The following is a 72,089-nucleotide window of genomic DNA, read 5'->3' as shown; positions in this document are numbered from 1 at the left end:
GAAGGCGATCCAGCAGAGAAGGCTGAAGTGGCTGGGTATCCGAATGGAGTAGCAGGATAATTTATGGGGACATTAGAAGTCCCACTTGCCCTAGAAAATAACTCAGGGAATCCGGGGACGACACTGGGCGGCTCCTTCCCATTATTCCAGTCGTCCAGCATTTCCAACATGTGGAGCCATAGGATTCTATTTTCCTCCGCAGTTGCGGATTCAGGTGTGAGGACGGTTGAGATCGAGCTCTCCTCGGAAACAGGGATTGTTTGCAGCGGAATCTCTGAAGACATTTCCACACTTCCTTTTGACCTGGTGAAGTAAGTGTGAGTACTGCTTCTGGTCCTAACAACAGGTAGTTGAATACTTTTCCCTGACCTCGTGAAGTATGAGTGTGAGGCCAGACTTTTACCAAACCAACCGTCTTTTCCAAAAACCTGAGGAACTCAACGACACACGAGCGGTTAATTTCGAAATAAATAACAGATAGGCAATCTCACGTTGAGCATGATGCACCTATACAGTTAAGTGAATTCTACATGCTTGCGACGAAAGCATGCGTCATTCCGACATTCTTTTTAGGCTTCCCTTTTCTTATCTTTTTTTTTCTTCTCTTTTTGTTTTTCTTTTATATTTTTATTTTGGGGTAAAAATGCGACCGGATCCGATGATACTTTATATTATAAGTAATCTACGCATACTCGAGTTTTCCCGTCCTTCTTTGGTACTGGAACCATATTCGCCAACCATGTTGTATATTGGACTACCCGAATTACTCCCGTTTTCAGTTGTTTGGTGATCTCCTCTTTAATCTTGTCACTGACCTCAGTTTTGAACTTTCGTTGCTTTTGTTGGACCGGAGGACAATCAGGATGAATCGACAATTTGTGAACCACTAGATCAACACCTAGTACCGGCATGTCATCGTATGACCAAGCAAACACGTCTTTAAATTCAAAAAGGAGTTGAATTATTGCATCTCGCGTTTTCTTGTCCGTGTGAATGCTTATTTTGGTCTCCCGGGTTTCTTTCGGAGTTCCTAAATTAACCGGTTCAGTGTCATTCAAATTTGGCTTAGGTTTATTCTCAAAATGTTCCAACTCTCGGTTTATTTCCCTAAAAGCCTCTTCTTCATCATATTCTGGTTCTGGGTTCATTAATTCACAGTTAAATAGCTCGTTGTGATCTGGGCGTGAAGTCCGCAAGCATGTCATATTTAAAGCCGCATTATTAGGACTGAAAAGGAAGATAAGAGGAAAAGTAATAAAAATCAGAACAAAAGAAAGAATAGGAAAGAAATGATGATTTTTTTTTTGTATTTTTGTATATTTTCTTTGGAAAGTTAGAAGACAACAATGTTTACAACTAGGAATTCAAAACAACAATTGAAAAGAAGAAAACGTTCAAGTTATGTCCCGGAGATAACTTGTGATACAGGAAAGGTGGCAGGGCAGGTCTACCCGGACTTCCGTCTAGTCGGGAATGGCGTGGCCTCCCAGTTTTGAAGTTGGGTGTTCGGTCCCATGCACAGCATCTCAGCAGTGCTCGTTCCTTCACCTGGTTGAACCATGTGGACCTCGTAGAGCATTTCTCTCATCGCCCCATATATTTCCTCGATTTCCTCAGCTGTGAAGACCTCATCATCTTCTTCTTCAGCGTACCTTGGCCTGACGAAAGTCGCATATAAATCCGGCAGTGGTTGAGGCAACTTCCAGCCCTCATTTCTCCTTTTCTTTGCCCATTTTTCGTCTGCTGGAGTAGGTTTGAAACCTAGTCCAAAAGGTTTCTTGATGACTGGTAAAGTAATGGGTTCTGTTATTCCCTGAAGGGTTCGTCCAAGTCCCTTCCCTGGCCTAAATCCGTGCCGGATCATCTCTTTGGCCACCATGACCAAAGCGTTAGACAAGAAAGGCTGGGGGCAAGGTACTCCCTCTTCGTGTTGCTCTGCCAGTACCACCTCGAAAGCTTTATAGACCGTATGTTCGCTCCCTTCTCTTGGTTCAAGATACGGGATGGATGGGTCCCGATAAATGGCATGTTCGTCTTCCCCATGGACCACGATCTCTTGGTCTTCGTACTCGAACTTCACCATCTGGTGAAGAGTGGAAGGCACGGCTCCTGCCGCATGGATCCAAGGTCTGCCAAGGAGGAAATTGTAGGATGTGTCCATGTCGATCACTTGGAAGGTTACTCGAAATTCGACTGGTCCTATGACCAGCAGCAGGTCTATTTCTCCCATGGTATCTCTCTTGATGCCGTCGAAAGCTCTTACGCAGACGTTGTTGGGTCGGATTCTTCCGGTCTCAATTTCCATTCTTTGCAGCGTGGAGAGCGGGCAAATGTCAACACCTGATCCTCCATCCAACATTACCCGCTTGACATAATAGTCTTCGCATTTAACTGTTAGATGCAGAGCCTTGTTGTGTGCCGCTCCTTCCGGGGGTAGATCATTCTTGCTGAAAGAGATTTGGTTGACGGCGAAGAATCTTTCTGTCATCCGCTCTAGTTGCTCCACCGAGGTTTCAACCGGTACATATGCTTCATTCAGGGTTTTCAGCAGGATCTTTTGATGCTCGGCTGACCTCATTAATAATGACAGCATGGATACTTGCTCAGGGTGCTTGCGCAGCTGATCTATCACTTCGTAATCCGGCATCTTCATTCGTTGGAAAAATACTTCCGCTTCTTCAACACTCACGGACTTCTTTGGAGGGAAGCGCCTTTGTGTGGCGTTGTTCAGTTCTTGGGTATTTGAGTACCCTCCAATGAAAGTATTTTCTGGAAGTTCTCCCATGACCTCTTTTCCTTTGTACATTACCAAAGTCTTTTGATAATTCCACGGCACTGTGGACGGGTTGGTCATTGGCTTTTGTGGCACGCGTCCTATAACCACTGGCTCATTCAGCCGAGGTGGTTGAGTCGTCCCCCAGACCACATAGGCCCCTTTTGGCACGTACATAGGTTTTGTCTTTTTGATCCCGGACTTCTGCGTCCTCTCAGCTTGACCTCGTGGTATGTAAAGAACTCCGCCCATTGCTGGTACCACTTTCTTCTCCACCTTCTTTTCAGGCTTGCTCTCTGCAACCTTGGCCTCCTCCCCCTTTTCTAATTTTTGGCCTATTTCAGGCCTCTTCCCCGCGTCGACAATGGCAATTATGGCTTTCAAAGCAGGGTCGAACTCTTTGTCTTCACAAATCATGCCGATCAGTGGCCCATTATTGTGAGCGGGCAATGGATTGTTAGTCACATTTGGTATCTCTTCGTCCCTTAGCACTATTTTCCCCTGCTCTATCAAATTTTCGACCACTCTTTTCAATGACCAGCAGTCGTTTGTATCATGTCCCTCGGCCCCTGAATGATAGGCGCATCTGACTCCGGCTTTGTAAGAAGGCGATGTTGGGTTTTGCCTTGTTTGAGGGATTGGTTGCAAGAAACCCAACTGGACCAACTTTGGGAACAAAGTCGAGTATGGCTCACCGATGGGCGTGAAAGTCCGCCGTCGAAGTGGCTCTTGGGGGCGGTAGTTATTCTCCGGGGGTTGTGGGTTATAGTGGTTGCGGTAAGGAGGCTGATTTCTGGGAGGTGGAGTTGGGCCTCGGCTGGCTTGTTGTGGTGGATGGTTATAAGGTTGGGCATTCATGACCATATAAGGTTGATGAGCATATGCCACATTTGAGTGGGGGTAGTAGTGTTGTGGGGCCCTTTCCGGAAAATGGGGCCTGGGATGACGATACTCCCTTGCTTCAGAGGCTGCCATAGCCGTTTCTTCCTTCTTCTTCCCCCTTGTCGTTCCTCCAGACCCGCTTTGGACAGCCTGAGAGGTTGCCCTTATGGCTGCTTGACTCAAAATCCTTCCTGTTTTCAACCCATTTTCCACCATCTCTCCAATCTTGATCGCTTCCGCGAATGGCTTACCCATGGCCGACATCATGTTTTGGAAATAGTCAGACTCTTGAGCCTGGAGAAAAGTAGTAACCATTTCCACTTCATCCATGGGAGGCTTCACTCTCGACGCCTGTTCACGCCACTTAATAGCATACTCTCTAAAGCTTTCCGAAGGCTTCTTCTTCAAATTCGACAGAGAGTTTCGGTCTGGCGCAATGTCGATGTTATATTGGAATTGTTTTACAAAATCTCTGGCGAGATCATCCCATATATGCCATCGGGACATTTCCTGATCCATATACCATTCCGAAGCTATCCCTACTAGACTTTCCCCAAAGTATGCCATTAGCAGTTCTTCTTTTCCGCCGGCTCCCCGCAATTGGTTGTAGTATTTCTTAAGATGTGCAATGGGGTCACCGTGCCCATCGTATTTCTCAAACTTTGGGGTCTTGAAACCCGTCGGCAGGTGCACGTGAGGAAACATGCACAGGTCGGCGTAAGAGACGCTCTTTTGTCCGCTCAATCCTTGCATATTCTTCAGACTTTGTTCAAGGCTTCTCATTCTCTTGGCAATCTCATTTTGTTCTACAACTCTGGGGTCCTGATCCTGTCCTGGTGCGAGCTCGCACTGAGGCAGTAGAGGATTAGTACTGGTAGCGAACCTAGTTGGTTCCATTGAGAACGATGGTGCTTGGAATGTAAAAGAGGATGAGTCAAAGCTCGGCTTGTATGTGGCAGGCTGTGCCGTAGTTGGGCAAGGCGATGCAGTAAAGATGTTCATGCTTGCATCAGTGGCCGACATTCGGGGATGAGGCTCAGAAGGTGATCCTGCAGAGAAGACGGAGGTGGCTGGGTACCCAAATGGGGTAGCAGGGTAATTTATGGGGACATTAGAAGTCCCACTTGGCCTGAAGAATAATTCAGGGAATCCGGGGATGACACTTGGCGGCTTTTTCCCATTGTTCCAGTCATCCAGCATTTCCAACATGCGGAGCCGTAGGATCCTATTTTCCTCCGCAGTTGCGGATTCAGGTGTGAGGACGGCTGAGATTGAGCTCTCTTCAGAGACGGGGACTGTTTGCAATGGAATTTCCGAAGACATTTCCACACTTCCTTTTGACCTGGTGAAGTAAGTGTGAGTACTGCTTCTGGTCCTAACAACAGGTAGTTGAACACCTCTCCTTGACCTCGTGAAGTATGAGTGCGAGGCCAGACTTTCACCAAACCAACCGTCTTTTCAAAAACTCTGGGAAAAATGCTCAATGACAAACGCACGGTTAATTTTGCAGCAAATAATAGATAGTTAATCTCATGTTGGGCATGATGCACCTATACAGTTAAGTGGATTACTATATGTTTTCTACGAGAGCATGCGTCATTCCGGCATTTTTCTCTTATTAGTTTTTCCCCCCCTTTTTTTCTTTTCTTTTCTTTTTCTCTTTTGTTTCCCTTTTATTTTATTTATTATATATATATATATATATATATATATATATATATATATATATATATATATATATATATTTTTTTATTTTTGTAGTAAAAGAAATGCGACCGGATCCGATGAGGATTGCCTACGTATCACGATGCCTACGTGAATCAGGTCATTACGTAGTTCGAAATACAAAAATGAGAGTAAAAGAAACAAACTCTTTATTGTTGAAGCAGTCTATTACAAACTACAAAAAAAAAAAAGCAAACTTTGAAAATAAACCTAGACTCAAAAATAGACTAAAAATCACCCTGATGGAAAAACAGGCAGAAAATGCTAAGATACAGGCTTGACCTATGAATGCATTATGGTTTTAAAAATTGGTTTCCGCGGGGCATCGTTCGGCCTCGCCGCGGTCCTAGGCGTGAGATCCCTCTCAAGTTGCTCCAGTTCGTGCATAGTCTGCTTGACATAACCCATTACTGCCGAGAGGACGGTAGCGCTGGACATGTTCTCACATCGTAGACATCGTCTAGTGACGGCATGGGCAATGGCCTTGATCCTATCTCTGGTTTGCTTCTTTTCTATGAGTAGGTGCCTTATCTGATCACTGCACGTCTTGAATACCTGCGAGTCCTGTATGTGCTGATCCCTCAGCTGCCGCACTTCTTCCTTCATTTGGGCCAACAAGTCGTAACAGTATCTACTCTCCATTTGGAAATCCCTGGCCTGCTTAACTGCTTTAAGCTCAAGTGTAGCCATCTCCCTCTTTATTTTGGAAACAGCCTTCTCGTGGTCACGTTTCAATTGGTTCAAACATCGGCGATGCTTATCTACTCTTGTTTCCCACCGTGCCTTGAACTCTGTCATGACCTTTTCGGATTCTTCTAACCTGTCTCGCCATTCCGTGATCTCTCTTTTCAAACCCTTTATCAAACGCTGGTCTGATTGACTTCTAGGTTGCTCATCAAGAGACAATCTCAATTTTTGGACTTGGGCCTTAAGTTCTTCATTCTCTTGGATCAACCTATTCTTTTCGCTTCGATCCGCTGCGATTTGTACGTTGTTATCGAATTTCAAACTATCTATTTGTAGCTTCAAATCGCCAATCTCTGCTCGATAACCCTTCTCTTTTGCTAACCAGTTCCATTGCCCTTGGGATGATTCTACGAAATCTTTGAGATGCGGCCTCTTAGCCGGTCTTTCGTAAGACAGGCTACCTCTAAACCAAGCGTGATATCTTGGGGCGACTTCCCCTTTTGCCGTATCGATCACACAAGTGTTTGCTGTCAGATGTTGGCATTCACTACAGATTTGGCGAACTTCTTCTTCAGGGAAATGACCGTTCGGACTGATTTCAATCACTTGGGTACTCAAATCTTCATCTTTCGGTACCACTTGGTACCTCCCAAGTTGCCTCAAAACCCGATACGGTGCATAGGGTTGGATACTTTTCAGTCCCATCAACAGAAAGTGAGGCCGGGTTGCCAGCATGTATATGATTTCCTCGATAGGTGACCATCCGAGCGTCCATTGGATTTGGCTGGCAGTGAGAGTTCGGAGAAATGAGGTCCATGATGTGACTCCCTCAGGTAAATTAAGCCCTTTGATTCTCGTGTAGAATTCTCCAATACAAGTTTTCTCTGGCGAACCATAACCCAAAAGTGAGGAGCGATGGCATAAATGATCGGTCATCCACATTTGCAACAGTAGGTTACATCCTTCGAAGAAGTCACCCCTGGCTCGACAAACAGTGAGAGCCCGGAAAATGTCAGCCATATCCATAGGCACCAGAGTACTTTTATCTTGGGTAAGCAAAGTACTGACAACCCCGGTTATTCTTAGATCGATGTTGCCGTCCTTCCTCGGGAACACTATAAGACCTAAAAAGGCCGTCATGAAAGCTAATTGCCTGTGTTCGTCCCATTTTTGCCGATTGCCTTTACTACATAGTTTGAAATCCGGCTTATTGAACCCGCCCTCATGACCGTATCTAGCATACATGAGATGGAGACTGCAGAAACCTTTGGCAAGATCTGGATGGTGAAATGTTCGGGGTATTTTCAGAAAATCCAAAAATCGGTGTACCGTGACGGCCCTAGGTGCAATCAAGTACTTGAACCTTAACGGAGCTTCATCACCCCCAATGTATCCCGCTATTTCCTCCAGCGTCGGGGTGAGTTCGAAGTCTGAAAAATGGAATACATTGTGCGCCGAGTCCCAGTAAGTGACCAATGATCTGATAATATCACCCCGAGGCTGAATGTCTAGTAAATCCGGGAGATTTTTCAGGTATTTCCTCACTTTGCCTTGCCCCTCTTTGCCTAAGTCGTTCCACCATAATCGCAACTCAAAAGGGATCTTGGTCATTATTGAAAACGATTCATTTTGTATCGTGCTCATCCTGCACATTTATTTAGGGTGATAACTTTATTAGATTCAAAAATTAAAATTATCTAGATTTTTTGCAAAAAACGGGAGGTTGGACCCGCCGAGGGTTGCCTACGTATCTCACCCCGTGCGAGAATCAAACCGGCGTAGTTCGGTCATATCGTGAATAGAGAAAATCAAATAAACCTAGCAATCAAGAATAAGTATTATTTTTGGAGAAAGATAAATACTAAAAAAAATATTTTTTTTTTGTTTTTTTTGCAATATTTGGACTATTAGTCCGAATTTATAAAAGGGTACTACAAAATAAATAACACATTTTTTTGAATTATGAGTTTTCCATTTTTTTTAAATAAATACCCCTTTTTCTTAAAAAGAAAAGAACAATTTTTATATTTTTTTTTCTTTTAAGGAATCAAACTAAAAGACAACTTTTGGTTTTATATTTTTTTTTAGAAAAATTCCGACGAGGTTTCGACACTACTAGGACATTGGTTTTATTTTTCCAAAATAAGTAATTATCTCCCTACGCTGCTATTTTTTTTTTTTTAGAAACCGGTCAGCATGCGGAACCGAAGCAAATAAATGCGCAAAACAAATAGGATGCAGCAAGTTGGTCTTTTCATTTCAGGTTGCTTGTCCTAGACGGACCCAACCCCTGTGTTGAGCCCCCTAAGTCAAATGCAACATGATGCAAATAAGCGTTCCTACTAGGGATCCGGCATGAAGTCGAGTTATACTAGGTTCAAACCTTGGTATTTGTTCTAGACTGTGTACCCGAGCGGACAACTCGAGTCGAGGAGGGGCAACTTACCGGGAACCAAAAGGTCGTCCGGCTTCGTAACTTATCCGTCCTCTTTCTTATTTCGGGCATTGACACTAACAGAATAGGGAGTCTCGACCAGCGAGCTTCTCCCCGGAGGTAAGAAGAGAAAGGTTTCGGCACAGTTTATATACAGTTCAGATAATATCAAAGCGGTAAAAGACAACATTTAGCACATTATGCAAAAACATGTAATAAAGGTCAGATAATAAAGCCAAATATAACAAATATTCTAAGCTCGAATTCTTGAACCCTGAACCAGTGGTTCTGGGTCACACTTCCCCAGCAGAGTCGCCAGAGCTGTCACACCTCCTTTTTGCGCGCCCGGACCCGAAGGGTTAAATGCGCGGGTGGAGTTTTTCCAATTTAAGTGACAATATTCGAAATGGGATTATTTATTTAATTCAGAGTCGCCACTTGGGAAAGGTTTGGCTTTTGGTGTCCCAAGTCACCGGTTTATCTTGAATCCCAAATCGAGGAGATTTTCGACTTTTCCAAATGAAGTCTGCGAACCAGAAATTCTAAGTAAGGAATTCCGTTGACCCGAGGGAAGGTGTTAGGCACCCTCGAATCCCGTGGTTCTAGCACGGTCGCTTAAATTGTTATAATGGCTAAATATCTGATTTAAATACATGTTGTGATTTATGTGCTTTTATTAAGTTTAAAACCGCTTTTATTATCATCATTTATTTTTTATAGAATTGCCACATCGTAAAAATGCATCTCGAACCACGTCACAATCAATGCACCCCTGGTCGTCGACACATTTTGACTCCGTTGAGATGGATTTGGGTCACATCAATGTGCACCCGTGTTTAAGAAGGTTAAATTATTAAAGGTGCGCCTAAAGCAACTAGCGTATTGTTATTTTGGGAAGGCCGTAAAATTCGCTAAACGGCATGTCCCGAATTCTAAATATTTTAATATATACATTTAGAGGGCCCCGCAGCTTGTGCATTTTTGTTTGTCGAGGCTCGTCTCATTTTTTAGAAGGGTATCCTACAGTGACTACATTTCTACTACGCTTGTTTCTAAAAATAAAAGAAAGAATTACGTGTTGATTACATGCTTGACCCGCTTTGGATCCTTACTTGATTATCCGATTTTTATGAGGCGTGAATTATTCAGTGCCTTATTTCATAGATGAGCACGTTGTTAAATTGCCAGAGGAAATCACCATACAAGATTAATATAACTGTTAAAAAGGAAGCTTATGATAAACGTTCTTCAGATTTAAGTTTGAAACTTGCCTATTTAAAACAAATCAGCGGAATTAACCTTTCGGAACCTATTACTAATAGAATTTGAATGTGAACCTGTGAGCTATCTACAAAGGTTCAATAAAACTAAACATCATATTTGGCAAACCTTAAAGCAATCTTTTCTATACATGCGGAATGTCAGCCAAAAGTTACCTAATTATCTATGTGTTAAAGAAAACTCATGCATTCCTCATTAGACAACCTCTTAAACAAATGAAATCACAGTTTAGGACGAACTAAACTATGGTTAAGTACAAAGCTATCTAAAGTGTTTCTTTATCGAATTACAAGCTAAACAAATTGCACATATCTTAATAACGTTTGTAAAACTGTAACTGCAGCAAACGAATGATTAAACTCCTGCATATCTTTGATTTCATGCTTTCATTGTTACATCAGATGTAAAATCTTAGTATGTACCTAGATGTCGGATACAACAGAAGAAAGCGAGGGGTCAACAGGACAACAGAAGCAACACCAAACAACAGCAGGAACAAATAGGACAACTCCTAGTGCAAGATACAGTTAGAACCGGCAAGAAATGGTAGACAGGTAGCAGCAAACAATGCAGTAGGAATAAAACTCCAAGACAGACCAATCCAGGGGAAACGAACAATATGAATCAACCAATGAACTCAGCTGATACTTGGAAGAAAGCAGAGTTGATTGAACAGGTTGAACAAGACTGAGAATCAGACAAACAAGACAGAAATGATTGCTGATTTTCTGTTTATCCCTTTCCCTATCTTCTTTCTTTTCAAGAATCCAAATCAGACTGCAGTTTTGAACTTATACTTAAGTTATCAGAAAAAGAGACCTTTCCCAGTTTTTTACTGTTTTCCCCCAGAACTTCAATTCTCAAAATTTCAGTTTAGGCTCCCCTGTGTCTCTCTATGTATGCCTGTGTGTGTATACTTCTCAGTGTGTATTTCAGCTCTCTCTTTCAAAACTCCTCACCTTCTGTGTATTTTCTTTTACAGCTCTCTCAGTCCAGTCCTCCTTTTCCCTCTGATTCCCTCTCTTATAAGCCTTCATATTACCCCTCTTAACAGCCTGATAGAATCTCACAGTACCCCTCCCATGTGCCCTTTTTTCATTTTTAGATTCCAATTGGTTATTTAAGTATATAACCCCATCAACATTCCCTGGCAGATTTAACTTTTAAAAGGTTTAACACTTTTTAAACTTAAAGCAAGGTATGGGCCGTAGAATATATCTGACAGCATATGCTGTCAAATTGTTTAAAACTTAAAAGCCTTCTTAATGCAGAAAAACAGGCTGTGCACAAGGCACATGAGGTGCACCAATGCACATGCTGTGCATGAGTGCACATGCCTTCCAATTCAGAATTTAAACATAAACAATCCTTTTTACATTAACTGATCAATTCAAACAATCTATAAGTAAGCAAAAACTGGTTCTTAATTGACTCAAGGCAAATGTTCATCAGAAGCAAATCGATTTACTTTGTTCAGACAGTTGAAACTAATTGACGACACATGTCGACTCGACTATATTAGCATTAACATACACAATCGTAGCCAAAAATCAGACATTTAAACAGTATCGATACATGGTTCGAATTATACTGACTAAGCAGAAATACACTCGAGGAGTCAACTAGTCAGTCCAAACTTGAAAATCAGCTACTTGCACAACATTTACATACACATTATCAGAACAAATGGAAAGACTCATTCAAACAAACAGAAGTTCAGGCAAATGGATAAACAAAAATCGGTAAAATTAAAACAAATATGAACAGACTTTTAAAACAAATCAACGGACTAAAACAAAAATAAAGAAAAGAAAACAAGACTCACCTCAAATCTTTGAAAAATCAAAACCTCAAACTCGGACTCGGACAAACTTTCTTAAGGCTGAACGGACTTTAATCGAAGTGTTTCTCCAATGAGAAACACTTTGATTAAAGTCCATCAGACCTTAAACTCTTTGGTTTGAACCGGTTTGAACCAGTGACGAGGGACCTTGTGGTTTCAAAACTCAGATCTAATATTCGTGCTTTCCCGGTTAGATTCGGACCAAACCAAGTATGGTTTGGTCACGAGGAGGGTCCGGGGAGTGTCTGGTATGAAGCTGGGGTTGGTTGGTGTAGATCGAGTTTTGACTCGAATCTTCAAATGAAGATTCGAGGACCTGGGGGTGATTCGAACCAAATGGTTAATAGGTCTATGTTCAGGGTGGTGAGGGGGTTCTATGGTGTTCAGGGCGAGGTCACCGGCATTCATGCCGCCGGGTTTCTGGTGAAGGTGTGCAGGGGCGGCTAGGGTTTGAAGGGGATGGGTTTGGTGAAGACGAAGGCGGGGGTGTTGGCTAGGAGGGGCAGAGTATGGTGAAGGGTTTATATAGTTAGTGGGTGGGTGAACCTCGACCGTTAGATCAATCTAGATCTACGGTCTGGATCTGAAGGCTTAAATGGAACGGTGTTGTTTTGAGGGTTGAGGGTTGGGGTCGATCCGGGTGAGACGGGTCGGGTTTATTGGTGGGTTATGGGGAATTGATCTTGGCCGTTGATCAATTTGAGATCAACGGCCCAGATCAACCTGTACCAAAACGACGTCGTTTGGATTCTCTGGGCATCAACTGGACTTGGACCGGGCAGGCCTGGGTTTTGGGCTGTTTGTTTGGGCCAATTTTGTTAAAATTGGCCCAAGTCCGGAAGGGAAGGGGTCCTTTCTTTTATTTTTTTTTCTTATTTATTTTAAAACAAAACTAAACCAAAAATCAAAAATTAAATACACACTCAATACAATTATTCGCACACATACTAAAATATTTCAAAACAAGTAAAATCAAACAAAACAAAATCACGGACAAAGATGCCCGTTTATGCCTTTCTATTTAAACCATGTTACGGTTCAAATTATGCATGACACGTACACATTTTCAAATTTGTTTTAATAAAGTAAATAAATAAAATGGGCCAAAGTCACAAATAAATCAACAAAGTGCCGCACAGAAATCCAAAAATTGTACAGCAGGACCAATTTTATTCTTTTGGAGCAACTGTCGCGCAAAAACAAAAATCACGTGCTCACAATGTGTTTAGTGTATTTTTCATATTTCATGTATTTTATTATGTTGGCGTGTTATGTTTGTGTTTGTGATTGTGTTTGTGCTGTAGTAATGTTTTCCTTGTTTGTTGTACTAAATTTTATTTTAATTGAAGTAGAAGTTAAGTTTAAGTGCTTGTGTTGTACTAAATTTTATTGTAATTGAAGTGGAAGTTAAGTTTAAGTGCTTGTGTTGTACTAAATTTTATTTTATGAAACTATCAAACGAATGGAGAACTAAAAAAAGTAATGCGCATATTCGATTAAATATTGTTGTTAATGTATTCAAAAATATTATTTACACCATGTCAATGTGTCCCGCATCCGGTGTGTCTCAATGCAGCCGCTGGCCTGAGGCGCATCCCCTCCCGCTCGGGTACGCTATCAGGATCATCATCATCAAGTCGTCTTCTTATAGCCGGATGTGGTGCATGATGACATGTATCGGTGGTGCTGTCAGCTCCAGTAGAAGGCTACATAATAATATGAAACTTAGTATAGAAAACTACATAACAATTCACAACAATTTATATTTTCTTACCATCATCGTCTGTAGATCCTGAATGTAGTCATCTATCGCTGCATCGCATGAAGCCTTAAAAAGGAAATTAATAAAGTTAAAGAAAATAAATAAGTTACAGTTAAAACAAATTCAAATTCAATACTAATAAACGCATACCTGCGCATGTGATGTGGAGCCATAACTCAGTCGGCGCCCACTATAAAAATCTCGGGTCGGTCAATCCTCAATAGTGGTAGACGGGCCTAGGAAGTATCTACCCCAATCTACTCCTTTAATATCCGAGCCCCGTGATCAATAATTGACTCGATGGGGTCACCTGCGATGGCACTAGAGTGAGATATATTCCAAGGCTGTAAGACGGCATGTCCGTCTCATGCATGCCACCTGCCATATCAGCAGCAACATCATTAGCAGGAACCTCAACGCCCCATTGCTGGGGACCACCTCCTCTCCGCCCATGACCATGTCGTCCGGCACCACCAACACGTCGGGCACCACCAGCTCGTGGGATACCACGACCTTGATGGTACTGCGTTGGGTCCATATAATCAGCCTCGTGTGCCAAACGCTGATCCGATCGGGCTCACTGCAGTGTCTGGGCAGCCACATCCATGAATCGACGACTATACACCTGCATGGCCACATGATCGTGGACATAACTCTGCATCTGCTGCCCCATATGATAGACGGTATGCAATCCAATCGCCTGCATAAAGTAAAAAATATAAACTACATATTTGGCACTAAATTACAGGTATATAACTAATAATAACAGAAAACATACTAGGGCCTCGTATCTCCCGACGTATGGGATGTACCGACCATGTGCCTAATGAACTGGGTTCCCGATAAAAAGTCGGGAAACAGTGCCGTACCATGCCATATAACATTGAATAGGAAAGTGCTGCGGAGGTGGGGTCAAGTCCCCTCGCCTGTCCCAAGTACCCAACTGCTCGTTAAGCCATGCCATAAATGTGTCGTCCGCCCTGGACCGATCATCCCTCTCATAATGTAAAGCATGACATGCAGGCGGAGTCGGTATAGGTTACGACAGGCAAAATTGACGCAATACCCGCTCGGAGGCATGGTGCTCGACAATATCGAGGCATATGAGCGGGACAGAAGCCCTCCAAATATGTTGGCCGAACGTGCAATATGCTGGCAGGGTACCTATCACCTCATCGCTGTACGGCGTCCATATGAACTATCAAATAAGAACACAAATCGTTAGTATGCACAACACTAAATTAATCTATAACAAGTAAGTTTAGTTAGATATTCACCTGTGCGTCCTCCAGCAGATCCAACACATCCCTGCAGAGGGGGAGATTATGATGGGCATCATACTCTCATGCAAGAGTACGACGCATAACCCACCTACAGGCTAGAGTGAGTTGCGGAATTTCTACATTAGCCGGTAGTTGTGGTAGAGGTGGCTGAAACTGCAAAAATCGCTCCCAGACCCAAACCTAACATACAAAGTTGACGTAAAGTATAAGATTAACTATAACTAGGTATAATTGTAATTAATGGACATATTATTTGAATATGTTGTCACTTGTAGAAGCGACAGAAAACCACCAACGTCTCTCTGTGTGCCGATGCAAGCCCGGCACATCTGCCTGTACAGATATGAGATGACAGCACAACCCCAACTATAGATGGTTGTATCCTCGAACAGGGCAATATCATGCAGAAAAAGGAGGCTCACTAGGTTCCCCGAAGTGTTCGGGAACAAGAACCCCCCAAATAGAAGGAGCAACAACAGCCTCGTATATCGTTGTACATCCACCTCCGCTGACTCATCGGTGATAGTATGGTGGATCTGCACCAGGTGGTCTCTAATGGGGACCAACTGTATACGACTGGACCCAGACGATACCGCCTCGTCCTCCTGCATGAAACCCGTGAGCATGTGCAACATATCCCAATATGCATGCCGCGAATAATATCTCATGGTCGCAGGCAGTAAAACTGGCAAGCCATCAGTGGACAAGCCATATAAAATCTCAGCGTCCTGGAGTGTGATGGTGGCCTCGCCAATGGGAAATTGGAAAGTGTGTGTCTTCGGTCGCCACCGCTCAATCAAGGCCGTGATCAACGCATAGTCGAGCTGTATCCGACCAATCCTAATAATCTTATATAATCCCATCTCCTCCAAGTAATGGACCACGCGGGGATGTAGAACGCGGGGAGGACTCAAAAACTCCCACAATAGATCCACTCTCCTAGCCCGGAAAGTCTGCGTAAGCAACTGTCCGTCCCATATATACTCGGATCTATGTTGGGGCTGTAGGGCTAATAGATCCAACGTCCGAGGGCCGGGATGTATAGTCGCGTCCATGTCGTCAACTGTAAATTCATATTTTTTAATAACTTAATTGTACAAATTATATATATATATATATATATATATATATATATATATATATATATATATATATATATATGTTCAGGGCTCGATATTTTGAGAACCAGTGATACCAAACTATCATTAATAATTATGTGTTTTTATTATAATTTAAATTCATATTTTTTAATAACTTAATTGTACAAATTATATATATATATATATATATATATATTCAGGGCTCGATATTTTGAGGACCAGTGACACCAAACTATTATTAATAATTATGTGTTTTTATTATAATTTAAATTCATATTTTTTAATAACTTAATTGTACAAATTATATATATATGGGTTCAGGGCTCGATATTTTGAGGACCAGTGACACCAAACTATCATTAATAATTATATGTTTTTATTATAATTTAAATTCATATTTTTTAATAACTTAATTGTACAAATTATATATATATATATATATATATGGGTTCAGGGCTCGATATTTTGAGGACCAGTGACACCAAACTATCATTAATAATTATGTGTTTTTATTATAATTTAAATTTATATTTTTTAATAACTTAATTGTACAAATTATATATATATGGGTTATATATATATATATATATATATGAGTTCAGAGCTCGATATTTTGAGGACCAGTGACACCAAACTATCATTAATAATTATGTGTTTTTATTATAATTTAAATTCATATTTTTAATAACTTAATTGTATAAATTATATATATATATATATCGTCAACTGTAAACTATCATTAAACTATCATTAATAATTATGTGTTTTTTATTATAATTTAAATTCATATTTTTTAATAACTTAATTGTACAAATTATATATATATATATATATATATATATATATATATATATATATATATATATATATATGGGTTCAGGGCTCGATATTTTGAGGACCAGTGACACCAAACTATCATTAATAATTATGTATTTTTATTATAATTTAAATTCATATTTTTTAATAACTTAATTGTACAAATTATATATATATATATATGGATATATGTATAGTCGCGTCCATGTTTATATATATATATATATATATGGGTTCAGGGCTCGATATTTTGAGGACCAGTGACACCAAACTATCATTAATAATTATGTGTTTTTATTATAATTTAAATTCATATTTTTTAATAACTTAATTGTACAAATTATATATATATGGGGTTTTATACAATTATTAACTTAATTGTACAAAGTTTGTATTTTCAACAACCAATATAAGATACTTAAACAAAAGAAATTCTAAGCTAAAATACTACACTTTACTACGCTACAAGGCTCTAAATTTGACTACGCTAAAAAGGTCTACGTTTTACTACGCTAAAAAGGTCTAGATTTTATTACGCTAAAAAATAATCTCTAGATTTTACTACGCTAAAAAAATAATCTAATCTAAACTAAACATAAACAACAAATAAATTTAATTGCAAATAAAATACAAAACGATATGAAAACACATATATATAAATCAGGATATTAACAGACAAATTTATTTTACAAATTTATATTTTTTTAGAAAACACTAATATTAAATCCGGATAAATTTAACATGCTAGTTTCAAAAAAAAAATACAAACCGAAATAGAACACATAAAAATCAAATAATATGCATTATTATAAATGTTTCAACTTAAAATAAATCGAAATACCTCGATTTAGAATATTGGGAAAGCCAAAAGATTGAAATTTTGACTCCGGATGTGTGAATCAACAATAACACGAAGCTCTACTCGAATGTGGGACCTACGTTCTTCAAGTTTTATGTGTCGGGGGGACCCAATTTTTTTTTTTAAAATGAGGGCAGAAGCGGGTATGGGGTGGGAGACCAAGAAGAGAGGGGAATGTTAAAATAATGGAGGATGAATCGACGAAGAAGACGGAGGGTTTAAAAAATGTATGTATAGCGCCACAATACCTGACGCTATACATTAATGATGTATGTTTAGCGCAAGGTATTGTGGCGCTATACCTGGGCGTGTCAGATTTTACAGTATAGCGCCACAATATCTGACGCTATATATTAACGGTGTCATTACTATTAATATATAACGCCAGGTATTGTGGCGCTATATACAAAAATATAATTTTTTTTACCACCTATTTATGTACTTTGAGTCCAAAAGAACCACATTTTGGTTCCGGACTCTTTGAACTAATATTAGTACGCGACAGACCGGATTACCAAATTAGGAAACCTTAACCGAAATTCTATGACGATGAAATCAATTGTGAGGTTTAATGGTTTTTCTTTGTATTACATAAATATTGTCAATTCACTCAAGTATCTATCCACTTCTCAAAGGTCGCTTCTATTCTCGCTAGACCTGTAGAAGTTCCGGTCTCGACGTCTAAGAGGCAAGAGCATCTTTAACCCATCGATATTTGGGCCAATTACTACCGTAAAAATGAGATTTGCCCTTTAGAGCATGTATGACCATGTTTCTGGGAATCTAAGAGTGCTTTTTTGCCAAAAAAATGTACAAACAAACCTTTTTATATCAGTTTTGTTTGTTATGATATTTTTTTATTTCTATAGCGAACAGGGGTGTACGCATGACTTTTTATAAGCGGTGTCAAAATTTAAAGTGATGAACAAATTATTACAATAAATATGAGAGATAAGAAATAGAGAAGAGCAACACCATCAAACCCTGTCCCTTAGAAATTAGAAGTTATAGAGGATGAGAACTTTTTCATAGTTACGGTTTAAAATTCTTTTATCTTATTCTAAAATAATTACTTTTTAGAAGTTAAATAGTATTTCTTTATCACTTATGGTGTCACGGAAGAGGACACGATTCTATATTTTTAAAGAAAAGAGGCTTAAAAGGAAAAAATGGAAAAGAAACACATATAAAGTATTCGAACCGCAGACCTCAACGTTGCAAGGAGGCGCTTGACCATCATACGAGACACTATCTTTTGTTCAGCAGTGTCATATGATTTATATGTATACCTTTTGCACAATGTTTTTATGTGCAATAACTAAAGTTTTCCGTCGAAGCGGTGTCGGATTACACCGCTTGAACTAGGGTGCATCCGCCCCTGATAGCGAAGTGTTGTTATAGAGTACATACAAATTAGTTTTAAAAAATTGGCTTTTATAGTGAACGATTGTTATATATAAATATTGTTATAGAGATATCTGACTGTATTTATTTGACCAAAACATAGGAGAAACAATTTTTCTGCTTTTAGGAAGAAGATACAAATTTTAGCTTCTCGCAAGAAGCAGAAGTCGAATCAACTAATAGCCTGTTTGGCCAAACTTCTAAAATCAGCTTATTTTGAGAAGTGTTTTTCTCAAAAGTACTTTTAAAAAAAGTGTTTTTAGTGAGAAACAGTTTGTGTTTGGCTAATTAATTTGAAAAGCACTTTTGAGCAGTAATTAGTATTTGGCCAAGGTTTTGAAAACTGCTTCTCAGAAAAGTGTTTTTGGAGAAAAGTTAGTACTTTTTTGTGCTTGTCCTCAAAAGCACTTTTTTCCTTCCAAAACCTTGACCAAACACTTTAATTTTTGGCCAAAAGTACTTTTGGCAAAAAAAAAAACACATTTGGCCCAAAAAAAAAGCTTGGCCAAAGAGGCTACATATCTAGTTCATATTCCTCTTTCTTTTCGAGGATGTGGGTGTGCAAGGATCTCTCATGGCAATTTACTTTCTGCCTTCATTTTTCTACACAAGTGAGAGGGAAAAGACCTTCAGCTTTATATGTTCTGTTTTGGTCAACCACCAAATTGCTCATCTTATTGGGTAGGTGCATCATCACTTACGACTTAGGAAACGACCAAAACCTCGACCTGCTCTTTCAATTTTTGTTACCTTCTCGAAGCTTTTAGACTCAAAACCAATTAAATCATTTTGAGATAGTAGTAAACTGGGATTCAGCTTCCAACATTCTGCAAGTTACAACCTCTACTTAATCGGCGTCTTCAAAAGATAAATATAGCTTAACAACTAAAATTCCTCGAGCATCAGATAACTGGGATAAACCATAGTTCTTTGGTGAATATGAGAAGACAAGTGTAAAGTAACAGTATGTACCTAGATTTTCTCTCTTTTCCCCCATTTCCTAATTCTTCTCCAACAACAAAACCAGTTTCATCTCCCCAAGTTGTGATTTTTCCCCAAACTACCTAATCTTTCCCTTCTATCTTCCACCGCCCACCAAAAGATTAAATTAAAATAAAAAAGTCCTACTTGCAGCATTTCCACTTATTACTAAAATACCACGTTCAGTTCACCCCCTCCTCTCTACAGACCACAGAAAAGTAAAAGACAAAAAAGGGCCTTTCTCTTTCTCCTTATTACTAATGTCATTCAAGAATTTGTACCAGAAAAACCTCTGAAAGCTCAAGATTTCCAAGCTTCCGTCGTATGTAACTGAAATCTAGCCAGATCTAGATCCACAAAATAACAGTATTAACAACCACGTCGAGAAATAAAAAGAAACAAAAAAAGAATTCACAATAGAGTAATCAATAGGGAAGATGACCAAGAATTTCTTTTCTATTATTAAAAAAAAGTTAGGAAAACGAACTACCAGATTTAATCACCCATCTCTCGACAGATAAGAGGGAAGTGACAAAACCACCCCTCTATGCCTCGACATTATAGCTGAAAATAATCATACGTTCAGAAAATACTTATCCCCCGTAGAACACCAAAGGGACAAGATAACACCCCAACCACAAAAATACCATGACCCCCCTCTCCAAATTGGTCTAAGCCTATTTATAACTTAAAAATCCACACTAAACGATGACTATCTATTTAACTGTCTCTTATATTATTTAAAGCCACGATCATTTCTCACATGCCCTAAACTATAGTCTCCCTAAACACCAACAGAGCCAGAGCGCCGTTTGCCGGCAACATAGTAGAACCAAGGCTAAGAAGATGAAAACAAAAGCTGAAAATAAAGAGACGCATTTTTTGCTTTGTCCTAGTGGGATATGTGGGGTTCTTTCCTAGCTCGAAGTTCCACAATATCTCATTTGCAACTTCTTCCCTCTCTCCACAACAACAACAACAACAACAACAACAACAACAACAACCCAGTGTAATCCCACAAGTGGGGTCTGGGGAGGGTAATATGTACGCAGACCTTACCTCTACCCCGAGGGGCAGAGAGGCTGTTTCCAGGAGACCCTCGGCTCAAAGATGAAACAAAAAACACTATATTAGTACTATCAATAGACTCATAATAAAACAACATAAAATACCATAAAATCCATAACATAACATAAATACCATAAAATAACAAAGTAACAACAATATAAGAGATATAGAAAATACGAGAAAGATGTAAGGTATTAATACACAACAGATAAAGCCCATCATCAGTAGTTGATCAATAACATCCTAAGACTAATTCCTAACTGGCTAGTCTCACTCTAGTGCGCTGTAGAAAAGACATCACAATTTCCCCTAACCTACAACCTTAATGCTCGATCTCCACAATTCCCTGTTTAGGGTCATGTCCTCAGTAACCCTAAGTCGCGCCATATCCTGCCTGATCACCTCTCCCCAATACTTCTTAGGTCTCCCTCTACCTCTCATCGTACCCACCACCGCCAGTCGTTCACACCTTCTCACCGGTGCATCAGTGTTCCTCCTCTGAATGTGCCCGAACCATCTGAGTCTTGCTTCCCGCATCTTGTCCTCCATGGGGGCTACACCCACCTTCTCTCGAATATCTTCATTTCTAATCTTATCCTTCCTTGTATGCCCGCACATCCACCTCAACATCCTCATCTCTGCAACTTTAATCCTCTGGATGTGTGAGATCTTCACCGGCCAACACTCGGTCTCATACAACATAGCAGGCCTAACCAACGGCCTATAAAATTTACCTTTCAGTAACAATGGCACTTTCTTGTCACACAGGACTCCCGTCGCTAACCTCTATTTCATCCACCCCACCCCTATACGGTGTGTGACATCCTCGTCGATCTCCCCGGACCCCTGAATAAACGACCCCAGGTACTTGAAACTACCCCTCTTAGGGATGACTTGAGAATCAAGCCTCACTTCCACTCCCGCTTCCGTCGGCTCTGCCCCAAATTTGCACTCAAGGTATTCCGTCTTTGTCCTGCTCAACCTGAAACCTTTGGACTCAAGGGTATGTCTCCAAACCTCTAACCTCTCGCTGACGCCGCGTCGTGTCTCGTCGATTAGGACTATGTCATCAGCAAATAGCATGTACCATGGCACCTCCCCCTGAATATGATGCGTCATAGCATCCATCACCAGGGCAAATAGGAAAGGGCTGAACGCAGACCCTTGGTGCAACCCCGTAATAACCAGAAAATAATCGGAATCGCCTCCTGCTGTCCTAACCCGAGTCTTAGCTCCATCATACATGTCCTTAATCGCCCAAATGTAGGCAACCGGGACCCCTTTAGCCTCTAAGCATCTCTATAAGACCTCCCTAGGAACCCTGTCGTACGTTTTCTCTAGATCGATAAACACCATGTGGAGGTCCTTCTTCTTATCCCTGTATTGTTCCACCATCCTCCTAATAAGGTGGATAGCTTCTGTGGTAGATCGCCCCGGCATGAACCCGAACTGGTTGTCTGAAATAGACACTGTACTTCGCACTCTCATTTCTACCACTCTCTCCCAGACTTTCATGGTATGACTTAGTAATTTAATACCCCTATAGTTGTTACAGATCTGGATATCGCCTTTGTTCTTATACAATGGGACCATTGTACTCCACCTCCACTCTTCGGGCATCCTATTAGTCTTGGATATAACATTAAGCAACTTAGTAAGCCATTCCAAGCCTGCTCTACCCACACACCTCCAAAGCTCCACCAGAATTTCATCTGGTCCGGTAGCTCTGCCCCTTCTCATCTTACGCATTGCCTCCATGACCTCATCGACCTCAATGTCCCGACAATCACTTAGTTCATGGGGGCTGTCAGCATTCCTCAATTCACCTAGTACAATATCCTGATCCCCTTCCTCATTTAGAAGTTTATGAAAGTAGGTCTGTCATCTCCTCTTAATCTGGTCATCCCCCAACAAAACTTTGCCGTCCTCATCTTTTATGCACCTCACTTGGTCCAAATACCGAGTCGTCCTCTCTCTCACCTTAGCGAGTCGGAGTAACTTCTTCTCCTCGCCTTTGTTCCCTAGTTCCTTATACAAACGAGCAAAAGCTGCCGTCTTTGCCTCCGTCACTGCCATCTTTGCCTCCTTCCTAGCTACCTTATATCTCGCAATGTTCGCTCTCTTCTCCTCCTTTCCAGTGCTCCCCACTAACCGCAGGTAAGCCACCTTCTTCGCTTCCACTTTACCTTGTACAACTGCATTCCACCACCAGTCTCCTTTGTGGCCACCGGTGCGGCCTGAAGATACCCCTAACACCTCTCTCGCTGCCTTCCTTATATAGTCCGCCGTCGTCGACCACATAGTATTTGCGTCCCCACTACTTCTCCAAGCTCCCATTGCCGACAACCTTCCTTCCAACTCCTGGGCTTTAACCTTAGTCAAGGCGCCCCACCTAATCCTGGGGCGGCCTCGTACTGACCTCTGTTTCCTTCTTATCATCATAATAACGTCCATCACCAAGAGCCTATGTTGCGTTGCAAGGGTCTCACCTGGGATAACTTTGCAATCCTCGCACAACCTTTTGTTGCATCTCCTGAGAAGGAGATAGTCAATTTGAGTCTTCGCCACCGAACTTTGGTAAGTAACCAAATGCTCCTCTCGCTTCGGAAAACTCGAGTTTGCAATCACTAGATCGAATGCCTTGGCAAAATCCAGCAGTGAGGTGCCCCCTCCGTTCCGTTCCCCGAAACCAAAGCCGCCATGCACCTCAGTATAACCTCCTGCAGACGACCCAATATGACCATTGAAATCCCCTCCTATGAATAACCTCTCGGAAGGCGGAATACTACGAACAATGTCATCCAACCCTTCCCAAAAATGCCTTTTAATCTCCTCATCACAACCTACTTGCGGTGCGTACGCGCTAACGACGTTTAAAGTACACTCACCCACCACCAATTTAATAGTCATTAGTCTATCATTCACACGCCTGACCTCTACCACCGACTCCCTAAGATGGCTATCTACTAGGATACCCACTCCATTCTTACCCCTCACGACTCCAGAGTACCACAACTTATACCCATCCGCGTTTCTCGCCCTCAATCCGACCCACCTAGTCTCCTGGACACACACTATATTAATCTTCCTCTTCTGAAGGATCTTCGCCAACTCTATAGACTTACTCGTTAGCGAACCTATGTTCCATGACCCGATTCTCAACCTATAGGCTCCCTTGCCCCATCTACCTCCCCTGCCTCCCGACCCACCCCCTGACCCCGGGCCCACTCTTTTCCCCACACTCTGCCCCACCTGAGGACATGCCTTTAATCTATCATCCCAGACTGCCGCCACTACACCTACGACAGATCTACAAAAGACTCGCTAGTGCACAACGGACAACGAATCAAACTAAAAGGAAACAAGTGACTACTTGTACACCTATTGAATGATTTAACTATTGTGAACTAAAGTAACATCAATTTAGCTAACACCAAAAGTAAAACAGTAGAACGGGAGGTACCAATTCCCGAGAACCAAACCTGTGTTGATTTGCAGCCCTCGATATACTTGCAAGCTCACGCACCGCTTCCCACCGCCCTTTGCTGACGCTCGTCCAGGTTGCTCTCCTTTGCTAGTGCTCGTGCGCCCAACTTGTCTCCAACCACTTTGAGATTTTCCCTGAAAACACAGAAAATATCACGACCCAAAGACCAAAAAGGGCTATCACCGCTACCACTGATGTAGCACCGAAAGTAACTAGCAGCCAAAATTAACTGAAGAAAAACAACAAGCAAACTTCTGAAATAGGCGAGGAGATCCGGCAACATAACAGCAACAAACCGGTGACCAAACGAGTGCAACTCGATAGCAATGGACAACGATTCAATCCGCCAAATTCCATAAATTCTTAAGCTAAAATCTATCTTTGTCTAATTTAAATGAATTTCTAGTGGTAGGGGTACAACCTCTTTCCTAAAGCAATGTAAGGAATAGAAAAGGTTCTTTTCTGCTATTCTTTCTACTTCCAGCGATTCATATGGTGTTTTATCATATAATCCTGTTAACTCCTGTTTAGATTAATAATGATGAAGGATGATTTACTCTTTTACAAAGTTTTATTCACTGTAAATACGTAAACTTTACCTAGTATTGTCACTAATTTTACTTTCTTTTATCACTAAGACTACAAGGACCTCAAATGAGCCCAAAATTGGATTAGCTTTAGATCTATCAGAAAGCGGGCAGAGAGATGATTAGGAGAAAAGCGGCGACCAAAAGCGAAACAGAGTAGCCGCACCCACCAACTCAGTCGTATAATATTACTCCACCAACTCAGTCGTACAAAATTCGATTTTAAGCAAAACCCAGATGCTAAAATTCGATTTAGAACAAAACCAAGATAATGAATTGGAGCTTACCGGATTTTTCAGGCTTCGATAGTGAACCAGATCTAGGGTTTCAGCAGGAGGGGGAGAGGAGCTTACCGAAGTAACAAAGAAAATACTTTACCGAAGTAACAAGCTTCAGCCGTCGCAAACCAGAAAACAACAACTAGTATGATCCAACTAGTATCATTTGGAAAGAGAAGAGAAGTACCATGAAATTAACCTTCAAAACCAGAATTTGGCAATGGATTTGGTGGCTGTAAGAGAGAGAGAGAGAGAGAGGAGAGTGACTGACTTAGCCCACAGAAGACTCGTCTCTACTAAAAATATTTTCACTTCTTCAATACCCAATTCGATTTGAAAAGTAAACTCTTTCTTCTATAAAAGGCTATATACACCTACACCTTAAGCCCAACCAAGAACACACACAAAAAAATCCCTGCAACTAAGAGGCAAGTAAATAATTTTTACGAGTCCATGGCTATTTATGTGTTTACAATCCACGCCTTTGATTCATCAACTAAATCCATTAACAAAATTTATTATTCCAACTTGCACTTTCAGACTAGGAATTCGATCATTACATTTAGACCGGTAAAATTTATCCAACACCAATTTAAATATTTGGACGGGATGATTACTCAAAAAGGAATTAAAAGATTAATCAAATGTTCAATCTCTGCTTCCGTTGCTTCTTTATGGTCAAGGAAGAAATAAAAGCTTCTTCAATTACGCTTCCATTATCTAGTGAAAAATCAAACACGATTTACGCAACAATCCAAATGAAAATCATCAAATTGAAGCATCCCTTTTTCTTTTTTTACGAGAATCAAATTCAAGCATTTTAAATACTGATCCTATTCAGAGAAAAAATAAAATAAAAACCAAACAAAAACAATAAAACAAAATTGACAAGACATGAATTATCCATTGTCACTTTTTGCTTCCAAGTTTCTTGGAGAGCACTGTTGTGACAAAAACACCAACCTCTGCAACACCCAAAATAATAAAAACGCCATGTCTTACGTTAAAACCAACTTCAGTTTAGCCATGTTTCTCGAACCAAAATGCAAATCTTTAACTCCAAGCACGTCTGAGTCAAGTTGGCAATTCTCTCTCTCTCTCTCTCTATAGCATTACTATATTACTTTGCTTTACTCTTAACGCCAACTCCTCACACACCCACCCCCTTTGTCAGTCATCCTTATTCCTTTTCCTCTCTAACTTGCAGTCTATCTATACATTCATACAACCTATATGTATAATTTCACCAAAATGAAAATGTTCCTAATTTAATTTCCCCCGTCAATTTCTCACATTTTTCACACACATTTTAATATAAAATCGTTTCCTCTCTCTCTCTCTCTCTCTCATCTACAGTTTTGTGGAAACTTGGTGGAACAGAGATCTCTATTCTTTCAGCTAATCAGATCTTCTTCTCAATTTCAGTTCTCATATTATCTTCTTCTCCCTATTTTTCGCTGTTGTAATTGGATTCTACTTCAATTTTCTCGCGCTCTCTGTTACTTCGGTTGATTCTTCTTGTATTCTCTAAACAATTTGCTGGGTCTCTTCAGTCAAAATTAGGGTTTCGGATTGAGGAATTTGAGGTCTTTTTTAATTTTTGGATAGAATTGACGGCTGAATTTGGACTTTGGGTTTGGGGCAGTAATGATTATAAAGAAGAGCTTGAAAACGGTAATGCCGAGTTTGAAGCGGTGCCGAGTGAGTGACTCCGACGACGAGTTTTCCGGTAATCGGAAAAAGCGCAAGAGTAGTAGCAGTGGTGGATATTACCCTTTGCATCTGCTCCGCGATGTAGCCGTTGCTGGTATAATTCCGTTCAATGGATACGGTATTCAAAGAATTTTAGCCGCCGCCGGAGGTAACGGCGGAGCAGCTGTGTCGTGGTGCACGGAGGTTTCCCGCATCGCCCCCGGTGAGGCTGAGTTGCCAAAACAGAGGAGGAGCAATCCGGAGGCTTCACGGCCGCCACTAGTGAGGACTTCACGGGGGCGTGTACAGGTACTTCCTTCTAGATTCAATGACTCGGTTCTTGATAATTGGAAGAAAGAGAAGAGCAAAACTACTACTAGTGTTAAAGAATCAACTTCGGACCCTGAATTTAATCCGGATGCAAGAGAAAAGCTTAGCTTTAAAAATGCCAAACGTGAAATTGGGTGTAATTATGGTTCAAAGCGTTTGGATATTACTAGGAAGTATTCTAGTTCTCGCAGTACACTCACATCATTACATGAGCGACTGGGAGATGCAGACGACGCACATTTCGATGAAGCTATAGATTTAAGCGGCATTAATGGAACGGTGAAGGTGGAGGGAGGGAAGAGAGCTAATAAGTTTGGTGGTAAGGATTTTAATTCGGGTGACATAGTTTGGGCAATATCTGGAAGACATTGTCCTGCTTGGCCCGCAGTTGTCCTTGATTCAGAAACACAAGTTCCCCAGCAAGTTCTAAATTTCCGAGTTGCTGGCGCTGTCTGTGTCATGTTCTTTGGTTACTCTGGAAATGGCACGCAAAGGGTAAGACTTTATCTTTTGTGCGTTATGCAGACTCCCACTATGCGAAAGTGCCGAAGTATGAGGTATTGGTGTATCTACTAAGATGATATGTTTTTATGAGCAGGATTATGCATGGATTAGACGTGGGATGCTATTTCCGTTTCTGGAATATGTAGACAGGTCTGTGGCAGCTCTGTTAATGCTGATATAATTTCTTAGTAATGTCAGGGTGTGGTGAACCTTTGCTTTGTTTAGGTTTCAGGGGCAGACTAACTTGAACGACAGCACGCCCAGTGATCTTCGCTCTGCCATAGAAGAGGCATTTCTAGCTGAAAATGGCTTTATTGAGATGTTGATGGTTGAAATAAATGCAGTGGCTGGCAATATAGATTATTTCCAGTCTCTTCCCCGAGGAGCATTTGAGGTCTCTGACTCAAATCAGGACCAAGAGTGTAACTCTCCAAGCCAGGCATGTTTCAGAGCCACTCAGGCTTTTTTCCTGATTTTCTAACATACTACCATCGAGGTCCTCTTGTTAGCATTCCTATCCTGATCTGGGTGGAATGATTCTGCTAAAATTTCACTGCAGTACTTCCCCTTACGTGCAGCCCCTAAAATCAAAAGAAAGAAACAAATGTCTCAGAGTATAGGGTACTTCCTGTAAGTTTATCATGTTTAGAATCTTTGTGCAGGAATTATTGAAGAAGAAAGAACTTGACTCTTGCGACGCTTGTGGATCGAGTCTTTCTTCTAAGCCATCCAGGAAATGGAATGACTCAACTCTCAGGAGCAATCGTCTGTGTACTGCTTGTGCTAGGGTCTGTTATAGCTTCCAAATTATCTTTCTATCTTTCTTTGATGATCTAGATGTTGATGTCATGATAGTAATATTTATGTCTTATACTCCAGCTAAAGAAGATAAAACATTATTGTGGCATATGCAAGAAGATTCGTAATCCCTCAGATAGTGGAACTTGGGTGAGAAACCTGTTATCATCTGCTGGTTGTTCGTAACCACCTCCTATTTCTTTCCATGAAATTACTTATGGTGATATTTCTTCATAGAAACAACAATAGTTTCTTTGCTGGTTTAGGTACGCTGTGATGGTTGCAAAGTGTGGGTGCATGCTGAGTGTGACAAAATCTCAAGAGAAAATTTCAAGGTATCTCAATCTTGCTGAAACTTTTTCTTCCCTTTTGATATCCATGTTTTATTTTCTACTTTGCAATAACATAATCTGCTGTCCATATTTTTTCAGGAGCTGAGTACCTCTGATTACTATTGTCCAGAATGCAGAGCAAGATTTAACTTTGAATTGTCTGACTCAGAAAAAATGAATTCTAAGGCCAAGTTAGTCTCATCAATCAGTTGTGTTTAAGTTGAAAGCTTGTGGTTTGAACTAACTATTTACTGTTTCCTGGTTCAGAAACAACAACAATGATTGTCAGACAGTAGCATTGCCAGACAAGGTTTCTGTTATCTGCTCAGGAGTGGAAGGCATTTATTTCCCAAGGCTTCACCTGTAAGTGTACATGGGCCTTCGTTATGTCCATTGGTTCTTTCTCACTCACCAGCGATTGGCTCTGTCTGATGCTGTGCATCACTTCCTTTAAGTTGTCTGTCTGGTATAAAGAGTTTAATACCTGTTTTTTCCCTGTAGCAGCTCTCATACTTCTGAATCTTACTCTGTGTTTGTTAGTGTTTCCTTTATAAATCTCGGATTTTATAATTAAGTGGAGGTTTGAACACTTAGATGGTAACTTTTGGAATTAACTGATTAATTCTATCTAACATTTGTCTTATTTAAAAAATTCTACCTAACCTTTGTGGAATGCAAAACAGTGAACATGAATGCAAGTAGCAGTTAGGAAATTTGATCTATCAAATTGTTTACATGTGATTTTTCTGGGTGGACCTTTGTTCTCTTCAAGACAAGTTCCAGCATTAAGAGATCAGGGATTTTCTTACCAATGACTTGGCTCATATATTTTGCAATCATATTCTCCTTCTTTTTGTTCCAGAGTTGTTTGCAAGTGTGGATATTGCGGAGCAGAAAAACAGGCACTTAGTGAATGGGAGAGGCACACAGGTTCTAAAATAAAAAACTGGAAGACCAGTGTCAGGGTGAAGGGTTCTTTGCAACCTCTCGAACAATGGGTTTGTATTCTTCAGTTTCTTATGCTGCTTATGATTTGACATGGACTACACATTTTTATTGGATACTATCATACAATAGTAGTTTTTTTAATAAGGAACTACTATCATACACTTGTAATTTATCAACAGAATTATGTTGGTAAGATTTTGATGTAACAGCTTTGCAAATTAGTTCACCCGTAAGTTTAAGAGCAATTGACATGCCCCATTGCTTCCTTTTTATGTGTGCCATTGTTTCAGTCTGTGGTGGCTGCATTTATTTTCTAGGAATAATTACATCGAATGTCATCGTGGGCACATGACACGATCTCACTGTGTATGAAGAGGAGGTTTGATTTTCTTCAATATTACTGGCAGTAAAAAATATAAGATGTATTATTGAGGTTCGTCATATGTTTGATGTAATAGCTTTTATCGTCTAGAATTTGAACTTTAAAAATGTGTTTTGATAAATAGTATTGTTAAGAGTATTTTAACTATTGACATTTGGGAATTACTCTGAAATTGATTCATGCGTTAGCGGATATCATTCCTTTGCTTTTCATGGGAAAAAACTGTGTTCTTTCATAACCTGTCAGTTATGAAGATTTATTGGAATGTGCTCTCTCTCTCTCTCTCTCTCTCTCTCTCTTTTGTTTTGGTTGATAAGGGCAACAGTGCTCTCATAATTTACATGGCATTGGTTCATTCTGAGTATATTTTATCTGAATTTACAACTCAGTTGCATTCTGTAAGCTACGGTCTTTTGATTCACAAATGAAGTAAGGCAGGTAACATCTTGTTTTGCTCCACAGATGCTAGAAATGGCAGAGTATCATGCACAGAATGTTGTTTCTACCAAATCGGTTAAACGTCCTCCTTTAAAAGTACGGAGACAAAAGCTGCTAAGTTTTCTCCGAGGTACATGCTTTGCTTTATTTACTTGTTTTGGGAGAGGCATTCCACATCTATGCAACATATGTACTTTTAAAATGGCATTGTGCCAGCATTATAGAAGATATGTGTTAGAACCAGGACACTTGTCAACAAACCATGTTCTAATCCTTTTTTCATTATTATCACTTATATTGTCCTCAATCATGTCTCAGCAAATTCCTTTTTTTCCTTTCCACATTTTTTGTATGGTCCTAATCATATTGTTGGAGAAGAATTTTTTATTTTTTAAAGATGAATTTAAATTTACATATAGAAGGGGAGAGGTGGATCGATCATCTATAGAAAGAAGAAGACTCTATAACTCTACAAACTTTTAATATGATAATAACATCAAATAATAGATGTCCATATTAATGTCCATGCTCCTCAAATGGATTTAGGTCGTGCATGAACTTGAACTGGGGATCAGAAGATATAAATGTTACTTTTAATTTTTGAAATAATCATCCCTGCGTGTCTTATTGCATGTTGGTTGTCACTTGTGTCCCTCTGCATCTTTGTGTTGCATAACTCTGGCAGCCACTATTTGTTCCAATTAAGTAACAATACTGAATTGTGCTAAATATTTAGACACTACCTAGTAACCACTTTTTTTTTTTCTTCAAAAAAATAACAATTTAGACAAGCCTAAATATTTGAATCCCCCTTATATCCGTATTCATATTTCTGTCTGGATCTGAATCCAAATATTTATGCTTTAGATGCTCCTGACCTCTGCATCCATACCTGTATTTTACTACACTTTGGCTATGTCCCATGGCCCATAACCACATCTGCTGCTTTAATAAAAAAGCACTAATCAGTTGTCAATTCTTTTCTTCAATGATACAGAAAAGTATGAACCTATTTATGCAAAGTGGACCACAGAAAGGTGTGCAGTATGTCGATGGGTTGAAGATTGGGACTACAACAAAATTATTATATGCATTAGGTATGACCAAACTTCAAAAGGCTAATCTGCCTGGTAGGAGATTAGTGGAAACTATTCATATGTGTTCAATTTTGGAGACTTTCGTTGTTAGTATTTGATTTGAATACCAACTTCTGGTTACTTCTCATTGGAAAAGATTTTGATTTGAAATAGGATATGTGTGCGCTAGGTTTTTTTTAGGAGTATATGTTTTGGTGGGTTTCTCAAGTAATTTCTGGGTTTCTTGTTTATTTTTTTGCAAAGGTTGTTTAATCTTAAGATGATATTCCAAATTTTTCCTTAAAGAAAACAAATGTACTGAAATTCTATTTTTCATCAGGTGTCAAATAGCTGTTCATCAAGAATGCTATGGAGCAAGAAATGTTCGGGATTTCACTTCGTGGGTCTGCAGATCTTGCGAGACTCCTGAAATTGAACGGGAATGCTGTCTTTGTCCTGTGAAAGGCATTACACTAATTACTATTTTTTATTTATTGTAGTGCTGCTGGAATCTGGCCAAACTGTTTTCAAACCTATTTCCTTTCGCCTGCAATTACTAACCTTATATTGTTGCTTAATTTAGGAGGTGCTTTGAAGCCCACAGATATTAAGCCATTGTGGGTTCATGTTACTTGTGCTTGGTTCCAACCTGAAGTTTGTTTTGCTAGTGATGAGAAAATGGAGCCTGCTGTTGGAATTTTGAGAATCCCTTCAAATTCTTTTGTGAAGGTAAGCTTTTTGTTTTGGGCAAATGTTATTCCACTTTGTGGAGCAAATCCAGTGATCTCACTTTAGTGTTATCTCCAGAAGGAAAGTGGCTTGAGTGATGGAGAAAATACTGTGTTATGGCATAATAGTATGCAACATAGCCTTTTACCTTCTTATAAAAAAGATATAATATTATGTAACATATCTCATTTGCAGTAGAAGATTTTTATTCTGGATAGGCGAAGGAAGCAAAATTATTTGAAGATGTATTGATTTTTTCTCACCTAATTTTTCAAGTCTGAAATGGGTTTTAAGTGAAATTTAAGATGAAGTTCATAACCCTACATCTTTCTTTTGTATTCATTTTTGTTTCCGGTAACAGAATATAATGAAAAGCTTCGGTAGCAATATTTGTTTCTCATCCAGCTAAATCTGACATTATCCATACTGATGATTTAGGTGCTGGTTTACTTCACGAAGTTAAAGGACATAATATTATATTTTAAATGTTTCTGTTTTACTAATTCGGACCTCATAATGGACATGGCAACTTGACAATTTGAATAGCTCAGCTTTCCTTGTTAAGGGGGAGCCAATTGCTACTAGAGGCAAACATTGTAATCGATATCTTATAAGAGTGGAAAGAGACCCTCAGGGGTTGGCCTGGTGGCAATTGACCTGAGCCTTGGGGTTTGCTCCCTTTCAAGGTCTCAAGTTCGAAACCCACTGGGTGCAAACAATTTCTGAGGGCCATCGGACTGGGTAAAACCTGAATTACCGTGGTGCACTTGCGGGAAACTCCTTGCCGAGGGCCTGTGCATCCCCGGGATTAGTCGGGGCTCTTAGAGACTCGGACACCCGGTGCAAATCAAAAGAAAAAAAAAGAGTGGAAAGAGCTCCTCTAAAGCTATCATACCAACACTGACTCTCCGGATCGTATCATAAGAGTTGAAACAGCTCCTAATCAAATTATTTGGTTGATATATATTAACAAATGTACATTAGAAGACTTTACTTTGTCTTGATCACCCAATTGTCATCTATAATGTAACATGTTATCAACTTGGCGTTGTTGTTCCAATTAATATAAGTTAATATAGGCTTTCTTTAGATCTGAATCTCAAATCAAAATGGAAAAACACCTTGTTATATCAAGAACTCTCCTGTTGAATCTGAAGTGAGCGTTAACTTGGTAAATTTCAGATATGTGTGATCTGCAAACAAATTCATGGTTCCTGCACACAATGTTGCAAGTGCTCGACTTATTACCATGCTATGTGCGCATCAAGAGCAGGGTATCGCATGGAGGTGAGATTACTTATCTAATCTGTTATTGTCATTGAATTTAATAGGTACTTTCCAGAGTATGTAACTTCCTCCTGTTTCAGAGCCTATCATTCCTTTTAGTGCCCACATAAAGGAAACAGAGTTGTCCAGTTAGTGTATAAAATATTTATAACATGTGTTATGGTAACTGTTTATTCATCATTTGGCTAACAAGCATGTGCACATGCAGATCATTTCCATTTTTATTTTCCATCGGTACATCCTTCATTTTGGCGTTTTGATTATCCATTTTCAATCAGTTATTCTAATTCCTTAACTGCCAGCACATTTTGGGTACTGTTACATCTGATTTGTAAATCTGACATGATGACTATTTCATTTTATGTTGTTTAGTCAACGCATTCAACAGTTCAGCTATATTTGCCCCTATCCTTATACTTTGTCATTTGATCCTGGACGTTAATACTTTTCAAACTGCAGCTGCACTGCTTGGAGAAAAATGGAAAACAGGTCACAAGAATGGTTTCATATTGTGCCTACCACAGGTACTGCTCCATTTTTATTTTTATTTTGCAGTCAAAATTAAGAAAGGAGGCTGAGAAAGGGAAGAAAGAGGAAGTTAGTCATCTATGAGAACTACTTTTCAGTCAGAATATTGGATACTTGATTATTCAAGTAGTGACATTTAATGGGGGCTTTAGGTCTAACTTGTGTTGCCAATCACCTGAAAAAATGCCAACTGTATCTTTATTAATAAATGCTTCTAATGGCTTCACAATTTTACAGGGCTCCCAATCCGGATACCGTTCTCATTATTCAAACTCCCAAAGGGGTATTCTCTGCTAGAAGCCTTCTTCAAAACAGTAAGCACACAGGTTCACGTCTAATTTCAACAAGTAGACTGCAACTCCAGGAAGCTCCAGCAGCAGAGATAGAAGAGATCGAGCCATTCTCTGCAGCAAGGTGTCGCGTTTATAATCGATTGCGTGATAAGGTATTACACCATGTTACTAATACACAATGTTATGATTGATTAAGCCAAGTTTATTAATATACACAGGAAGGAAATGAAAGAACTTACTATGTTTTATTTAAGGCCAAAGTCATAAGCAGCCCCATAAACTTGTCCGCATTTTCCCTAAATAGCGTCCTTATGACACTAGGCAACTGAAAGCATTGCTCCCTTTTGGTTTTTTGAACCATGAAACTCTTGATGTGTGAATGTCATTATTAGCATCTCTGTGCACGAGAAGACATTAAAGATATAAGAACTAAACTTTGTTCTGATATCTATCTACAATTTGCTTATTAGTTGATTCCTAATATCTATCCGTGGTTTGTTCTATTATAAGTCCAATAACCATTATTGCTTTTAGTCGTGCTTTTTAACTACCTTAAATTTTCTAGTTATGCTACCTGGTATTGATTGGTATGTCATGTTTGTGGTTTAAGTTTTTTAGTTGACATTCACTCATTTGCCTTCTCATCACAAATTTTTAACTAGCTGGTGTCTGTTGTTTAGTCATCCTAAATGGTTGCCAGTTATGAATCTCCTTATTTTTTGCTTGTCAGGGAGCAGGAGAATCTGCCATTGCCCACCACGTGAGGGGACCTTGTCACCATTCTTCAAGTTCAATACGAAGTTTGAACATTATTAAAGTAAATTTCTTCCTCCCTCCCATATCCTTCCCTCCTTCCTGTGTAAATTAATGTTCTCCTGTCACAAGTTTCTCTCTTAGCTTCTATGGTGATTTTTTTAATATTATTCTGTTCTTCCTTTTAACAGGAAGTCAAGGGATCCAAAACGTTTTCTACCTTTAGGGAGCGGCTTCGTGATTTACAGGCATTCTTTTTAACACTGCTGCTCATCAAGTTAACAGCATTTCAGCTCATCTTCTCAGCGTCTTCATCTTATTTTGCAATTGCAGAGAACAGAAAATGACCGTGTTTGCTTTGGTAGATCTGGGATACATAGATGGGGTCTTTTTGCTCGTAGAAAGATACCAGAAGGAGAGATGGTATGTATAATCTTTTTTAGTTCTTACTGGTTACCCATAGTCAATTCATTGATCATATTATGAAAAGAAAGAAATGGCAGTCCGAGTAATCGCTTGGAAATGGAGTCCTACATTTCATGTTTAGGAGCTCTTCTCGATAGTCAATGATTTTTGTGTCGTAACCTGTGAACATTTCCAATGAGAACTAGTTCCTCCTTGCTCGAGTATGTCGTAACCTGTGAACATTTCCAATGAGAACTAGTTCCTCCTTGCTCGAGTATGCTACATGATCATCTTTCATCTCAAAAATCACTTACTAACCGAAGTGCTCCTATTTCTGATTACGTCAGCATCAAATCTAGAAGTTACTTAGTAGAGCATGCATTTACTTGTTTCAGGTTCTTGAGTATCGTGGTGAGCAGATCAGACGCAGTGTTGCAGATTTGAGGGAGGCACGGTATCGTGTTGAGGGAAAAGATTGCTATGTAGGTTCTTTTCACTCCTTTCTTTGTGCTTTCTCTCTCTTCTCTCTCCCTCTCTCCAACCCGTGTGTGGTCACAAGCACCAATTAATGTCATTGAATTATCTTATGCAGTTATTTAAGATTAGTGAAGAAGTTGTGGTGGACGCCACTGATAAGGGGAACATTGCACGTTTAATTAACCATTCAGTAAGTATCACTTCTCTTTCATTGTTTTTGATGCTTCTCTTCTCTTAGATCTTATCAATCCTTTTCTTTTTCTTGAGAAAGTGATCATAGTTTCCTTTTTATCTATTCTTTTTCATATAATATTAACTTTGTGCTGCTGCTTGTTATCAAAACCAGCAAATGAAAAAGCAAAGACTAGTGCACTAAAACTGAATGAGATCAGTTTCAATCCCATTACATTGGTTTTGGAGCTGACTAAAGTGGTGCTGGATAAAGAGAAACGTGGAATTTCAAATTTCGCTAATCTGAAAGGAAAAAAATAAAAGAAAAAGGAATTCTGCTTGTAAAATGTCAGCCCATACAGCTGGTACAAACGGTTATTAAATCCAGGCCAACCCACCTATTTATACATTGCAAGGATATATGCATGTGAAGCTCATACTTCACCGAGGAATCACCAAATGAGTGCAAATGATAAAGAAGAGTAATCGCAGTTCCATCACATGTACTGGGTAGCTCTTCCCATCACCTAGTGATTTTTAGTTGATAATAGTTTTGCTCGGCTAATAACAAATGGGAATAGCGACTGCATTATGGAGTTACTGCTTTAATGAAATTAATGTCATTGATGATTTTAACAGGGCAAAAGAACTGAATACCAATCATACCGCACAAGATTATATTAGGATGTCTAAACTTGTTTGTAATCTGAACCTAATCTAATATCAGAGAAAATTTATCTGACTGGAGCCTTATCTTGAACCAAATAAAATATGCTTCAGTGTACATTTTGATTGCTAAATATGTTTCAATATACTCCAAATATTTTTGTACATCCTATCATGGCAAAGTCTCCTTACACCTGGTAATGCTAGGAATTATGTGCCCCATTGAAATCATATTCCTTCTATATATAATTTATCTGTAGTCTGCAAATTTAGCAAGTCAATAGATGCAATATTTCATTCTCAGGTTACCTTTATCGATGGTTCCTCGTACTTGACTCTTTCCGTGCTTTTGCTTTGTTATTTTCACAGTGCATGCCAAACTGTTATGCAAGGATCATGAGTGTAGGAGCTGATGAGAGTCGGGTTGTGCTTATCGCAAAGACAAATGTGTCTGCTGGTGATGAATTAACGTATCTCTCTCTCTCTATCTCATACACGCACGCGTGCACTCACACACCCTAATGCCTGAATATTAGCAAGTCTGCCCGTGATTTATTTTATTCGGATGCATTAATGACAGGTATGACTACTTGTTTGATCCAGACGAATGTGAAGAATTCAAAGTTCCTTGCCTGTGTAAAGCTCCAAACTGCCGAAAGTTCATGAATTAGGTTTACACTTACCACAAATTTTTTTCCTCCACAAGGAGATCTAACCATTACACCCTCTCACAGCTTGCTAATTTTAGTGATTCTAGAGGAATATGTAATTTTTAGTCTTACGTTTCTTCCTTCCTAGTAGGGAGCTGGGCTTCTTTCCGTAGATGGTTTGGGTCAATAATATAGCTATTACTTGACGAAAGTTGGGTCTGAGTTATTATGTATAGATTCAGAGAAGGCAGATTTTTTTCTTCTATTCTGCCGCTACAGAAATGTAAACTTCACTTCTCTCTATTTTTTTTGGGAGATCAACAAAAAAGAAAAGAAAAAAAAAAGATGCAAGCAATTCCTCTTTTATTTTCTCCTTACTCTACTGTTTTCAATCTTCATCCCCTCCCCTGACTTAAACTCCTCCATAAAAAACTCTGAACCCCTATTGATACTCTTCCTCCCTCCTCCTCCCCCCCCCCCCGGCGATTAGTGGTCAATGAAACGGAAGCAAAATATGGGTATCAAGGTTCAAATTCAAGCGTAGAGCGTATTTTGGGAAACCGTCATGGGCATGAATTAATCTGAACTTTGTGAAAGAATTATCATTTCCTTGTTCGTCCCCAATGGACGTTTCAAGTCATCAGTCGACTGATTTGTGGATGAGGACTAGCAAATCTGAAGCTGTCACTTGGAGATGAAAGGACTCTGCACTTGACTGCCTGTCGGCTAGCTATCCCAACCTTCTCCTTCCGAACTGGTTTCTCCTGTTTGTATTTTGTGACGTCGAGATTTTGGACACGTCAACCATTTCTCTAGAATCAGACAAACAGATTTTGATTAAAATGATTTTTTTTGGTTGGTAACGAGAGATCAGACTATTATAGCAGACTTTTTCCTTCTTTTACCAGCGATTTCGTTAATCTTGCTAGTTATGATGCTGTACATAATTTGACACTATTTATTTTGAAATTAATGTGATGATTGACAAGGGAAATTGCAATTTCAGCCCTTCGTCTATCTGCAAATGAACAAATTCGTCCTTCTTGTTTTGCTAAGCCTATTCCAGTCCATCCATAATGTCAGATCAACACTTACTTCGGTTGGGAAATTAAGATCCCGTCTGGCCAAGCTGCTAAAAATAAGTAATTTCGGTCAAAAGTGCTTAATTTTGCAAAGTAACAGTTTGTGCTTGGCCAATTTATTGAGTTGTGCTTTTTGCAAGTAGATTATGTTTGGTCAATCATTCCAAAAAGTACTTTTTGAATACTAAATTACAAAAAAGACCGTAAAAGTTTAATTTGCAATTACTATTATTTAAAAAATATAAATGAATTTAAATATTTATTAAATTAAAATATAATTTAAAGATTTAATCATTATAAAAGTTAAACTCATTAGTTATCCATTTTCTAAAAATATGATAGAAAAAATATTCCAAAGATAAATAGGAGAAAGAGAATAAAAATATGATAGAATAAAACAAAGAAGAAATGTATGATAAAAGAGAAAAAGAAAATAGATTTGTTAAATTAGTGAAGGATAATTTGAAAACTATAAATTTAAAGTAAGGATATTTTTGACTTGAATAAATTAACTTTCTGTTTTTGCTTTTGCTCTTTGGAAGAAGATAGAATTTATAGTTTCTCCCCAAAAGTAGAAAAATTGCTTTTGTTGCTGTTCAAAAGTATTTTTTTTATTTTGACCAAATATTTTAAATTTTTCAAAAAGTACTTTTTTTAATAAAAAAGATACTTTTTGCTTCCCAGTAGCTTGGGCAAACATGCTATAAGACTCTATGTTCCCTAGAAAACTGTCTTATTTTCTCTTACACCCTATTTCTTTGGTTTAAGTCCTCAATGTTTTTAATTTGATTTATAAACTACCCGCTTTTCTCAACAGTTTTCCTACATCACATTTATATCATCTCATTTTCAAATATTACTCTATAAACTTGCTTACAGCTAAAGTAAGGATCAATAAAATTGAATTACCAATACTACCGTCGCAAACTTAAATTGGAATGTGTGGTAAGCCTTCTTTTTCATAAGAGTTAATACCCTCAAACTCGTCTACACTATACATTTTTTGTCAGTTTCCTACCTAAACTATCGAGTGTCCCTGAAAATTTCCTGAACTATATTCCGCTTCATAATAAAATCCCTCATCTCATTCTTACTAATGCATATGATATACACTCTAAATAATTTTTAAAACCTGCCATGTGGCAATCCACGTGGAAAGTTAATAACATTAATCTTATAAACATGCTTAATTAATATATGTTAATCTAATTACGTGAAAAAATAAAAAAGGGTTTATTTACCCAAGTCCGTCATTTACTCCTCTCACAGTATGGTTTTTTTGCTCTCATCGGAAAACTTCTCTCATCTCCGATGAGACACACCTTTTCTAAGTGACGATTCTTTCCATTAATCACGGTTTCTACCATCAATTTCTTTGTCTATTGTTGCTGATATCCGAAATCAGGATTAAATCTAGGGTTTTGCTAGTGAATCAGTGTAAAGAATTTGGATTTAGGGTACTGAAAATTCTGAAAATTGTTTGAAAGAAATACCTTAGTTGTTAAAGAAGATAACTTCATTACATATCCTATTCTTTATTCCCTATTACAAATACTTGAAAGGATGTTCTTTCTTTCAAATAAATTTGGGTAAGAATAAAGGATGGATAAAATGATAAAGATAAAAAATAAACTCAATAATAACAACAAAGAGAGAATTTCAAGTGGATTAAGATGAAGAAATGGAGAAAAAAGGTTTAAAAAACTGAAGAAGAAAGGTAAAAAAATGGAGAAGAAAGGTGTTGTTATGGAATAATAGAAAATAAAGTAACACAAGAGGAATTTAGAGGGAGATAATTAATAAACTTTTCTTGATGATGATCTTATACAAATGAGTAGAGAAGTCTTCTATTTATGATAGAGTTATTTGGTGACCAAGTAACTAGTCTTAGTGGCCAAGTAACTAGACTAGTTTATGACTAACTAACTTTCTCCCAAATAACTTCATAATACATGGACATTCACTCTTAATAATATTTATAACACTTCCCCTTGAATGTCCATTACTAAATAATGTGACTCGATAAAACTTTATTAGGAAAAATCCAGTGGGAAAAATTCTAGTGAAGGAAAAAGAGTAAACATGTCTAATAATTGCTTTTTGGTTGCCTCGTTGAAAGCTTGCAAGGAAAACTCAATGGGACAAAATCTTGTAAGGAAAAAAGAGTACAACGCATATTAATTCCCTCCGATTAGAGCATCAATTCACATCTTTGAGCCTTCACATCCCAATCTTGTAAACTAGCTTCTTGAAGATTGATGCCGGTAGAGATTTGGTGAACAAATCAACCATATTATCACTTGAACGAATTTGTTGCACATTGATATCACCATTCTTTTGAAGATCATGTGTGGAAAATAACTTTGGTAAAATGTGTTTTGTCCTATCTCCTTTTATGAATCCTCCTTTTAATTAGGATATGCATGTTGCATTATCTTCATACAAAATCGTGGGTAGTTTGACACACTTCAAACCACATTTTTCACGAATAAGATGTATTATAGACCTCAGCCATACACATTCTCGACTTGCTTCATGAATAGCAATTATCTCTGCGTGATTAGATGAAGTAGCCATGATTTATTGCTGAGTCGATCATCAAGATATGGCAGTGCCTCACATATAAACACATAGCTTGTTTGAGATCGTGCCTTGTGTGGGTCAGATAAATACCCAGCATCGGCATAACCAATAAGACCGGGACTGCAATTATTGCCATAAAATAAGCCCATATTAGTAGTCCCTTTTAGATACTACACAATATGTGTTTGATTACATTCCAATGTCTCTTTATAGGAGTAGCTATATTTTACTAAGACATTAACTGAAAAAGTTATATTAGGCCTTGTAGTGTTAGCAAGATACATTAATGCACCAATTGCACTAAGATATGGTACTTCATGACCAAGAAGCTCTTCATTCTTTTCTTGAGGTTGGAACAGATCCTTATTCACATTAAGTGATCGAACCACCATCAGAGTACTTAATTGATGTGCTCCATCCATGTAAAACCGTTTCAATACCTTTTTTGTGTAGGCAGATTGATGAAAAAAATCCCGTTTGCATCAATTTGCAAACTGAGACATAATTTTGTCTTTCCAAGATCTTTCATCTCGAATTCCTTCTTTAAATAATCAATTGCCTTTTGGAGTTCTGCAACAGTTCTAATAAGGTTTATGTCATCAACATATACGGCAAGTACAACAAACTTCGGTGTTGTTTTCTTTATAAAAACACATAGACAAATGACATCATTTATATAATCTTCCTTTAATAAATACTCATTAAGGCGGTTATACCACATTCTTCCTGACTGCTTTAGAACATACAAAGATCTTAGCAATTTGATTGAAAACACGTCCGAGACTTTGAATTATGTGCGTCAGGCATTTTAAATCTCTTGGGAATTTTCATGTATATCTCATTATCAAGTGAGCCATAAAGGTATGCGGTAACTACATCCATTAAATGCACATCAAGCTTTTCATGGATAGCAAAACTAATGAGCTAATGAAATATTATTGTATCCATAATGGGCGAATATGTCTCTTCATAATTGACACCAGGACTTTGTGAAAATCTTTGTAAAATAAAGCATTCCATATATCTTTGTACCTCATTTTTTTCATTTCTCTTACGTACAAAGACCCATTTGTCACGACCCAAGCCAATGGGCCATGACGAGTGCCAGAGTCCTACCTGTCGAACACCCCTAAGCATGCGTGTAAGATATAAACATGAATTACGGGTAGGTCATGAATAACATCTATCAATAAAATATTGAATTACGTGAATAACATACGTGAGGAAAATATGTCCAAAAGACATATATACATATACATGTGAAAAATGGTAGGGCAAGCCGACAAGGATGCTATGGACAACTACATATCCAAGACTGGAACCCGACAAGGCCACATACTATCCAACTATACATGACTATATACAAACCCCTAATAGAGTGTACAACTATATAAAGGACGGGACTAGGCCCCGACGTACCCATATCTACATACAAAAATAGCATAGCAAAATCAGAATAGCAACTCCGGATCAAGTGGAGCACACCAACTCTCATTGAGCTAGAATCCTAAGAAAGGGGGTCGTCAACCTGTCTACCTGCACCTGCGGGAATGAAACGCAAGCCCCAAGCAATAGGGGTGTCAGTTCGAATAATGTACCGAGTATGTAAGGTATAGAAAGTAATATGTAAAATACATAAAAGAAGTAGGAAGTAAAGGACTCAGCCTGTGAATCTGAATATCTTTGTGAATCATGAAACATGTATGATGACATGCATATGCGTATAAATGTCATATCATGCATAAGTATATGTGTGTGTATATAACCTCATCAAGCCTTTGAGGGTCCCATCATATCATCTCGACCTCTGTGGGCGAAATCATCAACATATACTAGCTGATCAGGTGGTGGTGCGTATATAACGCCATAACCTTTTCCCATACCCCATATACATATACTATATGCGTATATAATGCCATCTGGTCATGGGTCAATATACATGCATAAATGAATGCAATGCATAATGAAGTAATAACTGAATGCAATGCATAAGAAGTGAGTTAATAAGATTTCTCAATATGTCATAAAATCAATATGCCTTCGGATAAATTTTATCATTCTACGTATTTTTCTGAGACCCATGAACAGAAGATATAATAATAAGACACATGGAAAATCAAGAACATAGGCACCCCTAGTGCTTCTATGAATAAAGGTATTTATGAAAGTTATATGTTTGCTCGTTTCATTTGTATCGTATGAATCGTGCCAAAAGGAAAGAAGGGATAGCCTTAACATACTTTACTTGACGAATTTATCAAATACTTTTACTTGAGCTTGCCAAGAACAACTTTTGCTCCTTCTAAATCTTTGAACAAGAACTAAGCACTTATTATGATCATGGCATACTTCATGTTGTTGAACATATGAAGTATTATGTGTATACGTTTTTGGCTATGTTCTACGGTAAGAGGATCCCCAACAATAGAAGGAAAGTCTTCAACATCCTTTCTATATCTCCAATTTGCCAAAGAAAAATAACATATGGCTTAAGGGATGTGTCTTGCACTTTCACGTGTAAGCAATGCATATCAAATGCTATGACTCATTCATGCACATTGGTGCCATCCTTGGCCTAACTTAATGCCACGTGGCAACCCATTAAAAATTCTTATCCACTTATTCCTATTTAGTACCATAATTATTTCCACAATTAATCAATTATTCACATAATTAATTCTTGCACACAATTTACTTAAATAATAATATACTTCATATACCTTACTATTATGGTTATGTGATACTTTGTATGACACTAGTCCATAAATACCGGGTATTATAGCTTGGATCGTATATCCTGCTCTGATACCAATTGTTAGTTTGTATGAGTCCACCAAAGAGTAGAGTACCTGGTCCTCTATGAGGTTGTACTGACAATGCTAATAAAATAGTAAATAAATAAGACACGGGATTTTTACATGGAAAAATCTCACACAAGGGAATCAAAAAACCACGACCTACACCTGTAGGCTTTTAACTTCACTAACTTGTAAAGAACCTATTACAAGCCACTTTGCAATGACTCCATTGCAAAGTATTTACTCAACTAACTTGTGGTACTCTTACCACAAGCCACTTTGTGACTTCCTAGTTGCAAAGGCTTTTTCTAACTTGTGATGCTCTCACCACAAGCCACTTTGTAACTCTACAATTACAAAGACTTTTGCCTATGACTTAATCTAGTCACAACATAAACTCAAGGAGTTTATGGATTTACAAGAGGATTCCTAATCAAACGCTTCTAGCTAAGCAGTTTAGGAGATACAATAAGTACAATAACAAAGTTACAACTCAACTAGGACAACAAAAAGCTATCTTTTAGGAATTGGTCCGTAGTTGCATTCAACTTTGTTCTTCAAGCTTGAGAGGATTGATTTCTCTGTTTTGACAAGAAGCTTGAATGAGAAACTGAAACCTTCAAGTGATGTTTTGTATAAACTCATTGTAGGTACATCTTGATCACATCACTTGAAGTTATGTGAGCACTTTATTTGGTTAGAGAATGAGTGGGCGCTGGAAACTGTGTAGTGCGGCAGAAACAGTGCCGTCAGTCACTTCATTTCCAGTTGTATCCAATTGACTTTGTACTGCTATGAGAAAACCACAAGAGTATCAGGTCCTTGTGTGGGTTCCTAGCCCCTGAAGTTGTAGTAGTTCACCTTTAGTTGGAATCCGTTAAGCTTGTAGTATAGTCCAAGTAGGTCAGATTCCCTATCTTGTTCTTAACAGTAAGTTTGTTATATCATCAAAACATAAGGCATGAACATTTATAACTTATCAACAACCTTCAACGGAACTCATTTTCTTTGATTTGTTTACCATCTAACATTCACGACACTTACTTATCCCCTGTTACAAATAACATAAATACTTATAACCTTAAAAATAATCTCATTTTCTAGCCTACGTCGATTAACTTATGATGAAACTTTAACGTACAAAAACGTGAAATGTAACACCATTTATAATCAACATGCTTAACACCTTTAGGTGTTTGGACTACAGGACCAAAAACTTCATGTTTCGCAAGTGAATCCAACTTAGATTGGATTGCTTCTTGCCATTTTGGCCAGTCACATATTTATCGACATTTTTCAACAGATTGAGGTTCATGATCCTCACTATCTTGCATAATGCTAGATGCAACATTATATGCAAAGACATAATCCACCACTATATCCAATCGATTCAAATTCCTCTCAGTATCGATTGAGTTTATTGATAGTTCCTTATTCTCTTGAGTCTCTGGCTCATTGATTTCCTCATGAATCTCAGGATTGGTTAAATCGTGGATTTCTTCATGAGACTCATTCGTAGTGTCACATTGATTATTTATTTTCCTTTTTTCTAGGATTTCGATCCTTAGAACCCAATGGTCTGCCACGCTTTAGGCGTGCTTTTGACTCATTGGCTATGACACTATAAGATTGTCCAACAGAGACGTCAATACGGATTGGAACATTCTCTATAGGTATATATGATTTCATTATCCTTTTCAGATCCGTAAATACATCTGGCATTTGATTTGCTATTTTCTGTAAATGGATAATCTTTTGCACCTTTTTTTATAAATAGAGGCACGTGGATCAAGATGCGATAATGATGGATTTTTCTACAAAATTTCTTATATGGTTTCACCATTTTCTCCCCTAATTTTGGAAAAAATGTCTCATCCAATCGACAATCTTTAAATCGAGCAGTGAACAAATCTCCCGTTAATGTTTCGAGATAGCCAATAATAGAGGGCGATTCAAAACCAACATATATTTCTAACCTTCTTTGGGGACCTATCTTGGTGCGATATGATTGTGCTATAGGCACATATACTGCACTCAAAAATTCTTAAATGGGATATATTAGATTCATGACCCAAAACTAATTGCACCAGGAAATATTTATGATAATTTGTCGGTCTGAGACAAACTAGCATTGTTGCATGCAAAATGGCATGATCCCAAACAGAACTGGGTAACCTTGTTGTCATGAGTAACGATCTTGCTATTAATTGCAGACGTTTAATCAAGGACTGTGCAAGGCCATTTTGAGTGTGAACATGAGCTACAGGATGTTCCACTTTTATCTCAATTGATAAGAAATATTTATTAAATGCTTGGGATGAAAACTCTGCAGCATTATCATGTATAATAGACTTAATTGGATTATCGGGGAATTGTGCCCGTAATCGAATTATTTGTGCCATTAATTTTGCAAATGCCAGGTTGCGAGATGACAATAGGTACACATGAGACCATCTAGAAGATGTATCTATTAGAACCATAAAATATATAAACCACCCACTATGTGGGTGAATAGGTCCACAAATGTCCCATTGTATATGTTCCAAAAACCTAGGGGACTCAATCCCAACATTTGTTGGTGATGATCTAATGATTAACTTGCCATGATAACAAGAAGTGCAAGAAAATTAATTATTTAAAAGAATTTTTAAATTCCTCAATGGATGCCCATTTGAGTTCTTTATAATTCATCTCATCATAATTGATCCAGGATGTCTCAATCGATTATGCCAAAGCACAAAGGTATTGGGATCACTAACCTTTTGGTTTACGATAGAATTTGCCTCAATTGAACTAATTCTTATCCAATACAGGCCAAAATAAAAATGGGAACTTCTCAATAACCATTTTCTGACTAGACACATTCTTGGTAATGATGAGATATTCAAGATTATTCTCATCTATTGTCTCAATATGATATTCATTTCGGCGGATATCTTTAAAACTCAACAAGTTCCTCTTGGACTTAGAGGAGAATATTGCATTATCTATGATAAGTATTGTTCCCTTAGGCAGAATTATAGTAGCTTTTCTAGAGCCTTCAATTAAATTACTACAACCAGAAATTATAGTAACATCTGCCTTACACATACTTAAATGAGAGAAGTATTCCTTCTATTTGAATATTGTTTGTGTTGTACATGAATCAATTAAACAAATATTTCTACAATTAAACTTTAATCCAAGTTTACTTCGTGAGGTATCCATATTTGCTTCCCATGATTTGATATACAAAAGAAATATACGAATAAGTATTAGTATTTTTAAAGAAAAAGGAAAATGAAATAAAGTTAAATTAATTATTCAATAATGATCTTTTAATGCAATTTTGAACAGCTCTGATTAAGATACTAATTGATACTAATAACTCATGTAAGAACTATGATTACATGATGTTTATTTATTAGATATTATAAATAGACAAAAATAAAAACTAAATTACTCAATCATATTTAACCACGGATCCATCACCGATCAAGTGGTCTATTTTTCCATCAGGGTGCTTAAAAAAGTCTGCCACATCCAAGTGGGTAATGTCAAATTCATTGGTAGAGACAAAATTAGCTTCTGAGTCTTTATTCTTTAGAGATGCTTGATAAATCTCAACTAAATATTTTGGTGTACGACAAATATTTGCCCATTGTCCTTTTCCACTGCAACGATAACATTCAGTTTCTGAACCCATTGCCTTTGGCTTCTTATTTTATCCTTTCCATTTTTGGTGGTTATTTTTTGGGGGGGATGATTAACACCAGAAATATTTTTTCCATGGCTACGGCCACGGTGTCACGACCCTAAACCCAGACCCGGTCGTGATGGCGCCTCTCGTGAATACAAGGCCAGACGACACTTCCCATTTTCCGATTATTAACAGTTAATCATTTAGAAAAAGTCTAAACATGAATAAATAAACCAAAGTTTAAGCAAATGATAGTATAATATGCGGAATATAGTCCAAACACAACCCGATACCGGAGTGTCATTAGTCATGAGCATCTAACAAAACGAAATACTCCAAACATATATAACTGCAGAGTTTAATACAGAAACTAAGAACAGAAAGGAATAAGATAGGGAAGAGCTCCGGGCTACGAACGCCAACAGCTACCTAAAGACTCTTTGGATCGCCTGAGCCGGAATGATCAACACTCGGGAACGGGACCAGATACGCCTGAATCTACACACAGGGTGCAGGGAGTAAAGTGAGTACTCCAACTCAGTGAGTAATAATCATAAATAAAGGCTGAAAGCATGAAATCACATAAGGCGCAAATCATGCTATAATGAAACAGTAAAACCATTAAAATAGTAAAACCGGTGAAAGATAGGTAAAAATCCTTTATCTCAATTTAACTTCATGAAAAGTCTTTTTCAACAATTAAGCAGGGAATTGACAGTAAGTTATGAAAATAAACACGTAAAGGTTCTCCCCTCGGGCACAGTATCAACAAATCTGCCCCTCAAGCAACATCTCAGAACAGTACCAGCCCCTCAGTTCACATAGAATAGTACCAGCCCCTCGGGCAATCACATAGAACAATGCCAGCCCCTCGGGCTCAATCTCACATCACAATGGGTACCCGCGCTCACTGGGGGTGTACAGACTCGTGGAGGGGCCCCTTACGGCCCAAGTGCAATATCAAGCCACCTTGTGGTATCATCACTAGCCTCTCGGCCTCATATCAATCAAGCCACCTCGTGACATACATATCTCATGCCCTTGGCCTCATAATCAGTATCAAATGTTTCCTCACAACATATGCCCTCGGCCTTACTCAGTCAAAAATCCTCACAAGCCACTGGGCCAATAGTAAAACATGTTTCTCAGCCCAAAATCTCATTTAAAAGATCTTTTAAGTGTCAAAATAAAGTAAACATGGCTGAGTACGAAAACAGTGAAATATAACATGACTGAGTTCAAGTATAAAGTTAAAACAGTGAGGAAATACCAGTAAAAATCCCCGAAGGGTTCAAATAGTTAGCACAAATCCCAAATATGACATTCAGCCCAAATCATGATGATAGCAAATAGATTTCAATCAAATACATGGCAAAATAGTCATTCGACACGGACTAAGTCACAATCCCTAACAGTGCACGACCCCAAGCTCGTCATCAAGCATGTGCGTTACCTCAATATAGCACCACGATGTGCAAGTCCGGGGTTTCATACCCTCAGAACATCATTTACAATCATTACTCACCTCGAATCGGTCAAATCTCTAGCTCACGACGCCTTTGCCCCTCGAATCGGCCTCCACTCACGTCGAATCTATCCAAAATCAGAACGAGGATGTAAAAATATGCTAAGGGAATGAAGACCAAACGAAAATATCAATTTACAACATAAATTCCGAAATTACCAAAACTCGACCGCCGGGGGCATGTCTCGGAATTCAATAATTTTTACATTAAGAGATTCCTTATCTCCCCACGAGTTCATACATATCAAAAGTTCTGAAATCCGACCTGAAACGGTCCTTCAAATACTCAAGCAAATATATAGGTTTCCAATCCCTAGTTTCCCCAATTTTCATCCTTAATTTCCATGATTTCTAGCTTTAATCCATGTATTAATAGCATAGGAATGAATTTTAGGTCCAACTTCCTTACCTCAATGAAATTCCCTTGAAATCCCTCTTTCGAATCGTCTAAAAAATTTCCAAAGCCGAAGTCAAAAATGGTGAAATAGCTCAAATTCGCGAAGGCCACAATTTATACCTTCTGCCTAGACATTTTTGCATCTGCAGCTACATTTCTGCTTCTACGGCACCGCATCTACGGTCAAAAACCACCGCATCTGTGGTCCTCACTTAAACTCCCATTTCCGCATTTGCGGCTTCGCGGATGCGGTCCTATTAGCCACTTTTGCGGTTCCTGCTCCTCAAGCCCTTTTTCTGCTTCTGCGGCCGATCTCCTGCATGTGCGGTCCCCAATCCGCAGGTGCAGAAATACCAGAAGCAGCAAGGTTCAACAGCTGCAACAAGTCTCAAACCTTTACGTCAACCATCCGAAATCACCCCAAGGTCTCCGGGACCTCAACCAAGAGCACAAACATATCCTAGTACCTTATTTAAACTTGTACCAATCTTCAAAATACCTCAAACAACATCACATCAACCAAAACACATCAGATTCCAGCCTAAGTTTCCAAAATCTTCCGAATTCCGCTTTTGATAAAAAACCCAACCAAACCACGTCCGAATGACCCAAAAATTTGCACATACATCCTAAACAACACAACGGAACTACTGCAACTCTCGGAATTCCATTCCGACCCCTATATCAAAATCTCGCCTACCAACCAGAAATCGCCAAAATATCAACTTCGCCAATTCAAGCCTAAATCTACTCCGAATCGCCAAAACTCATTCCAATCTCGCTCCTAAGTCCCAAATCACCTCCCGAAGCTATTCGAACCATCGAAACTCACATCCGAGCCCTCTAACATACAAGTCAACATCTGGTTGACTTTTCCAACCTAAACTCACTCCAAAGAGACTAAGTGTCTCAAACCTTACCAAAATCATTCCGAATTCGATCCGACCAACCCGATACCACATAACATGGATAACAAAGCATAAAGAATCAGAAATGGAAAAAACGGAGCGGTAACTCATGAGACAATTGGCCGGGTCGTCACATCCTCCCCAACTTAAACAAACGTTCGTCCGCGAACGAGTCAAGAAACATACCTGAAGCCTCAAACAGGTGAGGATATCTACTCCGCATCTCCTGCTCGGTCTCCTAGGTAGCCTCCTCCACGGGCCGACCTCTCCACTGCACTTTCACTGAAGCTATATCCTTTGACCTCAACTTTCGAACCTGACGGCCCAAAATAGCTACTGGCTCCACATCATAAGTCAAATCATCATCCAACTGAACCGTGATGAAATACAAAACATGAGACGGATCCCCAATATACTTTCGGAGCATAGAAACATGAAATACCGGATGCACACTCGATAAGCTTGGTGGCAAGGCAAGCTCATAAGCCACCTCCACAATCCTCCGAAGCACCTCAAAAGGCCCAATGAACCGAGGAATCAATTTACCTTTCTTCCCAAATCTCATAACACCCTTCATGGGCGAAACCTTCAACATAACCTTTTCACCAACCATGTAGGACACATCTCGAACCTTCCTGTCAGCATAACTCTTTTGCCTCGATTGCACTGTAGAAGCCTCTCCCGAATCACCTTCACTTTTCTAAGGCATCCTGCACCAAGTTTGTCCCCAATAACCTAGCCTCACCGGGCTCGAACCAACCAACTGGAGATCTACACCGCCTCCTATACAAAGCCTCATATGGAGCCATCTGGATACTTGATTGGTAGCTGTTGTTATAAGAAAACTCTACAAGCGGTAGAAACTAATCCCATGACCCTCCGAAATCAATGACACACGCACGCAACATGTCCTCCAATATCTGAATAGTGTGCTCGGACTGCCCATCCGTCTGAGGGTGAAAAGTTGTGCTCAACTCAATTTGAGTACCCAACTCTCGCTGCACAGGCCTCCAAAACTGCAATGTAAACTGAGTTCCCCTATCTGAAATGATAGAAAATGGGATACCATGTAAATGAACAATCTCTCGGGTATAGATCTCTGCCAACCGCTCTGAAGAATAGGTATTACACACAGGAACGAAGTGCACAGACTTGGTTAGCCGATCCACAATCACCTAAATAGCATCGAACTTTCTCAAAATCCGTGGAATTCCAACAACAAAGTCCATAGTAATCCTCTCCCACTTCCACTCGGGAATATCTATCCGCTGAAGCAAGCCACCTGGTCTCTGATGCTCATATTTCACCTGCTGACAATTGAGACACCGAGCTACAATTCCCACGATATCTTTCTTCATTCTTCTCCACTAATAGTGCTGCCTCAAGTCCTGATACATATTCGCGATACCTGGATGGATGGAATACCGCGAGCTATGGGCCTCCTCCAGAATCAACTCTCAAAGCCCATCCACCTTGGGCACACAAATTCGGCCCTGCATCCTTAACACCCCATCATCACCAATGGTCACATCTCTGGCATCATCGTGCTGAACTATGTCCTTAAGGACAAGAAAATGTGGATCATCATACTGGCACTCTCTGATGCGATCATATAAGGATAAACCACACAAGCCAATACCCGACTGGGTTCCGAAACATCTAGTCTCACGAACCGATTGGCCAAGGCCTAAACATCAACCGCAAGAGGTCTCTCCCCAACTAGAATATATGCCAAACTCCCCATACTCACCACCTTTCGGCTCAAGGCATCGGCCACCATATTGGCCTTTCCCAAATGGTACAATATAATGATATCATAATCCTTAAGCAACTCCAACCAACTCCGCTACCTCAAATTGAGATCCTTCTATTTGAACAAGTGCTGAAGGCTACGATGATCAGTAAACACCTCACAAGACACACCATACAAACAATACCTCCAAATCTTCATTGCATGAACTATGGCAGCCAACTTTAAATCATGAACGAGGTAGTTCTTCTCATGGGGCTTCAACTGATGAGAAGAATAAGCAATAACTCTACCCTCCTACATCAAAACACAACCAATACCAACTCTCGAAGCATCACAATACACGGTATATGAACCTGAAGCTAATGGCAAAACTAATATTGGAGCTGTGGTCAAAGCTGTCTTGAGCTTCTGAAAGCTCTCCTCACACTCGTCTGACCATACAAATGAAGCACCCTTCTAAGTCAACTTGGTCAAGGGCAATGCGATAAATGAGAATCCCTTAACGAAACATCGATAATAACCTGCCAAACCAAGAAAGCTGCGAATCTCTGTGGCTGAGGATGGTCTGGGCTAACTCTGAACCGCCTTTATCGTCTTCGGATTAACTTGAATACCCGCGCTGGACACCACGTGCCCCAAGAAAGCCACTGAATTGAGCCAAAACTCACACTTGGAGAATTTTGCATAAAGCTTCTCCTCTCTCAATCTCTGCAACACAACTCTCAAATTCTCCGTGTGCTCCTCCTGACTACACGAATACACCAGAATATCATCAATGAAGACTATGACAAATGAGTCAAGATAAGGCCGAAACACACTGTTCATCAAATGTATGAACGATGTTGGGGCATTGGTCAGCCCAAAAGACATTACCAAGAACTCATAATGACCATATCGGGTCCTGAAAGCTGTCTTAAGAATATCCGAGTCCCTGATCTTTAACTGGTGATAATCTGAACGGAGATCAATCTTGGAGAACACTCTCGCTCCCTGAAGCTGGTCGAATAAATCATCAATGCGAGGCAAAGGATATTTGTTCTTAATTGTTACTTTGTTCAATTGCCTATAATCAATGCACATCCTCATTGTGCCATCCTTCTTCTTCACAAATAGAACTGGTGCACCCCAAGGTAACACACTAGGTCGAATGAACCCCTTATCAAGGAGTTCCTGAAGCTGCTCCTTTAATTCCTTCAACTCTGCTGGTGCCATACGATACGGCGAAATAGAAATGGGCTGAGTGCCCGACACCAGGTCAATACCAAAATCGATATCCCTATCCGGTGGCATGCCCGACAGGTCTGCAGGAAACACATCGAGAAAATCCCTCACAACTGGAACAGAATCAATATTGGGAGTCTCAACACCGACATCCCTCATAAAGGCTAGATACGAAAGACAACCCTTCCCAACCATATGCTGGGCTTTCAAGAATGAGATCACTTTATTGGGAACATAATCAGTCATGCCTCACCACTCAATCTGTGGCACACCCGGTATAGCCAATGTGAGTATCTTAGCATGATAGTCCAGAATAGCACAATACGGAGATAGTCAATCCATGCCCAAAATGACATCGAAATCCACCATACACAATAATAGAAGATCCACACGGGTATCCAAACCCCAATAGTCACCACACACGACCGATACACACGGTCTATAACAACAGTATCGCCCACCGGGGTAGATACATGAACAAGTGAAGCAAGAAACTCACGGGGTGTACCCAAATAACGAGAAAAGTATGATGACACATATGAAAAGGTGGAACCAGAATCAAATAATACAGAGGCATCTCTGTGGCAGACTGAAACAATACCTATAATAACAGCATCAAAAGCAATAGCATCGGGTCTTCCCGGAAGTGCATAGAAACGGGCCTAACCGCCACCTGATCGACCTCCCCTCTCTAGGAAACCCCTAGCTGACTGGGTGGGTGGTGGTGAAGTAACTGGCGCTGAGGTCGATGACTGATTCACCCGCATGCCTCAAGCTGGAACCAACATAGCACATAACCGTGCCATTGACTAATTAATAGTGGACTCCCCCACTTGGTTCGAAGCCATAGATCAAAACATACACAATAACTCATAATGCATATACTTTATTGCTTCCATAATACCATAGTGAGATTAAACTCAATCCTTCATAAGCTCGCGAAACACAGACCATCTGGTACTTTAACTCTTATGCAAATCTCGCATTTACTCTCGTAACAGTTAAACTCACTCTCTTAAGCAACCCAAACTTAAATTGCAACACATATATTTCACTTGTAAATGAGATCTTCTAAAAGACAACATAAGGATCACACAACCTCAGAACACTCCGCAGGAGATAACCCACTGCTTTGCCTGAACCTAGCATTTCTGTATACCTTCCACCGTCATAAACATTACACAATCACTCAAACTTCCTGATTCTGAACTCGAACTGCAACATGAAATTTACTCCACTCCCAACTAGGAAACATGGGAAGATTTTTCACATTACCCATAACTCGGGGCTATACCTCCAATCAAGATAAAAATCGAGCACCTAGTAGTTCTTCTATCCTCCAGCAGACCCTTCTTGTCGTTCCCAAATCATATGAATACATCTCGTAGTCACATCACACTCATCACGTAACTATCCAATCATTAGCTCCCTTAATAGGGACACAATAGAACAATGGATCCAGAAACATGCGCTCACGAAATCAACCGCTCAAGGATCAAGCTATAGGCAAAAATCCGGCCTCAAGTCTTCCCGACTGGCCCAACATCAACATACAAAGATCACGTCTCGCCCCTTGATCAGGGAAATCACAAGCCATCGATGCACATCGGATACGGAGCGCTCATGCGCGCATACAAATGCGTGGAAGGAATTCAAAGTGTTACTTTTCAAGCTGAATCAAGAACGCACGATAAGAATTCAAGAATGTGAAATTTTTCCTAAAGGTTCTACAGCCTCCCGAGGATAAATACAGACGTCTCCATACCGATCCACGAGATTCTACTAAACCTGCTCATGACCCGTGAGACCTATGTAACCTATGCTTTGATAGCAACTTGTCACGACCCTAAACCTGGACCCGGTAGTGATGGCGCCTCTCGTGAAGACAAGGCCAGCCGACACTTCCCATTTTCTGGTTATTAACAGTTAAGCATTTAGAAATAGTCTAAACATGAATAAATAAACCAAAGTTTAAGCAAATGATAGTATAATATGCGGAATACAGCCCAAACACAGCCTGATACCGGGGTGTCACTAGTCATGAGCATCTAACAAAATAGAATAATCCAAACATATATATAACTACAAAGTTTAATACAAAAACTAAGAACATTTAGGAATAAGATAGGGAAGAGCTCCGGGCTGCGAACGCCAACAGCAACCTAGAGACTCATCGGATCCGCCTGAGCCGGAATGATCAACACTCGGGAGCGGGACCAAATATGCCTGAATCTGCACACAGGGTGCAGGGAGTAAAGTGAGTACTCCAACTCAGTGAGTAATAATCATAAATAAAGACTGAAAGCAGGAAATCACGTAAGGCGCAAAGCATGCTATAATAAAGCAGTAAAACAATTGAAATAGTAAAACCAGTGAAAGATAGGTAAAAATCCTTTATCTCAATTTAACTTCATGAAAAGCCTTTTTCAATAATTAAGCAGGGAATTGATAGTAAGTTATGAAAATAAACACGTAAAGGTTCGCCCCTCGAGCACGGTATCAACAAATCCGCCCCTCGGGCAACATCTCAGAACAGTACCAGCCCCTCGGGCTATCACATAGAACAATACCAGCCCCTCGAACGATCACATAGAACAATACCATCCTCTCGGACTCAATCTCACATCGCAATGGGTACCCGTGCTCAGTGGGGGTGTACAGACTCCTAGAGGGGCCTCTTACGGCCCAAACGCAATATCAAGCCTCCTCGTGGCATCATCACTAGGCCCTCGGTCTCATATCAATCAAGCCACCTCGAGGCACACATATCTCAGGCCCTCAGCCACATAATCAGTATCAAATGTTTCCTCACAACATAGGCCCTCGGCCTTACTCAGTCAAAAATCCTCACAAGCCACTCGGGCAATAGTAAAACATGTTTTTCAGCCCAAAATCTCATTTAAAAGATCATTTAAGTGTCAAAACAGAGTAAACATGGCTGAGCACAAAAATAGTGAAATATAACATGACCGAGTTCAAGTATAAAGTTAAAATAGTGAGGAAATACCAGTAAAAATCCCCGAAGGGATCAAATAGTTGGCACAAGGCCCAAATATGGCATTCAACCCAAATCATGATGATAGCAAATAGATTTCAGTCCAATACACGGTAAAATAGTCTTTCGGGACAGACTAAGTCACAATCCCCAACAGTGCACGACCCCACGCTCGTCATCAAGCGTGTGCATCGCCTTAATATAGCACCACGATGTGCAAGTCCGGGGTTTTATACCCTCAGAACATCATTTGCAATCATTACTCCACTCGAACTGGTCAAATCTCTAGCTCGTGACGCCTTTGCCCCTCGAATCGGCCTCCACTCGTATCGAATCTATCCAAAATTAGAACGAGGACGTCATAATATGCTAAGGGTACGAAGCCCAAGCGAAAATAATCAATTTACAATATAAATTCCGAAATTACTAAAACTCGACCCCCGGGCCCACGTCTCGGAATTCAATAATTTTTACATCAATAGATTCCTTATATCCCCACATACATATCAAAAGTTCTGAAATCCGACTTCAAATGGTCCTTCAAATCCTCAAGCAAAGGTCTAAGTTTCCAAGCCCTAGTTTCCCCAATTTTCACCCTTAATTTCCATGATTTATAGCGCTAATCCATGTATTAGTAGCATAGAAACGAGTTTTAGGTCCAAATTCCTTACCTCAATGAAGTTCCCTTGAAATCCCTCTTTCAAATCGTCCAAAAAGCTCCAAAGCCAAAGTAAAAAATGGTGAAATATCTAAAATTCGCGAAGGCCACTATTTATACCTTCTACCCAGACATTTTCGCATTTGCGGCTATATTTCCGCTTCTGCGGTACCGCATCTGCAAGCAAAAACCAGCATCTGCGGTCCTCACTTTAACTCCCATTTCCGCACCTGCGATCCATTATCCGCATCTGCGACTTCGCAGATGCGGTCCTATTAGCCGTTTCTGTGGTTCCTGCTCCTCAAGCCCTTTTTCTACTTCCGCGGACGATCTCCCGCACGTGCGGTCGCACCTGCGGTCCCTAATCCGCAGGTGCGGAAATACCAGAAGCAGGAAGGTTCAGTAGTTGCAACAAGTCTCAAACCTTTTCGTCAACCATCCGAAATCACCCCGAGGCCCCCAGGATCTCAACCAAGAGCACAAACATATCCTAATACCTTATTCAAACTTGTACCAATCTTCACAACACCTCAAACAACATCACATCAACCAAAACACATCGGATTCAAGCCTAAGTTTTCAAAATCTTCCGAACTCCGCTTTTGATCGAAAACCCAACCAAACCACGTCCGAATGACCCAAAATTTTGCAAAAGCATCCTAAACGACACAATGGAACTACTGCAACTCTCAAATTTCTCTTCCGAACCCTATATCAGAATCTCGCCTACCAACCGGAAATCTCCAAAATATCAACTTCGCCAATTCAAGCCTAAATCTACTATGAACCGCCAAAATTCATTCCGATCACGCTCCTAAGTTCCAAATCACCTCCCGAAGCTATCCGAACCATCAGAACTCACATCCTATCCCTCTAATACCCAAGTTAACATCCGATTGACTTTTTCAACCTAAACACACTCCAAAGAGACTAAGTGTCTCAAACCTTACCAAAATCATTCCGTATTCGATCCGACCAACCCGATACCACAAAACACGAATAACAAAGCATAAAGAACCAGAAATGGAGAAAACAAAGCAGTAACTCATGACACGGCTGGTCGGGTCTTCACACACGGCCATAGCCACGACCACAAACATGGCCACGACCTTTTCCATGCTTAGCATAATGGGAATATATCTCATCCACTTCAGGCAATAGTGTAGGCCCAATGGGTCGATTATCGTGATTTCTCATGAACAAGTCATTATTTCGTTCAGCCACAGGGAGAAGAGAAATCAACTCAGAGTACTTCTTGAAACCTTTCTCTCTGTACTGCTGTTGCAGTACCATATTGGAGGCATGAAACATTGTGAATGTTTTTTCAAGCATATCATAGTCAGTGATACTTTCTCCACAGAGTTTCAATTTAGAAGTAATTCTAAACATCGTAGAATTTTATTCAGAAACAGACTTAAAGTCTTGGAGTCTCAGAAGAGCCCAATCATATTGTGCTTGTGGAAGTGTGACCAACATTACGTTGTCATATCTTTCCTTTAAGTCATTCCACAAAAGAAGTGGATTTTTGACTGTGAGATATTCTATTTTCAACCTCTCATCAAGGTGATGGCGCAAGAAAATTAAGGCTTTAGCACAGTCTTGGGTAGATGGTTTATTTTTATCTTTAATAGCGTCTCTAAGACCCATAACATCTAAATGGATTTCAGCATCCAACATCCATGACATATAGTTCTTGCCCGTAATTTTAAGGGCAACAAACTTTCTTTTCATAATATTAGTCATAATTAAAAGAGGAGAAAAATTATACCTTAGTCTTCTCAAAGAGCTTCCTGACACGGTAGAGTTTCGTGCTGATAACGTGTTATGGAATAATAGAAAATAAAGTAACACAAGAAGAATTTAGAAAATATTTCTTGATGATGATCTTATACAAATGAGTAGAGAAGTCTCTTATTTATAATAGAGTTGCTTGGTGACTAAGTAACTAGTCGTGGTGGCCAAGTAACCAATCTTGGTGACCAAGTAACTAGACTAGTTTATGACTAACTAACTTGCTCCCAAATAACTTCATAATACATGGACATTCACTCTTAATAATTTTCATAATAGGTGTAATATAAAGGAGAAAATATACGTTTTTTAAAAAAGAGGCTAATTAGCCATTAGTTGCTGTCAGGTGGACTCATTTTAATGATTATTATCACCCTTCATGCGCTCTTAGGCAACTTATTTCACACAATATTCCACATAAGCGACTGGGGGAGGGTACTATGAAGGGGGATATAGTTCAGGGGATTTTCGGGGACAGTCAATAGTTTAGGTAGAAAACTGACAAAGATTGTATAGTTTAAACGGGTTTGAGGGTATTAACTCTTTTCATAATATAGTTTCCTATTCCAGCTTAAAAATAATAGAATTTGTTAGATACCGATGAGCAATGCCTATTTAATGGTTTAGTAGGAAGAGATAAGAGCAAATTTGAGGTAAAAAAGTATGGCAGACAGGCTGGGTAAACACTAAATTTGGAGAGAGAAAGGAGAAATAAACAGAGAGTAAGCTGAGAAGGGTAAGAAAAATAAAGGCAACATACATAAAGAGACACTTAAAGTTGGCCTTAGATGTCTATCTCACACACCAACTTACTCAATGATCAAGTAGACACTTCAACTTGGCACAGCTGTGTCTTGTGGACACCCTGAGCTGACATGGTAAAATGTTGAGTTTCACACAATTTTGGACGCGTGAAAGCTCTTAAAATTATATTTTTTGTTTTATTTCTTCCATGTGGGCCCCACTTTATTCATCTCCAATAAAGATATAGCCACCACCACCGTCACAAACTCATCACCACCCTCACGCCACCCCAATAAGAATAACACCAAATATATCATTCAAAAACCCATAATTCTAAACAGTGTTATATTTTTATGACAGCTAGGGAAATACAGGATAAGCAAATAGAAGAAGCATTATTTTTTTTGCTTCTAACATCCGATCGAATTAGACAAGCAACCGATTGAATTGTTGCTAATATTTCCATGAATTTGGACCAGGCGTTAACCTTAGTTTGTAAGTGCAAGCGTTGTGGAATCCTCCATGTTGTGTTATCAAAATCTTCGGCACCACTTATTTCCGAACTGTGGTGTCGATGGAAACGAGAACTACGACGAGTAATTAGATGACGATGCAACATTTCGATGAATTATTGAAGCAAATGATGAATTTTCTAAAAAATAACGAAAATGAAATTGAATATAGATGATTAATTTTCTATAAAAAAAATGAAAGTGAAATTGAATAGAAAATAAGGGTTATATGATTTGATGGAAATTTATGGAGAAGAAGAAAGAGAGAAGGTAGTGAAAGAGATGGTAAATAGGATTTTCTAAGGTTTTTCTTCTTAAATGAAATGTCTTTTTCTTTTTAACAAAAATTATATGTGTCAATTTTTTATTTGTCACTTTTTTATGTCATATGCAATTGTAACTCATGCTCTAAGCTTTCCAGACGGGGGTTCCACGAGACACACCTGTGCCAAGTTGAAATGTCTACTTGATCATTGAATAAGTTGGAGTGTGAGATAGACATTTGTGGCCAACTTTAAGTGTCTATTTATGTTTTTACCTAATATAATTTTTGTCAGTTGTACGAGCCACATAACAAAGCTTCACGAGAGAAAGAAAGAGAACATTTTCATAATTAATTATAGATTAAGTTTATTTAGTTAGATAAAAATAATCAAAACCTGTGATGATTATAAGTGATGATAATGTCGTGTTTCCTTTGCTTTTCCATCTTGAGATATCCAAAATTAGGAGTTAAAGTAGAAGTAGGCATAGTTTGGGAAAATTCGAAATGCAAACTAAATTCAAACTTCTTAGATTTTTGGGTTGGATTTTAGATTTAAGTTTTAAAAAATTTGGATTTCGAAATTTGGGACTTCAAATTTTCGGATATCTCACCCATTAAACATTAGCTCATATATCCAATACTAATTACTAAGTTCAATAACATATACCCAACTAAATTCAATATAGGGTTTTCCTCTTTTCTTATGCACGCCAATTTCCATTTTCTGCATTTGTGAACATATAACGCTGAAGTCGCATTACTATCTAATTTGGTATGGTCTTACTATATTTAACTTGTTAATCTGTAGGGCCTTATTAATGTTTTGCTGTATTTTCTTATGTCATTATAGTTTCATTGCTTGCCCTGAATACTTTATCTAGATGAATCTGGTAAGAATGATGAACTATTAAGACAATTCGACAAGAATACTTTACATGTATGTTTCTTTTTTTTGTACGAAGAACGTATAATTTCAATTTATCGATTCAAAATTCAAAATCAAAATATCCAATTCGATTAATCCGAAAATGATTGAATCTATTCTTATTTGTGTTACGTCTCGCATTTTCGTACGTTAAAATTTCGTTTTCAGTAAACCGATGTAGACTCGGGGAGGAGATCATCTTGACGTTAACGTACTTACGCTATTTATAACAAGCGATAAATAAGTGTTATGAAGAATAAAAGGGTATACGGATTAACAAAAACAAGTTTCGTTGAAAGTGGACAATTTGGAATAAAATACGGGTCGAGCGATAATACCCGAAAATTATAAACTAGTACCATGCAAGGTACCATGTGACCACGGTAGTATAATATATAAAGTATATATGAAGTATTTTAAAAATAAATAAAATTTTAAGTAATTTGTGATAATTTTTAAATTATGCGGGTAATTGATTAATTACCGGGTAACAGGATATTACCCAGTTAACTAATAAGTGGATAAAAAAATTAATATCTCACCCCCACTCTACGTGGCAAGAAGCCACAAAATTTCAAATGACTAAATAGTCACGTTGCCTCTGATAATCAAGTCATAACTTAAGTCTTGATAAGATTTTTAATCTTATCCATAACATTTAGAAGGAATGCCTTGTAAAGGCTTCAAAATCCAAAAGCTTCCTTTGGCTTAGAAGCCAAGGACATTAGGCAGAAACATTCCATTTTCAAAACAAAGGCTTCATTAGAAACAAATTCGTTTAACTTCAACAAATCCAAGCAAAGTTTCGTTCCAATTTCAAAAGCAGAAGCTTCATTTTCTCGTTCTAACATATTTCAGGGAAGAAGAAGCTTCACTCCGATCAAATAATTCAAGGAGCGGATATGTTAAGGCCCTCCCTTCTTTCTTTTGGCATAGTCCAAATTATACTGAAGAAACGAGCAAATACACAGTTTCTATAAATTACTATATTCATAGAAAGTAGGGGTGTCTATTCTTGATTCCCCACGAGAATTATTATTATCTTCTGTTCATGGGTCTCAGAATAATACGCAGTTAAAAAAGTTTATCCGGAAGGAGTATTAAGATTTTTACGTATTTTTCATACATTTCACTCATTTATATATGTGCACTGACCCATGACCAGATGGCGTTATATACGCATATATATGTAAATGTATGTATATGGGATATGAGAAAAGGTTACGGCGTTATATACGCACCACCACCTGATTAGCTGGTATACGTTGACGATATTGCCCACAGTGGCCAAGATGATATGATGGGATGCCCTCAGTGGCTTGATGATATTATGTACACCCATACCTATGCATGGCACGACATTTATACGCACGTGCATGATATTGTAAACATTTCAGAATTTACGAGTTATTCAGATTTAAAGATGTGCTTCCTTATTCCATGTTTCATCTATGTCTTTTACATACTAATTTTCATGCCATACATACTCAGTACATTTTTTGTACTGATGCACTATTTCACGGGGCCTGCATTTCATGCCCGCAGGTGCAGGTAGGCAAGCTGACGGCCCCCCTTCTTAGGATCCTTGATCAGCGAGAGTTGGCGTGCTCCACTTGATCCGGAGATGCTTTTGATTTTGGTACGATATGCTTGTATATATATATATATATATGTACGATATGTTTGTACATATATATGTATATGGGTATGACATGGCTCAGTCCCGTCTTTGTACAGTTATGTTTCTATTAGAGGTCTGTAGACAGTATGTCTAGTTGGGTTGTATGTGGCCTTGTCGGCTTTCAGTTTTGGATGTATAGTTATCTATAGCAGCCTTGCCGGCTCGCCCACTGCATTCTGCATGTATATGTAATTCCTTCATATATGTTATTGTCGTAATTCAGTAGATGTTGTTCAGATTCATATCTTAGACGTATGCTTATGGGTGATTGACAGGTAGGACATAGGCACCCGTCGCGGCCCATCGGTTTGGGTCGTGACAAAAGTAGTATCAGAGTAGTTCTGTCCTAGGGTTGTCTACAGACCGTGTCTAGTAGAGTCTTGTTTATGGGTGTGTTGTGCACCACACTTATAGACAAGAGGCTACAGGACATATAGGATGTTATCCTCTTTTTTTTATCTCAGATCGTGCGATACAAGAATTCATGTTCCTAACAATTGTAAGCACGTGATTTTTGCCCTATATGAGAATTACTCCCAAAAAATTCAAAAATAAAATGATTTTTCTTAGTGTGCAATTTTTGTGATATTTTGTGTAACTATTTGTATTTTTGTCTGTGCATGTTTACTTGTTAAATTAATAAAAAATACAAAAAATATGTCGCATTTGCATTTAGGATTTGGTCCTACAATTGTTAGTAATTAAGTTTGTTTTACAAAAAAATAAAAATTACAAAAATAGGCATCTTTTGCATTTTTAGCATTTAATGTCCAAATGAACAATTTTATGCTTAATTATTACTTAATTGTGCGTTAATTGTTATTGAGAGTTAATTTACGCTTTTATAACTCAATTTAGTTCTTAATAATAATTTAAGTACTTTTATAATTTAGTTTTAGAAAAATAAAAGAAGAAAAGAGAGCAAAAATACAAAGAAAAATCGGATTGGGCCACTTCTTCAATTTCAAACCACATGCCCAAATAATTGCCCAACCTTCCCCATGACCCGGTCCACTTCAAACCGGGTTGACCCGGTCCGCCCCATTAACCCAAATACCCAACACCCTTCTTCATTTTTGTCCTAACACAAAACAAAACAAAAAAGAAAACAAGACAAAAACCCTAAAAAACTAAAAAAAAACCATCCGTCCCCTTCCTTACTTTCATCTTCTCCAAACTCCAAACCCCACCTCCCATGGCTGCCCTTTACCTTCTTCTTCGTCCACCCAGACCACTCTCATCGTCGCCATAGACTCCCTCCGTTTGTCTGCTTCACCCTCTCAAACGACCCCTCCTCCTCCTCTCGCCGACGTCGATTCCAACGGTGTTGGTACTGATGTTTCTTCCCTTACTAAAAGGAAACCTGGTCATCCTCCTAAGCTCACTCACCATCTTAAGCGTTTGAAGAACAGTGGTTACCTTGCCATGGTCAAACACTCTTACATGCTCGCCGGACCACCTGGATCTGCTCCTCCTCCACCGTCCGCCATTGACGAGCAAGGTTGTTGCTGCGTTTTGCACGTCGAGCGCTGCTTCTGCTGCATCATCTGCTTCATCCATGGCTGCCCAGCTCCACCAAGCAGTCCCGCCACCGTCGAGCTCGAACCTGAGCCAACATGGCTGCCTTCCTCCTCCTCGCATCCAACCGTTGTTGCTACTGTTCACGCAGCGGTTCTGCGTCGTCACTTCATCTTCTTCAGCTCGCACTACTGCTCTTGTTTCTCGCCGCTACTCCTGTTTCTGAAACCCCATGGATGCCATGTTTGGTATGTCGTTTCTGCTTCATCTTCTTCGTCCAATGAACAACAGTCCAAACACTGCTTTCTTCTTCGTGTTTCGTCGACACAGCAACGTTGTTGCTGCTGACTCCATGGCTGACCCGTCGTCGTCCATGAAGGCTGTTGCTGCTCGAGCAGCGCTTCTGCCACGTCAACTACTGCTGCTGCTTCGGCGCGGCTTCATTTGTTTCTTAGGTTCGTGTTCGTCGTCGTTTGGTCGAGCTTTGGTCGAGGTTTGTCGAAACAGTCCGTACATATTTCGTTTCAATCCGGTTAGTAGTTTTTGAGTTTTATTTTGTCCGTATTTTGTTTTGATATTTCTCGAATCTAAAATCGGCAAATGTTTGTTTTGATCATGTCTATCGTTTGAATTAATTTTTTAGTTTGTTCATGTGTTTTGTTAATTTAATTTTCAGATTCAAATGGGAAATTAATTAGTTGTTTTTTCATGTTAATTTTATTCATTTTTGTAAAAAAGGGATTGTTAGTTTAATGTTTGTTAGATTCAAATTGAAGTTTAAATTAATTATTTCTTCAATTTGTTTCATGTGTTTTATATTTTTCAGAAATTGTTAATATAGGAATTGTTTGTTGTAATGTTGTTAGAGTTGATTTTAAGTTCAATATTATTGAATTTAGAAATCTAAATATACTTGTTTGATTGTTGTTGTTGAATCTGAAAATAGATTTGTTTGTTGCTAAAAATATTGTTCAATCAAATTTTAGTTGTTCTTTATTGTTCAATTTGTGTTCATGTGATTTGTTGTTGAAATGTTGTTGAAATCATGTTCATGTGATTTGTTGTTGAAATGTTGAAGAAATCATGTTCATGAGATTTGTTGTTTGAATTTATGTAGAAATTGGTCATATTGGCTATATTTTGGTTGAGTTTGATTAATTGATTTGTTATAGCTGATGGGGTAGTTTGGTAATTTGCAGTACGTTCAGGGGTAGTTTAGTAATTGTAATAAGGTCGGAGGGGTAGTTTAGGAATTGTATATTTTGTAATTTTTTATGTGAAGCATGGGGGACAAAATGTAATGGGGTGGGTTGTGATATAGTTGTTTAATATAAAGGGGGGACAAGACAAAATTTAGTGGGGAGGAATCTTGTATTTGTTTAGTGAAGCATGTGGGACAAAATATAATGGGGTGGTGATGATATATTTATTTAATGTAATGGGGATGAGTGGGAAGATAATGGGTTTGGTAGGGGAAAGGGATTGATTTTAATTGATTAAAGGGTTGGGATTATATATAGGAAGTCTTGAACACAAGAGAGAGATAGAGAATAGGGAGAGAACAGAAGAAAAGAACGGACAGAGAGAAAAAAAGGGCTGAATATTTAAGAGAGAGAAAAATTCCGAAAAATATAAAAACTTTCAAATAACAAAAAAAAAATCTTCTGTTTTCTTTCATTGTTTGAAATCAGCATTAATTGTTGTTGTTTCATAAAAGCTTGAAGTTTTTGTTTTGGGATTACTACTCCACCAGTTTGCAAAATCTGTTCCTGGGTTGTTACTGTTGCTGGACTATTGTTGATGTTGCTGTGTTACGTATTACGTTGCTGACTTTCTTCTTCTTATATTGACAATATCAGGTACACAACTGTAATTTTGGCATTTTGTAAGCTAAAATGAAGAATGGAGTGTTAAATTTTTAATTTATCTTTAATTTTTTTCTTGTATTGTATTTAGATTATTCATGTATTATTATTCTGCAATTCACTGTCATTTGGCATAACTAGGCATGTTATATCGATATATTAAATAACGCCTTAACCGGATTATTAGAAAATATATTTAAGCCTGATTACTAATTAAAATTGTTTAATAATCAAAATAGAAGAAATAACGTAAAAAAAATGGCGTTATTGAATCAATTTGGCAAAAATTGACTAAGTTCCTTATTCATAAGGTTTTTTGTCAACGTTAAGTTAATCGGAATCATGTAGTTAATTTCAGTTAAAACATGAATTAGTTTGTGAATCAAGTATTAGGACATGATGTGAATTAAAACAAGGTTAGTTAAGGTTAAATTGTTTAATTTTTAGAAATATGGTTTAGTAATCAAGTTTTTTTCCAATTTTCAGTATTTGTAAATAATTAATTTCAATAAGCTTAAGTCATACTAACAATATGAATTTTAATCCAACTATGGGATAATTAGTTTTTATTTTTATTTTTTGACAATTCCATGTTGTTTGTAATTATAATTTTAGTAATATTACTTTCCATTAATATTTGTTTTAAATTAGTAATTAATATGTTATGTTTAAGTATGTAGAGATTGACTTCATAATTATAGACAAACTTAGTAATAATAAAGATGTAGTCATTAAAGGGCATTCATAAAATAAGGGAGGATCTCGCTAAAAAATAAATAAATATAAATAATACAAAAAATTGCAGTCCTTCAATCTTATTTATTTATTTTTTTTAATATAAGAAAATACCTAAATTCCGAGATGGGGGATTTAGTAAAATTCACAATCCTACCTAATAGTATCATAACGCGTAGTATTTTGGCGCATATTTAATAAGTTTATTTTCTTAAATACGGGTGTACATTTATGTAACCCAAATCACGATCTTGACGAAGTCAAAATGCGTCAACAAATCACGTGTGCACTGGTTGTGGCGTGGTTTGAGATGCGTTTTCACGACGTTGCAATTTTGTATAAAATAAATAATGATAAAAACGGTTTTAAAAGTTAAATTTGCATATAAGTTCTTAATTGTTTAAAAATCAGATAAATGAGCCAAATATGACAATTGAGGGACCGTGCTAAAACCACGGAATTCGGGAATGCCTAATACCTTCTCCCGGGTTAACAGAATTCCTTGTCCGGATTTCTGGTTCGCGTACTGTAATACAGAGTCATTCTTTTCCTCGATTCGGGATTAAAATTGGTGACTTGGGACACCCTAAATCTCCCAAGTGGCGACTCTGAAATAAATAAATAAATCCCGTTTCGACTGTCCTTTAATTGGAAAAAACTCCCTTGTACCCCCGCGGGGGGCGGAAAAAGGAGGTGTGACAGCTCTGGCGACTCTGCTGGGGATGAATTTTCCTTTAGAACTACTGGTTCGGGGTTAGAAATTCGAGCTTAGATAAATTATTATATTTGGCTTTATCTGATTTTTACACGTTTGAGCCTAATGTGCTAAATGCTGCTTTTACCGCTTTGATATTATTTGACTGTATATATAAACTGTGCCGAACCCTTCTCTCTTCACCTCCGGGGATGTGCTTACTGGTTGAGACTCCCTATTCTGTTAGTGTTATACCCTGAAATAAAAAAGAGGCTCGGACAAGTTACGAAGCCGGATGGCCTTTTGGTTCCCGGTAAGTTGCCCCCTCCTCGACTTGAGTTGTCCGCTCGGGTACACAGTCTAGAACACCGACTCAGGTTTTGAACATAAAATAACATGACTTCATGCCGGATCCCTAGTAGGAACGATTATTTGCATCATGTTGCATTTGACTTAGGGGACTCAACACAGGGGTTGGGTCTGTCTAGGGCTAGCAACCTGAAATGAAAAAGACCATCTTGATGCATCCTATGTGCTACATGTTGCATTCCTTCAAGGGTAAAAGGGTCATTTGGCGGACCAATGATAATTGAGAGTGAATGAAAAGGAAAAAAGGAAAAAGAGAGGGTGAAGTGCGAAGATAAAGCAAATAGGGCCCGGTTATGTTTTGTTACATTTTTATTTAAAAAAAACAAATTTAAAAAAAAATGAAAAATTCAAAAAAAATTCTTTGTCATTTTTGAAAAATCAAAAATAAAAAAAAAGGGAAAAAGAAAATCCAAAAGATTTTACATGTTTCATCACCTTTTAAGAAAAAGCAAAAGAAAAAAAAATGTTTTCTCTGAATTAGAAAATGGAAAAGGGTCTTCTCAAAAATAGTTTATTTACCCGAACTATGCGGGTTTGATTCTCACCGGATGTGAGATACGTAGGCAACCCTCATCGGGTCCAACCCCACCTTTTGCTAAAATAGCCAAAAACAAATAAATAAATAAAAATATGTCAAAATTTTAATTTTGTCGTAAATAAGTCGGGTGATGCTGTTTTGTTAAAAATAGCCGAACGTTCCCAAAAGGGACGCCGGAAGGCTGACCTTGCATAAACAGCCACTCTTTGGGTCACGTTTAAGATTAGGTCCAGTTGACCCCCACAGCCTAAAAAATCTTCGTCCCCGAGACGTTGAAAGGCCGTGTTTGCAATATTGAATTTTCTAATTTGAAAAACGATAAAAAGAGTCATAAATAAGTTAGGTGATGCTGTTTTTTCATAAATAGCCAAATGTTCCCGAAAGGGACGCCGGAAGGCTGACTTTGCATAAACAGCCACCTTTTGGGTCATGTTTAGGATTTTTGGTCTAGTTGACCCACACAGCCTTATAAATCTTCGTCCCCGAGGCGCTGAAGGGCCGTGTTTGCAACACCAGGTTTTTATTATAATTTAAAAAAAAAAAGAAAAAAAAAACACAAAGAGTCAGCGGTCATGTGAATACTGTTTGAATTTTTTTGTCATAATAAGCAGAGCCAGCTTCGGCCGCGTCTTAAACCGTTCTTGCCGAAATAGCCTTAGAGTATCGTTCAGTTGTCGAAAGGTTATTTTCGTAAAAGAACGGACAGGTTTGTAAAGTGTCATAAAATAATCCTCCTCGGCCTCAAAATTCATGTGAAAGTTGGAAGGGGCCACGTTTGCAAAAACAACCATTTGGTTAAAATTAGCAAATGGAGGAAGGAAGTTGGCCATTTGTTTTGGCGTTTGTAAATATTTTGATTAGAATATGTGGGTTGTTTGATTTTCGAGTTTGTAAGTCATCTTCAAACCTTTGAAACCCGGTCTGTTTTAATATGAAAAATTGAAAAAAAATGTTTATTTATTACTTATCTTTTATTGGTCCGAACTACGCAAGGTCTGATTCATGCGGGGTCATGATACGTAGGCAATCTCCATAAGATTCGACCACAACAAAAAAAAAGCGAAAAAAAAAAGAGAATGAAAAAGAAAAAGAAAAAATGAAAAAAAGAATGAAAAAAAAATCGAAAGAAAAGAAAAATGAAAAAAAAAAAAGAAAGGAAAAGAGATGTTGTTAATGATGGGGACCGACTGAGTCCATTTTAACCTGTTTCGTTTTGAATCACAAGGAAAGTTAAGGTGGTTGGTTTGTGGTAATCCAAGACAACGACACCCAGAACATCGCGCAGAATCCTTTACCCGCACATCATGATGCACACTTTGCGGGGATCAGGCCTGATAGCAGAAGCACTCAAATCTTATTGGGGACTTGTTGATTAAGGTTGATGATATTGAAGTTGGTAATGGTCTAGGCAATGCTGATGCGAGGCTCAGTAGCTAAGATGCCAGTTTTGATAAAGTGGGAGGACGCTCCGTTCCTTGGTTAGCAAGAAAGAAGCTTTTGGTGGCTTATTTTGTTGTCATTTCTGTTCGAATTATTAGGGTTGTAATTCAGATACTGTCTTGTGTCAAACTTTCTTATCTTTCCATTTGTCATAGCGGTTTGTTTAAGTTTTGTCCAGTTTGTTTTAGGATTTGATTCTGGTTTGTTTTGTTTGTCTTGTTATTCGAACCATTCCACCGGTAGTCTAATGCAAAATCCGGTCTTTTATATTTCCAGCCATCTTTTTGTTTAGTCCTTTTATCATTTTTGTTCAGCGCTGATTCTAGTGACATGACATGCGCACACAGTTAGGGCCTAGTCTTTAAAGTTAATCATAAAACCCTGGAGAGGTGATCAGAACATTTAAAGAAAATAAGGACGATTTGAGATTATTCAGAGCTCGAGTCATACAGAACTAGGGCAAGTAAAACATAAAGAAAACCGTTAAAAGCAAGATTCACCTTTCATGGTAATGAGAGTGAGAGTGTCGCCCAACGGTGCTTTAGAAGTGACAAATGAAAAAGCAAAATGTTGAATATAATTGTCAAGTCCAGCACCATCAGAAGAGACTGCGGATCTTTGTTTAATTATGTTGTTTGCACTGGGCATGTTTTGAAGACTGGAATGACGCATGCATTTTGTTCTGCTACCTAAACACTTTATCCTTCGTTCACCCCTTTTAAGCCTTATTGTTTTTCTTTCGTACCCCTCGTTCGGAATTAGTAGCAACGAATAGAAACGCAAGCATGGCATAAAACAAAAACAAAAAAAGAAAGAAAAGAAAACAACAAAATGAAAAAAAAGAAAAGAAAAATGATAACAAAAAGAAAAAAGAAAGTCAAATGAAAAAGAGGAACTGGGAACTACGTTTGACCTGATTCCTCAAGGAGGATACGTAGGCGCTTCACGGCTCGGTCATAGGGTGCATAGTATGCATAGTGTGCATGGTGTGCATGGTGTAATAAAAAGTAAAAAAAAAAAATTAATTATAAATAAATAATCCCCAAGCAAGAAACTGGGGCAAGGGTTGCGCTTGTGGTAAGCAAAAAATTGGTTCCGAATGTTGTAATTTTTAACCCCAAATTTATTTTGCTTTTGAGCCTTTAATACCCTTTCTTTCTTGCCCTATCCAAAACCCACATTACGGTCCAAAGAAAGACCTTCTGATCAGTCTTCAAAAGATGCCAAGTCAGACAAATGAGAGTTTTACCGGCGAACATAACATTATGTTCCACGACAGAAAGGACTCTAATCTCCAGCAGAGAGAGTCATACCAGCAACACTCCAAATCCCCAGCTGGAAAGTGATACAAATGAGAGAGTCTTATCGGTGAAAATCTGCACGGACACCATAAGGCGATGAAAGCTGAGAGAAAAACCAAAATGGGAGAGACTTGATAGTGAAAACCCTTCGGGCACTACAAGTCGAATAAGATTGAGAATCAGATGGGGAATCGCCAATTGAAGGTCTTGAAAGATGATTAACGGCGGAGGATAGGCCACATATGCATGTCATGACCATTAGAGTCGGTATTTGCATTCGATAGGTTTTTATTTATAGTTTCTTTTGTTAAAAAGTCATTTTTTTCCTTTGTCTTTTTATTCTGTCCCCTTTTATCTTTTTCCTTTCATAGAAAAATCCCCAATAGAGTCTGTTTGGTTAGAA

At 38.7% G+C, this 72,089-nt stretch overlaps 1 protein-coding gene and 1 long non-coding RNA gene across 3 annotated transcripts; one reads left to right on the top strand and one right to left on the bottom strand.

Annotated features, from left to right (window-relative positions):
• Positions 1-13,167: 13,167 nt before the first annotated feature.
• LOC142181502 (uncharacterized) lies at positions 13,168-14,069 on the bottom strand. The gene is made up of 3 exons (XR_012710162.1): positions 13,538-14,069; positions 13,400-13,453; positions 13,168-13,331 (listed from the first exon to the last, which is right to left on the bottom strand). It is a non-coding gene; the product is annotated as an uncharacterized LOC142181502 (long non-coding RNA).
• A 12,198-nt stretch (positions 14,070-26,267) lies between these two features.
• On the top strand, positions 26,268-38,064 carry LOC107819332 (histone-lysine N-methyltransferase ATX4). Of its 2 annotated transcripts, none has more exons than XM_075255526.1 (23): positions 26,268-27,767; positions 27,871-27,926; positions 28,002-28,215; positions 28,439-28,564; positions 28,656-28,724; positions 28,841-28,909; positions 29,006-29,097; positions 29,174-29,269; positions 29,769-29,904; positions 30,699-30,804; positions 31,672-31,771; positions 32,091-32,215; positions 32,334-32,479; positions 33,662-33,766; positions 34,226-34,290; positions 34,532-34,739; positions 35,318-35,404; positions 35,532-35,588; positions 35,674-35,763; positions 36,141-36,227; positions 36,338-36,412; positions 37,429-37,529; positions 37,640-38,064. In XM_075255526.1, exons 1-23 carry the CDS (start codon positions 26,898-26,900, stop codon positions 37,728-37,730), a joined length of 3,171 nt encoding a protein of 1,056 aa, XP_075111627.1. In that variant the 5' UTR covers positions 26,268-26,897; the 3' UTR covers positions 37,731-38,064. The 2 variants fall into 2 exon arrangements, with proteins under 2 accessions (XP_075111627.1, XP_075111628.1); XM_075255527.1 differs by having other exon boundaries at positions 27,871-27,930; positions 28,009-28,215.
• The last annotated feature ends 34,025 nt before the right edge of the window (positions 38,065-72,089 follow it).

This window comes from Nicotiana tabacum, chromosome 6, assembly GCF_000715075.1.
Source record: "Nicotiana tabacum cultivar K326 chromosome 6, ASM71507v2, whole genome shotgun sequence".
Classification (NCBI taxonomy): Eukaryota; Viridiplantae; Streptophyta; class Magnoliopsida; order Solanales; family Solanaceae; genus Nicotiana; species Nicotiana tabacum.
This window is presented reverse-complemented; position numbering and strand designations above follow the sequence as displayed.

What these genes read in the sequence shown, in the direction of transcription:
- LOC107819332 (XM_075255526.1), top strand. Translation starts at nt 26,898, where the DNA reads ATGATTATAAAGAAGAGCTTGAAAACGGTAATGCCGAGTTTGAAGCGG. An exon ending in TGTGTACTGCTTGTGCTAGG is followed by an intron (nt 28,565 to 28,655) that starts GTCTGTTATAGC and finishes CTTATACTCCAG; the next exon opens with CTAAAGAAGATAAAACATTA. An exon ending in CTGTCTTTGTCCTGTGAAAG is followed by an intron (nt 32,216 to 32,333) that starts GCATTACACTAA and finishes TGCTTAATTTAG; the next exon opens with GAGGTGCTTTGAAGCCCACA.